Source organism: Scleropages formosus, chromosome 25 (genome assembly GCF_900964775.1).
Source record: "Scleropages formosus chromosome 25, fSclFor1.1, whole genome shotgun sequence".
Taxonomy (NCBI): domain Eukaryota; kingdom Metazoa; phylum Chordata; class Actinopteri; order Osteoglossiformes; family Osteoglossidae; genus Scleropages; species Scleropages formosus.
Window position 1 is genome coordinate 2,958,752 of NC_041830.1, and position 60,948 is coordinate 3,019,699.

A 60,948-nucleotide genomic window follows, 5' to 3' on the forward strand; every position below is an offset into this window, starting at 1 on the left:
TAGGGTCACCGCGACCTACCCCTGAAGCCAGGCCTGGGGTAGTGTTCCTAGGTGAGCGCCTGGTGGCCGGGCAGCCCACATAACCTGGCCGGGCTCACCCCGAATAGACATTGTAGGCGAGCCATGTGGGCCCACCACCTGCAAGGTCCAACATGGAGGTCGGGTGCAATGTGTACCAGGCAGCGGGAGGGGGCAGGGTGGTGCATGGCGTCACGACCCCTCGCGACAGAAACTGGCTCTTGGTACGTGAAATGTTACCTCACTGGGGGGAAGGAGCTGGAACTGGTGCGGGAGGTTGAGAAATACCAACTAGATATAGCTGCGCTCACCTCCACTTAAAGTGTTGGCTCTGGAACAAAACTCCTTGATAAGGGGTGGTCCATCTCCTACTCAGGAGTTGCACGGGGTGAGAGGTGCTGAGCGGATGTGGGGATACTCACAAGCCCCCGGCTGGCTGCCATACAGTTGGAGTTTGTCCCGGTGGACGAGAGGGTCATCTCAATGCGACTTAGGGTCGCAAAGAGGAAAACTTTGACTGTTGTGTGTGCTTATGCACCAAACAGCAGTTCAGAGTATTGGGCCTTCTTGGAGAGGGTGGGTGAGGTTCTGGACAGTGCCCCACCTACAGACTCCATAGTCCTGCTGGGGACTTCAACGCTCACATTGGCAATGACTGGGAAATCTGGCGGTGGGTGATTGGGAAGAACTGCTTACCCAATCTGAACCCGAATGGTGAAATGTCATTGGACTTCTGTGCTAGCCATGGTTTGTCCATAACAAACACCATGTTCAAGTACAAGAATGCACAAAAGTGTACTTGGTACCAGAGCACCTTGGGCCAAAGGTCAATGATCGACTTTGTAGTCATTTCATCTGACTTGAGGTCACATGTTCTGGACACTCGGGTGAAGAGAGGTGCTGAGCTGTCAACCGATCACCATCTAGTGGTGAGCTGGTTCAGACGGCGGGGAAAACTGATGGACAGACCCAGTAGGCCCAGATGTTTAACGAGTGTGTGCTGGGAACGACTGTCGGAGGACCTTGTCCGGAATGATTTTAACTCGCACTTCCAAGAGAGCTTCTCCCATGTCCTGGAGGAGGTAGGGGAAATGGAGTCCGAATGGACCCTGTTCAAAACCTCCATTGTGGAAGCAGCCAGGCACAGCTGTGGCCAAAAGCATGTTGGTGCCAGAGACAGGTACCGACAGGCAAAAAAGGCAGCAGCAGCTGCGGTTGCAGAAGCAAAATCCAGGGCATGGGAGGAGTTTGGAGAGGCCATGGAAAATGACTATTGGTCGGCTTCATAGAGGTTCTGGAGAACCATCCGGCAGCTCAGAAGGGGTCAGAGAAGTTTCGCTCAGGCTGCGTTCAGCAGGAGTGGAGAAATTCTGACCTCTGATGAGGACTTTGTCGGGAGGTGGAAGGAACACTTTGAAGAACTCTTAAACCCAAGTGATATGCCTCCCTTACAGGAGTCAGGACCTGAGTCTTCTCGACTGTCAGAGTCCATTTCGCTGGTGGAAGTCACTGAGATAGTTGGTAAGCTCCAGAGTGGCAAAGCACCGGGGGTGGATGAGATTCGCCCGGAACTGCTTAAGGCCCTGAATGCTGCAGGGCTGTCATGGTTGACACACCTCTGCAATATTGCATGGACCTCAGGGACAGTGCCTTTAGATTGGCAAACTGGGGTGGTGGTCCCTATCTTTAAGAAAGGGGACCGGAGACTGTGTGCCAGCTATCGGGGTATCACACTTCTCAGCCTCCCTGGGAAAGTCTATGCCGGGGTGCTGGAGAGGAGGCTCCGGCCGATAGTTGAACCTCAGATTGAAGAGGAATAATGCGGATTCTGCCCTGGCCATGGAACAGTGGACCAGCTTTTTACCCTCTCACAGATAATTGAAGGGGCAGGGGAGTTCGCTAATCCTGTCTACATGTGTTTTGTGGACTTGGAGAAGGCCTATGACTGTGTTCCCCGGGAAATTCTGTGGGAGGTGCTCAGAGAGTATGGGGTACCAGGGCCACTACTGTGGGCCATTCGGTCTCTGTACATACAGAGCGAAAGCTGTGTCCGCATACTCGGCATTCAAGTCAAGCCTGTTCAGTGTGGGTTTTTGACTCTGCCAAGGTTGTGCCTTGTCTCCACTCCTGTTTGTGGTTTTAATGGACAGGATATCAAGGTGCAGTCGAGGCCAGGAGGGCATTCTGTGTGGGAGTCGGAAGGTGATGTCTCTGCCTTTTGGAGATGATGTTGTCCTTTTGGCACCGTCACATGGTTGCCTCCAACATGCACTGGAATGGTTTGCAGCCGAGTGTGAAGCGGTTGGGATGAGGATCAGCACCTCAAAGTCTGAGTCCATGGTTCTCTCACAGAAAAGGATGGCATGCCCCCTCAAGATAAGGCGAGAGAATTTGCCCCAGGTGGGTATCTTGGTGTCTTGTTCACGAGTGAAGGGAGAAGGGAGCTTGACATCTGCCACAGACTGGAAGCAGCGGCAGCAATAATGTGGTCGCTGTACTGGACTGTAGTGGTGAAGGCGGAGCTGAGCCATAAGGCGAAGCTCTCCATTTACCAGTTGATCTACGTCCCTACCCTTATCAATGTCATAAACTTTGGGTAATGACCGAAAGAATAAGATCGCGGATACAAGCGGCTGAAATTAGTTTTCTCCGCAGAGTGTTGAGATTCACTCTCCGTGACAGGGTGAGGAGTTCGGACATCCGGGAGGAACTCGGAGTACAGCCGTTACTCCTTCACATCGAGAGGAGCCAGTTGAGGTGGTTCAGGCATCTGATAAGGATGCCCCCTGGGTGCCACCCCACAGCCAACTGGGACAAGGCCTCGAGGTCGGCCCAGGACCCGCTGGAGGGATTATATCTCGCAGTTGGCCTGGTAACAGCTGGGGATCCCCTGGGCTGAGCTGGAGGAAGTTGCGAGGGACAGCGGCGGCTGGGCCTCTCTGCTCTCCCTGCTGCCACCGCGACCCTATTAGGACAAGCGGGATGGAAGATGGATGGATGGATATAATTTTACTTGTATGCCTTCCCGTACGTCATCTGTTCTGGATATTTTTTGAATACCAAACTGACGGTGGAGAAACTATAGGTACGGGAATCCAGTTTGATTGGTAACATCTTGTGAGTTCCGACCAATCTTTAATATTTCTAATAAACTTTGGGTTTGTTTGTGAATCAATAATGAAAAGTACAAAGAACCTTGAATAGATCAAAAAGATTAATTCCAACAATACATAACTGACCAAAAACTGATTTAATATGACAGAGCTGCAAAAATAGAGAAAAATGGCTAATACTTTCTCACAATACTGTATATAAAAATAAATAACACTATAAAAAGGTATGTAAAACAGCTGGTTTAATCCCCACAGGTTAAGTGCTAAAAAAACCTCAGATTTACAGATAGTCCTTTAAATATTAAGTAGGAAATTTCATTTATTTCTGCTTTACATGCAATTATAGATTTTACGTAAGAAAATCTTGACACTTCTCTACATTAAAGGCACATCATTTTCAGAATAAAAACGTCAGTTACCAATTAAGCATTGCTGTTTAAGTAATGTACGCTTTAGGAAAAATTTCAGGCCTTCCTTGGATTTCCTAGTTTCAGTACTGTTTTTCCAGTCAGTGGTATAATCTTGAAATCACTTTTACTGTCTTAAGGTCAGGGGAATAATGTGCAGATATATTATGCTCTTTTGATTTTCTTCAGGGTTTTACTATATTGAATTTCTCTGAGTGCCTGAGGCATACGATATTATAAATGATATTATTTACATATTTTTTATTTAACCACCAAATAAACTAGACCAAAATGGATTGCCAACCTGCAAAGCCCTGTTCTTTTACAACCCTTTTAACAATGGCACTCCATGGCTAAAGGAAACACATATTCACCTGCTCTTAAAGACAGTGCATCATCAGTATGCCTTGCTGGCAAAGCAACAAGAGCAGAGCACACAGTTTCACCTCACTTTTGGCTGTATTCATATTTGAATTTGCAAAACATTTATTTTGCTGATTTAATCTGGTCATTAATTTCCAGACATTCTGTATATATCTGTATTTCAATATCTATATATTGAAATATCCATGCTAATAGCATTACTGATGGTACTGTACATGTTCTCCAAGTAACAGCACAAACTCAGCACTGTACCTTTACCTTAAACATGGTTTAAGAACAGAATACAGTGATACAACATCATGTCACAAGGTAACTGGCTCAGGCATATTGCTATTGGAAAAGACTGCTACATTCCAGCATGATAAGCAAAAATCAACTAAATAAATACATGTGAATCTATGAGCAGTGTTACAATAAATGCATTAAACATCACAGCCCCAGGGGGTCAAAGTCCTGAGGTTTACCAGAGGCACCACCTGAGATCCAGGTAATTAAGCCAACATGCCTGCTTTTAATTAACCTGATGATTAGTTTCCAACCCTAGCTGGAACTAGCAACCATTGTTCACTGAACTTTTTCTCACGTTACTGGTCTGGTGTGCTTCTGTTGTAGTCCAGTCTCTTTTTTACGTATCTATTGTATCATCCATGTAGTTTAATTTACTGTACACTCAGCTGTTGAGCTCATTGTACTTTTCATCTTTCTGTCTTCGGACGGTACAGTAACACACATCCGTGTTTTACACCTGAATGTTACGGTAAAAGTGAATGTTTAAAGGCAGCTGAAAAAGCTGTTAAAACCCTGTGTTAAACATTGCTGCATGTTTCTCATATTTAAAAGTGCTTCAACATTAAAGACATTTTTCAGCAGTTTTATATATTTATTGCTATAAGTTTATTTACCTCATAATTTAAATCTGGATTGTTAAATAATTCTGAACAACACATAAATCACAATTACAGATTTTATGGTAAATGTTTGTAGTATTGAGACATAATGAAGACCAGCCCATCCCCTTCACAAGGAAACCACCCTGGCTTCTATCACACTGCTTGTCCAGGGGAATAGGAATGTATTCGTTTATAATATGAATGTAATAATATATTATAAGATGAATGCAACATATATTTTGTAAATTTTTCAGTGATACTGGCTTTAGTGTGTTTATGTAAAGATATTTGTAAATTTATTGGCCTATCACTTAAAACCCAAGTGATACATAACTTTTGGAAAGAAAACAGGTTCTGTTTATAGAGAAGCCAAAGGCAGTAGATGTCATTCTTTGCAGCAAAAAGGGTCTTTTAACATGGAATTCCTCAAACATGAAAGTCTTCCCTGTGCTTCAATTTGCTTTTTTTTCCCCACTTATCTTGAATGACTGACAAGAAAAGCCAGGCGTTTGCTGGAAATAATGAGCGCTTTTGTTTTCAGAGTTGAATGGGCGATTATGTTGCCGAGTAACTGCATCAAGACGGGAATCTCTCACCTGTGTTTCTTTGGAAGTGGGCCCAAAGAGAACTGTGGGATTTGCCACATCTCTTTAAACTGTATCAGTGAAGCAAAACAGCCTCTTCCTTTTGCTGGAAGCTTATCTTGGCTAAAATGTGTGTCTTAAAACTATATTGGACCTGGACTATGATTTTTCTCCAACATAAAATACATGCAGGGGTCAAGGCACTTTTGTGATAATTGTCCATGTGGGACCCTTGGGACTGGGGGCACTAGGGGCAGCAAGGAAGCCATGGTGTGACTGTCGGGACAGGCTGGCTATCAAGAGTCACATAGAACTGTGTGGGAAGTTTCCTTCCGATCCCTCCAGGAATTTCAAGGCACATACTTCACACAGTGGAGGCCTCCATCATGAGGGGTTCATGACCCCTCCCCCCTCAGGACCATGGTGGTTGGCTTAATTAGATTACTGCTGTGTGCTTTATTTATGGGGACAGAGGTATGTAAACCATGGGGAGACAGATGACCTACATGGGTTGCCAAGCGTCTCAAGATCTTAATAAGAAGCAATAAAACAAAAGTGCCAAACATCCATTTCAAGGAAGAGAGTCAGCAACAGCCAGACAGCGAGAGAGAGTGGGAGAAGTAAAAGTATCCTCTTCTTGTTTCATGTGACACTTACATTGTTTGCTCTTCCTTTAGTATTATTATGTGCATGACAATAATGTGTCTGGCTAATTGTTATAGACAGGTGTTTCTTAGTTAAAACAATACATTTCACAATTTGAAAGGTGTGGTGGAAGGAAGAGGCTGAGATACATTGTTTTGAACACCTAAGGAATAGCTCTGCAAATTCAAATTTCAATGTGGCTCCACAAACATGAATATGTCAAACCTGCCCAACTGGAAATATGAGTGCGGCTGAGTACCTGCATGTCTGTTTGTGTGTCTCTATAAAGCACTGAGGAGGTGGTTTTCCCACAAGGAATGGGTAAATCCTTGATGATGTTTCCTGACCTGCTGTGTCTTGTTCTTTTAAAGTCCATTTTCACATTCCTGCGGGATGAATTGGCAGCAATGAGGCGGAGGTCCATTGCACCGGGAGTTGCTTTGTTCTGACAGAGGCTGATCACACACCTTGCATTCTCTTTACGTGGTGATTATTATGTGGCAGGTATCAGCAGCAAGATCGGTGTCAGTAATGGAAGGATAAATATACAGAATTCTTTGAGAGCAAATTTTTGTCTTCTTTCCAGCTGCATCAAGTTACTTGTGTACCAAGGCTTTTCAATGTCAGTCTCCCCACCCCTTGTTTCCATAGAAACTCTTGTGAACATGAGGGGAATTCCATTTTATGTATAATAATATGGAATGTTATTCCGGACCTACATATTTATTCATGCATTTATATTTTTGTGTGGATACAGAAAAACACACTTAAGAACATATTATATATATATATATATTTTTTTTTTTGTTTTCTTCCATGGCTTGGCTTCGCAAACGAACATTTAGGAAGGGGACTGCTCACATCTGCTGCAGACTTACTGGTGGCTGATGAGGCCAATGCGGGACAGGCAAGGTACAGCCACAGCGGCTGCAAGGTAAAGTCTGATCTGGTGTTGGTCATAGATGTGGGCATGCCCTTCAAACATGTGCAGTGGAGTTTTTAGGTAGAGTGCAGCATGTGCAATACTGGCTCCACCCTTTACACCTGGGTTTCGTCTACCATGATCTAGCAAGCTGGGACAGTGACAGTGAAGTCCCTGGGTTGTAGGTGTTATGACAGAGTGTCCTTCTCCTAGATGGATCACCTGAGAAGGCTAACAAGCTTCATCTGCCCGTGTTTGGAGTCAGAATTGTCCTTCTCTTAGGCTGGCTGCCAACCAAGGCTAATGAGTCCAGCCTACCCATCCAGTTATACCATCGGACACTCGGTCACGCTATAATATAACAAGCTCTGTGAAAACGGGGGACACCGAAAAGAAGGTGTTGCTACGGATGCAGTGAATGTAGGAGAGGCTATAAAGGGTGACTTTCTGCCACCCAGCGATCACTACACTGGGATGGAGAGGCGATGTATTGAATGTGCGCTTTTGAAAGGTCACCGGGATGTCCGGCCCAGACCCCCCCAATGTATGTATGTATATATACTCTGTGTGTGTGTGTGTTTGTGTATATATATATATATATATTGATCGGCCACAACATTAAAACCACTGACAGGTGAAGTGAATAACAATGATTTTCTCATTACAATGGCACCTGTCAAAGGGTGGGATATACTGTATTAGGCAGCAAGTAAGAAGTCGGTTTTTGAATTTCATGTGTTGGAAGCAGGAAAAGTAGACAAGCGTAAAGATCTAAACAACTTTGACAAAGGCCAAATTGTGATGGCTGGACTGTCACATTCACACCCACACTGCAATCAACACCATCTGACACCAGTGAAGCAACTGATGATAATCAGAGCACTCGGCTTTAAAAGACTCTCCTCAGCCCCTTTGCACTTGGCGAATCTCTTAGAGACGACCACCCCACTTTGCACCAATGTCCTGTTCTTCTTCTTCTTCATCCCTGGTTCCTGTTCTTTGTTCACTGGCTTCTGACCATTGGCCTCACCCCCTAACTTTGTTTATGGACCTTCGCTCCCACTCTGATTGCCGATCGACTAACTCTTCGCCCATCCCCAACAACGAGATCTTGCCCGATCCCTCAGTTCCAAATGAACAATCCTGCACTTTGGTCCAGCCTTTCTCGTGTCCTCTGTTCCACGTGATATGGACGACTGGGTCAGAGTATCTCCAAAATGGCAGGTCTTGTGGGGAGTTCCCAGTATACAGTGGTTAGTACCTACCAAAAGTGGTCTAAGGAAGGACAACCGGTGAACTGGTGACAGGGTCATGGGTGCCCAAGGCTCATTGATGTGTGTGGAGAGTGAAGGCTAATCTGTCTGGTCTGACCCCACTGAAGAGCTGCTGTAGCACAAATCGCTGAAAACCTTAATGCTGGCCATGATAGAAAGGTATCAGAATAGAATGCATCGCATCTTGCTGCATAGCCGCAGATCGGTTAGAGTGCACATGCTGACCCCTGTCCACTGCTAAAAGTGCCTACAATGGGCACGTGAGAGTCAGAACTGGACCATGGAGCAATGGAAGAAGTTGGCCTGGTCAGATGAATCACGTTTTCTTTTAGATCATGTGGACGGCTGGGTGTATTGTTTACCAGGGGAAGAGATGGCAGCAGGATGCACTATGGGAAGAAGCTAAGCCAGTGGAGGCAGTGTGATGCTCTGGTCAATGTTCCGTTGGGAAACCTTTGGTCCTGGCATTCATATGGATGTTACTTTGACACATGCCACCTACCTAAATATTGTTGCAGACCACGTACACTACTTCATGGTAACAGTATTCCCTGATGGGAGTGGCATCTTTCAGCAGGATAATGCGCTCTGCCACACAGCAAAAATAGTTAAAATGTTCAAGGTGTTTACTTGTTCTCCCAATTCCCCAGATCTCAGTCCAACCGAGCATCTGTGGGATGTGTTGGAAAAACAAGTCCCATCCATGGAGGCCCCACCTCGCAACTTACAGGACTTAAAGGATCTACTGCTAACATCTTGGTGCCAGATACCACAGGACACCTTCAGAGGTCTTGTGGAATCCATGCCTTGACAGGTCAGAGCTGTTTTGATGGCATGCGGGGGACCTACACAATATTAGGCAGGTGGTTTTAATGTTTTGGCTGATCGCTGTGTATAGTTTATAAAGTGATTTAAATGATCATAATTACCATTGCAGCTACATGTGTAATGTTATTTTTATCTGCTTTTAAAAAATGTGCACTCGACTAATTCTATTTGCAGCTACCTGTGTTCTCAGACTTACTTTGAAAATTGTTTGTCTGCATCTATGTCTATCTGTCGATGAAAAGCACTTTTTTCAGTGAGATGCACTTTCAAGAAAAGCATCTGCTAAATGAAGAAATGTAAATATACATAAATAATTTCATAAATTGTTGTATTAGGTTTTCAATGTACAGGCCCCATTATATCAGAGCCTACATTTCTTTTTCCAGCTTCACAGCTAAAAGCTAAACTGACATACTTTCAATTTTTCTGTGAATAAGCACATGGTCCCACATTAATTTTGTTCTACATTAAGAAGTAATTCAATGTGTACCGCCCTCAGCCTTGTGTCCAGTGCTTCCAGAACAGGCTTTGGATCACTGAGGCCACGCTCAGAACAAAACCATTATTGGAATTTGACGGGTGATTAAGAAGCAATGTTTCGCTGAATGGGGGGCGCGGTGGCGCAGTGGGTTGGACCGGGTCCTGCTCTCCAGTGGGTCTGGGGTTTGAGTCCCACTTGGGGTGCCTTGCGAGGGACTGGCGTCCCGTCCTGGGTGTGTCCCCTCCCCCTCCGGCCTTACGCCCTGTGTTACCGGGTAGGCTCTGGTTCCCCGCGACCCCGTATGGGACAAGCGGTTCAGAAAATGTGTGTGTGTGTGTGTGTGTGTGTGTGTTTCGCTGAAATTAAAACTGTAGTGCTTAGTTAGTCTCCATTAGATCAAAATAATTTTCTCTGTGAAGGAATTTTTTTTATTAGTTCTAAAATCTAATAAAATGTATAGTAAGAATGATAAATACACAAGAACAGCATGTGTGCATACAGCTAAAATTAACAAAAGCCGTGGTAAAGGATTTTTTTCAGTTGCTGGAGGTTCCACATAACACCCGAAAACAGCATGGCTGAACTTTAGGAGCTGCCAATGAAATGTGTCAGACGTAAGTTATAGGCCACACACTGCCAGAGCTCTCTTCCAGTCCGATGAGTGAATTTAAAAGCCAGATGTCCTTGGTGTGGAGTAAGTCTTTGGCCAGTGATTATGCCTACATATACTGTATTATGACCACACACCAGCCCCAGTTCTTTCTGTCTCACCAGTGGAAGTCAGAATTAATGGTGTGTAGTGCCCTACAGCTGCCCCAAACCAGTCTTCTTTTTCTCAACAGATTTATCTGTCTTTTGGGCCATACACTGGACCTTTGTCTTACAGATACAACTGAAGCCAGAAGTCTGTTTGCAACTGGACTTGTTTGTAAATAGCCACTACAATAACCAATGAAAGCTTAACATTACAGACATATCTCAATTTATTCACAGGTTAAGTGCTCTAAAAACCTTAGTTAGGACTGTAGAGAGTTAAAAAGACATTGTTGTAAGCTATAAGACATTGTTTTCAATCACTGCTTGCCCTGAGGAGGATTGTTGTATTCCAGAGGGTATCCTAGACATATACAATGCTAGGCAGGGCAAAGTTTGTTGCACTATTTTTATTATGTTATCTTTTATTAAGTTGAAATAACACACACAGCATTAGTCATCGTCTGGCCTCTTTCAGTTCGCTTTATTATCAATGCAATGAATAAATGCATAACAATAGTGATGTATTTCTATTTATTTAATGGTCAGGTTTTTTTAAGTCTCGGATATAGCTGTAATAAATAAAAAATATGCTCTAAGACACTTTAACATTGTTTTTACCTTTAAAAGTAAAAAATAAAATAACTTTGTCTCCACAGTTTCCAAAGATTTTGTCATCGTGTTACTGATCACTGACATTCAAGAACATCAGACACAAGCTGCAAAAATTGCGAAAGGTCCAGGAATTAATCCAGTCCCCATACCAAAAAACACAAAGACCCTTTCTCTATGGCTTGGTTTAGACACTGTCTGTACTAGCAACACTGTGTGACTTGAAAAAGGGCTGTGAATGTTGTTCTTATTTTTTTTTTTTTTAAGAAGCTCAGGCTGGCCAAGGATACAAACTGTAGAACTGAAAACTTTCTCTGTCTAGGCCCATAACAAAGCCTGAGTGATCAGCCCATCACTGGAATGAACACAGACATAAATGTTGCCTGCAAGAAAATGCTTTTCCTGCTTGCCATGGCAGGAATTTGATGGGTGGTGATTCATGAAGCCTACAGGTCTGCACTTAACCCTCCTACCTATATGGCTGTGCATTCAGTGAAGCGTGGGATTATAGCAGGTGTACCACCCTGCAATTTACACCTGCAGCCTGCCAGTTTTGTTTGCTGTAGCCCCGCTCTGGCCTGTTTTCATTGCGATGGATGTGGGCGGCAGCTACCATGTCCTCTTTGTGTTATGCTGTCTTCAAGGTGGGGTCTTCTCCTCTGAGGATGTCAGAAAATTACTTCTAGAAAGAAGGCTTCTTCGAGTGCTCTCCAGAGCAGAGGTGTTTTCCCATGAGGGGACTTTAAATAGCCACAGGAGAACATTGGTTTGCACTGATCCTAGTGGAAGCCCTACTGCCTGGGATCGGTCATGGATCCTTGTCATATGTCCCTCACAGGTCAGCCAGTTACTCGAACCAGAGTTACTCAAGATGATTAGGTGATGCCACAGATGGAATTTGTTGAATTGGATCACTGAGTCTTGCATTATAAATATTGCACTTGTTGGGTTTTCTCACGCAAGCACTTGATTGTTCACTCACTGTTTATTTGTGTTTTTCTTTGTGGAAGAAGAAATCAAAGACCTATATACCGTATTGACTCAAACGTAACTCGCACTTTTTTCACCAAAATACATGTTAAAAAATCGGGGTGTGAGATATATATGGGAATTTTCAGAAACAACAGTTTTTCAGGAAAAAAATTAAATTGACGTTTATAATTAAATCAATAACTTTGAGTTTAAAACCAGCACTGTCACTTGAACGCTTATCCATATTTCAAGCAAAAATTACCGGTAATGTACAAGACTTGAGATACATTAGGAACAATGCTTCCCGCATTACTTATGAGAAGGGATCTAAAAGATCAGTGTGAAACAAACAACAATGGTCGGCCAGTATGCATATGATTGGTGTGCTATTAACAAAAGATCGGGCGACTCAACAACAAAGGCAAGCTGATGATTGTTGAAATGCTGAAATGCTGATAATAACATTGATTGTCTGTTTCTTAGTTTGAACCGTTTTCATGTGCGAGGTATGTGCAAAACTTTTTAATTTCTTTTTTCGTAAAGTAAAATTAAGGGTGTGAAGTATACTTGAGGGTGAGTTATAGTGGAGTAAATACGCTATGCTGGGCCTCCTGTGATGTTGCACACCTCCTCATGAGTTATTCTTCATGGATGAAGAAACCAATGTGGGTAGCACTAGTACCTCATGGCTCCTGGGCTGTGGGTGTTGGATGAGGGCTTGAATTCGTCACAGTTTGTGTGGAGCTTGTGTGTTCTCCTGTGTTCACGTGGCTTTCCTCCTACAATCCAAAGACAAGTGTTTCCTGATAAAGTGGTGACGTTAAAGTGCCCTTTGTGTGTATGAGTGTGTGTGTATGTGTGTGTGTGTGTGTGTGTGTGTGTGTGTGTGTGTGTGTGCCATGTGATGGACTGGTGTACCCTGTCTCACTCCATAAAGTTTTGCAATAGACTCTGGAGCACAGTGACCCCACCCTAGACACACGATTGCTGATACATGTTGAATTTGTTCCTTTTCATTGCACAGCTACATATGGAGCCACCTTAGAGCTTATAGGTTTGAGAGGCTAACAAACAGTTCTGCAGTTTGCTGTACTGGCAGCAGGCGTCAGGCTTTCACCACATACATAAATTCTCAGGAATAAATCTGCTAAATGATGAAACAGATTTTGTCCTTGACAGGACTTCGCGCTGCCTGTAAGACTTACGCAAGCAAATCCCATAATTCTCTTTAAATTGAGCTCATTGAAGTATTCATATTTGTTGAGCTAGAATATGCGGGTGCTTGTCAGACAGCTAAAATTAGGCAATACATCAAACCTGCCCCCACCCAGTCCTCACATCTTTTCTGTGAAAAAATGTGTCATATATTTTTATTTCCCTCCCTCCTTGAGAATGCACAGAACATGGGGTTGCTATGGGAACAGGATACCGCCCGGGGACAGGTATTCTCTTGTTGCTGAGGATGACATCACAGAGCATATATACAGAATATAAATATTACATTTCACCTTTTTCCACTCTGTCACACAAATCTGTGATGCTATAAGTGTGTGGCAGGGTTGGGGACTGTTGTGTTTATGGCTGTTGTCCTGACAACATAAAATTTCCTGGTTCGAGTCCCATTCTTTCTGTTGTACTCTTGTGCAAGGTACATACCACGAGTTGATCAAATCAGAATACCCAGCTAATAAAAATGGCTATAAATAAATGGGTAAATCATAGTAAAGTTGATTGTATAGCACCGTAAATTTTCATGGACAAAGGTGTCAGGTCTGGATTAATACTGTAAAAGTATAAAGAAACAATGATGTTGTAATAAGAAGGGGCTGACACAGTCACCAGGATTGCTGGGGGGGGGTTTATTGGTTGGAGGGACAGCAGACAGAAGGGGGAGGGGGAAACGGGGGCGCAGGAGCTGGTGTCTCGTGGGGGTGCTCGGAGGGGGAGGTTGTGGTTGGGTTTGCTGTGGGGACCGGGGTCGTGCTTTCTCTCTCTCACGTCCCGGGGTCATCTCCAGCGTTAACTCCTCAGATTCTCTTCTCTTCTCACTGGTCAAGCAGGGGAAGAAATAGGGGCATTGATTACGTTCAACTGCTGTTGTTCTTTCCCCGTCTCCGCCCCTACCTTCTGACTGCCCCGACGTGTTACAGACGTCTAGTTAAGGTAAATATACTTTTTTATAGTGTTACCCACAATTTTCTTACTACTTGCCCTTTTGAACCACAAATTTGAATGTACAGAATTATTTTATTACCTGAGCCACTGGTTACTTTACAGCCTGTACATTGCATTCAGTTTGCAATACAATTGCATGATACATTTTTAACACAATTGCACTGCATTTTACATTAAATTCACTGAAAAATGGGTCAAATATCATTTGTGGCATACACCTGTTTCTTTCAGCACTGATGGAACCTTAAAATCTCACAATCCAGTCTGGTTGTTATGCAGACCGTATTTCTTTGTATATATTTTGGATAACTCTTAATTCAACGAAGAACAGTTAGAAAATCCTTGGTGATCCCACATACTTGGTCATTATGTCCTGAGTACGGGTATGAATACTGAAACATTTGTGGCTGAGGTAGCAGCTGTTCATGAATTGAAATGGAAAGCACAAAGGTTCTCGGTTCTGGCTCCGATGTGGTGAAATGATCACCCCCTCTCATTCAGAACTGCTGAATCTGTCCACATTTATAAAGGGTCTAAAAACTCAGCTTTTCAGGACTCACTTTGACCATGACCTCTTAAGTTCATGTAATGTGTAAATGTTCATGCACTATAACTTTAAGATCATGCACGGATAAACCTTTATGCAGCTACTCCTGTAATGTAACGAAAATGTTTTGTATAAAAAAAATATATATGTATATATATACAGGTGGTCCCTGATTCATAATGGTTCAACTTAAAAAATCGACTTTACAATGTGAGCTGGCAACAGACATTCAGTAGAAACTGTACTTTGAATTTTGAATTTTGATTTTTCCCAGGCAAACGATATGCAGTGCGATACTCTCTCGTGATGCTGTACAGCTGCAGCGATCTGCATCTCCCAGTCTGTCATGCAGAGGTGTGTGTTAGGTGAATTAAATAATACATTTCCGACTTACAATATTTTCGACTTACAATGGGTTTTGCGGAACATAACCCCATCGTAAGTTGGGGACCACCTGTATATTATTACTATTATCCATCCATCCATTTTTTTTCCATCCATTCCATCCATCCATTTTCTATCCCGCTTGTCCTAATAGGGTCGCGGTGGCAGCAGGGAGAGCAGAGAGGCCCAGATGCCCCTGTCACCTGCAACTTCCTCCAGCTCAGCCTGGGGGATCCCCAGCCATCCCTAGGCCAACTGTGAGATATAATCCTTCCAGTGGGTCCTGGGCCGACCTCGAGGCCTCGTCCCAGTTGGCCGTGCCTGGTAAACCTCCAAAGGGAGGCACCCAGGGGGCATCCTTATTAGATGCCCGAACCACCTCAACTGGCTCCTCTCAATGTGGAGGAGCAGCGGCTCTACTCTAAGTTCCTCCCAGATGTCCAAACTCCTCACCCTGTCACGGAGAGTGAGTCCCAGCACTCTGCGGAGAAAACTCATTTCAGCCGCTTGTATCCGCGATCTTATTTTTTCAGTCATTACCCAAAGTTCATGACCCTCACTCGTGAAGAAGATACTTAAACTCCTCCACCTGGGGCAAATTCTTTCCCCTACCTAGAGGGGGCATGCCATCCTTTTCTGTGAGAGAACCATGGACTCAGACTTTGAGGTGCTGATCCTCATCCCAATCGCTTCACGCTCGGCTGCAAACCATTCCAGTGCATGTTGGAGGCAACCATGTGATGGTGCCAAAAGGACAACATCATCTCCAAAAGGCAGAGACATCACCTTCCAACTCCCACACAGAATGCCCTCCTGGCCTCAACTGCACCTTGATATCCTGTCCATTAAAACCACAAACAGGAGTGGAGACAAGGCACAACCTTGGCGGAGTCCAACACCCACATTGAACAGGCTTGACTTAATGCCAAGTATGCGGACACAGCTTTCGCTCTGTATGTACAGAGACCGAATGGCCCACAGTAGTGGCCCTGGTACCCCATACTCTCTGAGCACCTCCCACAGAATTTCCCGAGGAACACAGTCATAGGCCTTCTCCAAGTCCACAAAACACATGTAGACTGGATTAGCGAACTCCCCTGCCCCTTCAATTATCTGTGAGAGGGTAAAAAGCTGGTCCACTGTTCCACGGCTAGGGCGGAATCTGCATTATTCCTCTTCAGTCTGAGGTTCAACTATCAGCCAGACCCTGCTCTCCAGCACCCCGGCATAGACTTTCCCAGGGAGGCTGAGAAGTGTGATACCCTGATAGGTGTCACACACTCTCCGGTCCCCTTTCTTAAAGATAGGGACCACCACCCCCGTTTGCCAATCCAAAGGCACTGTCCCTGAGGTCCATGCAACACTGCAGAGGCGTCTCAACCATAACAGCCCTACAACATCCAGGGCCTTAAGCAGTTCCGGGTGGATCTCATCCACCCCTGGAGCTTTGCCACTGTGGAGCTTACCAACTACCTCAGTGACTTCCACCAGCGAAATGGACTCTGACAGTCGAGAAGACTCAGGCCCTGACTCCTATAAAGGAGGCATATCACTTGGGTTTAAGAGTTCTTCAAAGTGTTCCTTCCACCTTCCAATGTCCTCATCAGAGATCAGAATTTCTCCACCATTGCTGAGCATAGCCTGGGCGAAACTCCTCCGAATCCCCTTCTGAGCTGCCGGATCATTCTCCAGAACCTCTTTAAAGCCGTCCGATAGTCGTTTTCCATAGCCTCTCCGAACTCCTCCCATGCCCTGGATTTTGTTTCTGCAACCACAGCCGCTGCTGCCTTTTTTGCCTGCCAGTACCTGTCTGCTGAGTCAGGAGTCCCCAGAGCCAACCAGGCCCTGAAGGCCTCCTTCTTCAGCTTGACGACTTCCCTCACCACCGGTGTCCACCAGCGGGTTTTTGGGTTGTCGCTGTGACTGGCACCAACAAGCTTTTGGCCACAGCTGTGCCCGGCTGCTTCCACAATGGAGGTTTTAAACAGGGTCCATTCAGACTCCATTTCCCCTACCTCCTCCGGGACACGGGAGAAGCTCTCCCAGAAGTGCGAGTTAAAATCAATCATTCCCAGCACACCCTCGTTAACCATCTGGGCCTACTGGGTCTGTCCATCTGATCCAACTCACCACCAGATGGTGATCGGTTGACAGCTTAGCACCTCTTTTCACCCAAGTACCCAGAACATGTGGCCTCAAGTCAGATGAAATGACTACAAAGTCGATCATTGACCTTTGGCCCAAGGTGCTCTGGTACCAAGTACACTTATGAGCATCCTTGTGTTCGAACATGGTGTTTGTTATGGACAAACCATGGCTAGCACAGAAGTCCAATGACATTTCACCATTTGGGTTCAGATCGGGCAACCTCCAACTGTATGGCAGCCAGCTGGGGGCTTGTGAGTATCCCCATACTCGCCCGGTGCCTATCACCTCTTGCGACTCCTGAGTAGGAGAGGAAACACCCCCTATCGAGGAGTTTGGTTCCAGAGCCAACATCTGTGAGTGGAGGTGAGCGCAACTATATCTAGTTGGTATTTCTCAACCTCCCACACCAATTCCGGCTCCTTCCCCCTCAGTGAGGTAACATTTCACGTACCAAGAGCCAGTTTCTGTCACGAGGGGCCGCGACGCCATGCGCCACCTCGCTGCCTGGTACACATTGCACCCAACCTCCATGTTGGACCTTGCAGGTGGTGGGCCCACAATGCCTTTTTGGGCTGAGCCTGGCCGGGTTACATGAGCTGCCTGGCCACCAGGCACTCGCCTAGGAACACTACCCCCAGGCCTGGCTCCAGGGGTAGGTCCCGGTGACGCTATTCTGGGCAGGGTAAATGTTCTTTTGTTCCAATTTTCCATAGGGGTTTTTTGGATCGTGTTAGTCTGGATCTTCACTCCAGACCTGTTCGCCTTGGGAGACCCTACTAGGAGCATACTGCTCCAGACGACATAGCTCTAGAGATCCCTTGATCATGCAAGCTCTCCCTCCCTGCCAAAGCCCAGATCCAGGAAGGGTATTATTATTATTATTATTATTATTATTATTATTATTATTATTATTATTATCATTATTATTATTGGAAGTAGTAGTAGTAGTAGTAGGAAGTTAATCAGGAATCGCCGATATTCTGATAAATTTTTATGCAGCTACTTGTGTGATGAACATTGGTTCATGTGATGGATAGTAACAAACTATCTACTTTAGAATCATACAACTGCACCTAAGTGTCTCTTTCTGCTAATCTAATGCACACATTGTATTTTCTATGAGATGTACGTCGCTTTGGAGAAAAGCGTCTGCTAAATGAATAAATATAAATGTAAATTTAAAGGGACTCTTTCACGGAAGCATGCTGCGATCTACCAGGCATGCACTAGGGGTGCTAGTGAGTCACAGGAAACAGTGTCCACTGAGAGGGCCCCTGCGGCTCAGCCTGCTCTCCACCAGGCTAACACCCAGATGGGTTCGAGACAAATGGACCGTAATTGCTCCTGACAAACAAAATTTGTCACTCAGTGGGTGATATATCGCCGTGGTCTGCCCTTCTCAGCAGCAGGCATTGAAGGTGGGGGTTTTCTGATGCATGGTGTAACGGTGGGGCGGGTGCAGAGAATGGCATCAGTGATGCGAGTCACAGTGGAGTTTCCTTTGCTGTCGAGAGTGGCATATCGGCACCAAAGGCCCCTTTGCTCACCTGTTGCCTGCAGTGACTCTTCAAACCAGCAGAGGGTGATGTTGAGCTCCTCTTCTTCTCTTTGCTCTGCAGTTCAGGAAGTAATTAAGCTGTAATATGAATTTTCTCTGGGGTGGGTGGAGAGCGGTGCGATTATTACTTTATATCCACTCCTTTTGTGTGTTTTGTTATAATGTGTACCCAATAATCCCATGAGACAGAGGCAAAGCGAGATAGACATGGTGACAAAAACAGCTCCACTGGTTAACTCAAGGGGGGTCTGTTGGGCTTCCTGGCGCAGTGACGCTACTGTACGTCAGTGAAGCTGCGTCAGGAAATCCTTCTGTTGTAATGATACTGGTGCATCAATGAGTGATTGACAAAAGTACTGGAAATACATACACTGGCAAACTATGCCAGTGCACAGAGTCCTGTAGGTACCATCGTCGGTACATGAGTTGAGCCACGGGGTCAGGTGTGTGAAAATGCAAAGCTGCCAGAACTGTCAGCCAGGTATAGGTGGCCTTTACCGGTGGAGCAGCATCCCACACCACAGGAGGAGGATGAGCTGCAGACACCGTGACAGAGTGTGTCACTCTCCATGACAACCTGCATCTGCTCAGCCTGCTTTTTCTCTGTGTTCCCCCCCGGGTGCTCCACGAACCACTGGGCTGTGATGCACATGATACACTTTTGTGTGAGTGTGTGTTGATCAAGGAAAGGGAATCCCACTGTCGAGGCACACAAAGGGTGTGTAGCTCAAAGGATGGGAAAGGCAGCGGAAGGGAGTGTGTGCGGGGGGGTGTCAAAGGGGCGGGACTTGGAGACGTCAGCAAATGTGTGTTCTTTATCTCTGCTCTCTCTCGTGCTCCCTTTTCTCTCTCTTTCCATACCCGTCTCTCTGTGCCTCACGCACAAACACACTTGCTAAGTGGCAGGAGCGAAAGGCAGGGTCTCCGCGCAGACTTTGCCCGTCTACGGTCATTCAGGCGCTTTGATGCACCTTTCTCCTTGAACGCACCTTATCGCTACAGTCCATCCCTCCCTTGCTCTCTCTCACTCTGTCTCGATTGTGCGCTCGCTCTGCTCTTGCCAGCCCATTTTAGGACAGCATGGTGAACAGATAACCAACCTTGAAGTTGCCGACTGGTCACCATGGGCGCCTGTCTCTGCAAAGGTCAGAAAGGTCAGTGCCTCCCTCCACTCATGTCAATGCATTAGCATGTCTGTGTGTCTGTTTTGTGTGTGTGTGTGTGTGTGTGTGTGTGTGTTTAACTCATGTTAGCAGAGTTCTGGTCTGTTTTGGTAAAGTTGAGCACATGACTCTTGTGGCTCAGGCGGTCATACCGAGTGAGTGGTAGATAAACACTTGCAGCTGACTGGCCTCCTCAAAGAGTTAGGGGTTAAAAGTTATTGGTTAGGGTTAGTGGTGAGGGTTAGAGGTTAGGGGTTCGTGGTTAGGGGGCATCATGAGCGAACAGCTGGTAGTGTAGCGGTTAGAATCACTTCCTTTTGATCCGAAGGTTACACGTTTGATCTCCAGCTGTAGTACCCTTGAGCAAGGTACTTACCCTAAATTGCTCCACTAAAATTACCAAGCTGTTTAAATGGGAAAATAATTATAAGTAGCTTAACATTGTAAGTTGCTTTGGAAAAAAGTGTCAGCTAAATGAATAAACGTAAATGTTAGCAGATAAGTGAATATCTAAGCACACATTGCTTTCAGGGTACAAGTGCATGTGACAAAGGAAAGGCCATGTGTTCCAGTGAAACAGCTGATTTCCCACAAAATGCACCTTGTGCCTCTTTTGTGTTTCCATCCCTGGGAACAAATAGGCAGCATCTCATTTACATGCCAATGGGCTCTTGAGTGATCCTCGCCCGAAGTGCCGCTTCCGTTTCAACAGCTCCCAGGTAGCACCCTGGCAAAGAACTTGGCTTTCCGCCTCTGCGATGCAAGTGTAATAACAACTCTGTGACTCTCACACACACAGACAGACACACAGTGGGCATCACACACTGAATAGAAACACATAAGGCACCCAGGTGTTTGCTGTTGCTATCTTCAGGGAGCAATCAGAAGGGTTCGTCATTGTCAGAACAGTGTCCTTTTTGTCCTTCTCTTTAATATTAGTTATTTCTCTGGCTAGTAGTTATATATATTTTTTGCCCAAAGCAGCTTGCAAGTATGACAGATCACAGAGAAAGTGATTTATATCTCCCGTTACAGCTGCGTCTATTAAATTCTGTTCAGCGCCAGGCTCACATTATCAGTCAGTCTCAGGGGGACAAAAAAGGCGAGAAGCAGGAGATTGCTGTAGGTCAGCGTACGCTTTGAGGTGAAGGGCTGTCTGCCTGAATGGCACCAAATTATTATGTGTGGATATTATGGTGGGGAGGCTGGGGAAGTGGGACAGTGCATGTCCACCTGGATCTTGTCCTTTCTGTCTCTGTCCTTCTCGTTTAGTACACGTTTATCTGCCAGCCTGTTTCCGTTTGCTTGTTTCTCTACTTGTCAGGATTAATTTCTGTGAATGTCTACCCATCTTCTTCCTTCTTTGTTTACATGTTTTTCTTATTGTTTGTCTGCTTGTGAGTAGACATTCTACTTTGGCTATTATGTTTTTCTGTTTCTGTCTACCATACTCTTGTCTTTTCTGCTGTATAGCTGTGTTCCCCTCTCTCTAACTTTAACCCTAACCCTAACCCTAATAACAACCCAAACCATACCTCTAAATCCAGTGATAACCCAAAACCCAATCCCTGTCCCTCACCCTAATAATAACCCTAACACTAATCCGAATCCTCATCCCTATCTTTAACCCTAACCCTAACCCCAAGTGTAACCCTTACCCCTATCTTTAACCCTGATAAAAACACTAACACTAACATTAACACTAACACTAATCTTAATCCTTATCCCTATCTTTAACCTTAACCCTAACCCTAACTCCAACCCCATCCCGATCCGTACTCCCTAACCCTAACTGTAGCCCCTATCCCTATCCGTACTCCCTAACCCTAATGGTGAGCCTTATCCCTATCTTTAACCGTGATAAAACACTAACACAAACACTAACCCTAACACCAATCCCAATCCTCCTTCATATCTTAAACCTTAACCGTAACCCCTATCCCTATCCGTACCCCTTAACCCTAACTGTAACCCCTATCCCTACTCATAATCCAAAACCCTAACTGTAAGTCTTATCCCTATCTTTACCCTTATTCCTATCATTAAACCTAACCCATAACCCTTGAATTCAACTATAATCCCAACCTTTTACACAACTCCTGTATGTCTGTTTCACTGCGCAAGTTATTCTACGGTGTTCCACCTTCCTCTGATTCTCGTCCTTTCTTTCTGCTTGTCTGTGATGTTCTGCTTTCTCTGTGTTTGTCAGTGAGCGTCCACCTGTCCCTCTGCCTCTCTCTACATCCGAGTGAGTATTTATCAGTCTCTCTTTCCTGCCTGTCTCAGGCTTTCTGTACCTTCTCTGTTTATGTGTGATCACAGCTGTACTTCTCAGTCTGTCTCTGGTGTTCAGCTGCCTGTCTGTCTCTATTCCTCTTTACCTGTCTGAGGGCGACCTCATGTCTATAAATGTTAACTGTCATTGTCTTTACCCCTTGTGTGTTTGTCCACTTACATAGCTATACAAGTCCAGTGTTCTCTGTCTGTAAGTGTATGTCTGTCTGTTTCTGTACCTGCTTTATCATCTCTCTACCTGTCTGTCAGTACGAACAGTGTCTGCCTGTGTTTGAATGACCATCTGTCTGGACCTCTTCTTCAGGGTAATGTTATCTGAATATCTGTTAGATTGGATTGTTCTAACCCTTTCCTAGGAATTCTGTGTCGGTGAATGTTCTCTCTCTGTGTCCCTGAGGGTCTTCCCCTGTCTGTCTACTTGTCTGTTATTGTCTGTCTGGAAATGGGGCAGCAGGTGGTGTAATGGTTAGAGGTGCCCCCTTGGACTTGAAGGACCCAGGATGAAATCCCACTTCCCGTATTACCCTTCATCAAGACACCTACCTTGAACTGATACAGTAAAAATTACCCTGCTGTGTAAATGGCTTAATCATTGTATACACCTTAATGTTATAAGTTGGAGAAAAGTATCAGCTCACACACACACTGGCTATAACTGGTTGTCTCAAGGTAACCCAGAGCCTAACTTGGCAACGCAAGGGGCAAGGCTGGGGGGAGGGAGGGGACACACACAGGACAGGATGCCATTCGGTTACAAGGCACCCCGAATGGGACTCGAACCCCAGACCAGCAAGAAAGAGGGACCCAGCCAAACCCGCTGTGCCACCGCGCTCCCCTTCAGATAACATAATATATATTAAAAATATTATTTTGTCTGGGGGGGGACATGGTGGCATGGTGGGTTTGGCTAGTGCCTGCTGTGTGGCGGGTCTGGGGTTTAAGCCCTGTTTGGGGTGCCTTGTGACAGACTGGCGCCCCGTCCTGGGTGCATCCCCTCCCCCTCCAGCCTTCCACCCTGTGTTGTCAGGTAAGGCTTCAGCTTGCCGCGACCTTGCTCGGGACAAGCAATTGCTGACAGTGGTTGGTTTTTTTAGTCTAGTACTGTATTTAAGCTGTGATATTAGATTTATAATAGACTTGATTTGACAAGACTTGATCATCTACTATACCCCAACCAGACTGCTACCCTCTTCCACGTCTACCCACCTAGTGGTCCCACGTACAAAAGGTAAAGCACGGAGGTTCTTGGTTCTGGCTCTGACGTGGTGGAACGACCTGTCCCTCTCACTCAGAACTGCTGAATTGCTGTCCATCCACATTTAAAAAGGATCTTAATACTCATCTCTTCCAGACTAACTTCACCCATGATCTCTTAAGTTCATGTAAGGTGTAGATATTTATGCATATTGGATGGATATGATGGATATTCTGATAAAGTTTTATGCAGCTACTTGTGTGATGAACATTGGTTCACTGGTGGAAAGTAAACTAACTGCCCTTAAGAATCACACATCTGCAACTATGTCCTAATGTAATGCACAAATTGTATTCTCTGAAATGTGCGTCACTTTGGAGAAAATTTGTCCGCTAAATGAATAAATGTAAATGTAAATGTAAATGTAAATGGGGGTGTCACATCCCACGGGGTCACTGCCCCTCCTGGTCAGAGGCGGCGCCACTCAGTGCCGCTAGCTAACGCTCACCTATCACCTCACAGTCTCGTAGGACATGGAGGTATAAAAGGAGCCAGCGGAGCAGAACTAGTCGCGGATTCTTAATCAGCAGTTCTCTTGTGCTTCGTTGGCGATTGGTAGTCTCTTGTTCCCTCAGTTTGTTTTCTAGGTGTGCATGTTCCAGTCCCGAGTGCCCGTCCCGTCAGTTCCTGCCTCTTGTTCTTCAGTCCTGGTCCATCGTTCCTGTCCGGTATTTCGTCACGTCTCAGGGTTGCGGTCAGACTCACAGATTAGCGTTTCACTGTTCACCGTAGTTCCAACACCGTGTGTGTTTCCTGGTCTCGTGTTTCTTGTTTCACTTCCACCGAGTGTCTTACAATATTCACCGTACACGTCTAACCTCACACTGCACGTGAAGTCATTATATATTTCGTCTGTGTTTGGACGTAATAGCAACGCGCGTCCGTGTCGGACTCCCGTCCGGACGCTACAGAAGAATCCGCCTGCTAATATGACTTCAGCGGAATGGCGTGAGCTGGCGGATCTGACAGAGGCGAACCAAGAACGGCTCCTGGTTTGCGCAAATGCCGCTAGCCGCCTCACAGATCAGTTGGGGCGGTTGACACGACTCCTCGGTCGCGGTGGGCGGGGCGCCGATCCGACCAGTTCGCAAACGCATGATGATTGGCGGACATGTCTTTTTGATCGTCTTTATGCTTCCTCGGGTCCTCGCGCGGAGCCCACGAGCCCTGTGCAGACCAATGGGATCAGCGCTACTGAGCAGCTGTCCGTTCCCTTCCCGGAGGCTTTGCAAGGTAGTAGAGGTGAGAACCAGAATTACACAGAATACTCAATCTCCAGTCCAGCCTCTCTGTTCCCAGGGCCCTACTCTCCAGAGTCACCCCCTAGCCCAGACAGAAAGACAGAGAGACAGTTCTTCCCCAGCACCAAGAGTTTTCAGGTGCGTTCCAGGTCTCCAGTGGAGAAGACATCCAGCCCCCGATTGTCAAGACCACTCTCTCAGGAGTTCTCGCCGGATTACCGGAGCAACTCCAGGTCCAGCCGGACCCCGACGCCGCCAGGGCAGCAGGTGCCCTACAGCCCTGTGGACAGTGAGCCGGCTCAAGCACGCAACCTTGTCAGCTGTGCAGGGCTCGAAGAACAGTGCGTCAGACAGGGAATAATACGACTCAGTAACGGGCGTTTGACAGAGGAGGAAAGGAGGCGCCGTTTTCTGCAACGCTTGTGCTTTTACTGTGGAGCTGCGGATCACGTTCAGGTTTCCTGTCCAGTGCGGCCACCCCGTGGATCCCAACGGACCGACTTACTGGTGAGTGATGTATCTCTCCATACCCCCCTGTTGACATTACCAGTTACAGTATCCTGGGGTTTCCAGCAGCAGCAGACGGAAGCTATGGTAGACAGCGGCGCTGCAGGGAATTTCATGGATCATGATATGGCCGCGTCCTGGGGCTTGCCCTGTGCCCGATGCCCAAAACCCCTGGCTATTAAAGCTATTGATGGCGCTCCAATCGGGTCGGGGCGTGTAGAACAGCGCACAGAGCCCGTTACTATGCAGGTAGGGCCACTCCATAAGGAACAGATATGGTTCTATCTGATTAAGTCCCCTGATAACCCCATTATTTTGGGATATCCATGGTTATGCACCCATGACCCTATTATCTCTTGGAGTGAGGGGAAACTGCTGTCTTGGGGACAGCAGTGTCCCAAACACCTGGAGACGTCTTGTAACTCCACATCCATAGAGAGCCCTAATGCAGATCTTCCCCTGCAGCTTCCAAGGGAGTATGCAGATCTAGTGGCGGTGTTTAGCAAACACAAGGCTGCAGAACTGCCTCCTCATAGACCTTGGGATTGTGCTATAGATCTTTTTTCGGGCACTACACCCCCTAGGGGGCGGGTATACCCTCTTTCTCAACCTGAACATCAGGCAATGGAGGCTTATATAACGGAGGCACTAGAAGCCGGATTCATCCGGCCGTCTACCTCTCCAGCTTCCGCTGGCTTTTTCTTTGTTGAGAAAAAGGACGGGGGTTTGCGCCCCTGTATTGATTATCGGGGGCTAAATGCCATTACTGTGAAGTACCCGCACCCCTTGCCTCTTATCACGTCGGCCCTCGAACAGGTTTCCGGTGCTACCATCTTTACTAAACTGGACCTTAGGAGTGCATATAACCTGATTCGCGTTAGGGAAGGGGATGAGTGGAAGACCGCCTTTAGCACCGCCCTCGGCCATTATGAGTACCTGGTCATGCCTTTTGGCCTGGCGAATGCACCTTCCGTATTCCAGGCTTTTGTTAATGAAGTACTCAGAGAGCTAATTAATCGCTCAGTATTAGTGTATTTGGATGATATCCTGATCTTTTCTCGGTCCCGTGAGGAGCATATTGGACATGTCAGGGAGGTGTTGCAAAAGCTGGCAGCACATAAGCTGTACGTGAAAGGGGAGAAGTGCCAGTTCCATGTGCACTCTGTGGATTTCCTGGGGTACATCCTAACACCCAACGGGGTCACGATGGATCCACAGAAGGTCTCGGCAGTTCTGTCATGGCCTCAGCCAAAGACAGTAAAGGACCTGCAACGGTTCCTAGGTTTTGCGAATTTCTATAGGCGCTTCATAAGGAACTTCAGTTCCGTTGCAGCCCCGTTGACTGCGCTGTTAAAAGGAGCCCCTAGGCGCCTGACCTGGACTCCTGAGGCGAGTCAGGCCTTTGAAGACCTAAAGCAGCGTTTTACTTCTGCCCCAATCCTGAAGCACCCTGATCCCAAACTGCCCTTTATTGTGGAGGTTGATGCTTCTGAGGCCGGGGTAGGGGCAGTGCTCTCACAGCGCCAGGGAAGTCCCCTGAAGCTCTATCCATGTGCGTATTTCTCACACAAGATGTCGCCTACTGAACAGAATTATGATGTAGGAAACAGGGAGCTCTTAGCCATAAAGATGGCCTTAGAAGAGTGGAGACATTGGTTAGAGGGGGCTACGCACCCATTCTTAGTGTTAACTGATCACCGGAACCTGGAGTATCTGCAGAAGGCAAAGAGGCTCAATTCCAGACAGGCGCGGTGGGCCATGTTCTTCACCAGGTTCCGTTTCACGGTGACCTATCGTCCTGGCTCCAAGAACGGCAAGGCCGATGCCCTGTCCCGTTTGTTCGAGGTATCGCCTCAGCTCTCCCCACCAGACACCATCTTGTCCCCGACGCAGTTTGTGGCTCCTATCCGTTGGGCTTTATTGGACGATATCCAAGCAGCCCAACGTCAAGAACCCGGTCCCAACGAGCAGCCCCAAGACAAAGAATACGTCCCGTCCACTGTTCGGTCCGAGCTCCTACACTGGGCCCATGATGGTCCAAGTACAGGACACCCAGGGGTCAACCGAACCTTGAAGCTTCTCGCTGAACGCTTCTGGTGGCCATCCATGAAACAGGACGTACGAGACTTCGTCCTTGCCTGCACCACATGTGCCCAGGCCAAGGTCCCACGGCAGCTGCCAGCAGGGCTTTTAGAGCCACTCCCGATTCCCAACCGTCCATGGTCCCATATAGCGGTGGACTTCCTTACTGATCTTCCGTGTTCTGATGGAAACACCACCATATTGGTCGTCATAGATCGCTTTTCCAAGGCCTGTCGACTGATTCCTCTGAAAGGTCTACCTACAGCCCTGGAGACCGCGGAACTGCTGTTCCAACATGTCTTCCGGCTGTATGGCCTGCCAGAGGATGTCGTCTCGGACAGGGGACCCCAGTTCACCTCAAGAGTCTGGAAGGCCTTCTTTGCCCGCTTAGGAGTCTCAGTCAGCCTCTCCTCTGGGTATCATCCACAGTCTAATGGGCAAGTGGAACGCCTCAACCAGGAGGTTGGACGTTACCTGCGGAGTTATTGTGCTCAGAATCAAGCGGATTGGAGCAGATACCTCCCCTGGGCAGAGTACGCCCAGAACTCCCTGGTCCATTCGTCCACAAACTTAACTCCTTTCCAGTGTGTGCTCGGTTACCAGCCTCCGCTGTTCCCGTGGACGATGGAGACCAGTGGGTTGCCAGCTGTGGACGACTGGTACAAGAGGAGTGAGTCGGTGTGGGAATCCGCACATGTCCGTCTCCAGGAGGTGGTATCCCACCAAAAGGAGAAGGCCGACAAAAGGCGTAGGACTGTATTGTACCAGCCAGGGCAGAGAGTATGGTTGTCCACCCAGGATCTCAAACTGCATTTGCCCTCGAGGAAGCTTGCCCCCCGTTTCATCGGCCCCTTCAAGATCCTGAAGAGGATCAACCCGGTTTCTTACCGTCTTCAGTTGCCCTCGCATTATCGTATCTGTCCCACGTTTCATGTTTCACGCCTCAAGCCCCATTGTGTTTCCGCCCTGCAGAGCCCAGCAGTTGCTCCACCTCCACCGTTGGATGTGGATGGTTCTCCTGCCTACTCCGTCAGGGCCCTCTTGGACTCCAAACGGAGACGGGGTACGCTGTACTATCTGGTCGACTGGGAGGGCTATGGGCCGGAGGAGCAGTCTTGGGTACCAGCACGGGACATCTTGGACCCAGCTCTTATTGAGGACTTCCATGAGTGTCATCCAGATCGGCCTGCTCCGCGACGGCGGGGGCGACCGCCTACCCGCCGGCGTTCTGCGGCTGGAGCCGCCCCTGGAGGGGGGGGTACTGTCACATCCCACGGGGTCACTGCCCCTCCTGGTCAGAGGCGGCGCCACTCAGTGCCGCTAGCTAACGCTCACCTATCACCTCACAGTCTCGTAGGACATGGAGGTATAAAAGGAGCCAGCGGAGCAGAACTAGTCGCGGATTCTTAATCAGCAGTTCTCTTGTGCTTCGTTGGCGATTGGTAGTCTCTTGTTCCCTCAGTTTGTTTTCTAGGTGTGCATGTTCCAGTCCCGAGTGCCCGTCCCGTCAGTTCCTGCCTCTTGTTCTTCAGTCCTGGTCCATCGTTCCTGTCCGGTATTTCGTCACGTCTCAGGGTTGCGGTCAGACTCACAGATTAGCGTTTCACTGTTCACCGTAGTTCCAACACCGTGTGTGTTTCCTGGTCTCGTGTTTCTTGTTTCACTTCCACCGAGTGTCTTACAATATTCACCGTACACGTCTAACCTCACACTGCACGTGAAGTCATTATATATTTCGTCTGTGTTTGGACGTAATAGCAACGCGCGTCCGTGTCGGACTCCCGTCCGGACGCTACAGGGGGGGCACGGTGGCGCAGTGGGTTGAACCGCAGTCCTGCTCTCTGGTGGGTCTGGGGTTTGAGTCCCGCTTGGGATGCCTTGCGATGGACTGGCGTCCCGTCCTGGGTGTGTCCCCTCCCCCTCCGGCCTTACGCCCTGTGTTGCCGGGTAGGCTCCGGTTCCCCACGACCCCGTATGGGACAAGTGGTTCAGAAAATGTGTGTGTGTGTAAATGTAAATGTTATACAATGGAAGGACATTTGTGGTAATTTTTGCTCCTGTTCCTCCCCTGCTGGGCTGTGCTGTACTGCATGTGCCAAAGAAATTATTATTAATGGTTGTGGCTCCTTGATATGGTCAGTGTGGTAGGAAGTAGGACGTACTTCTCCCGTATTTCCTTGTGCTAAGCATTATTAAGTTTTGGTATACAATTAAAGGAATTCACTGAGTTCTGCAATTTTCTTCAGCATTCAAGCAAGTGTTTATTCCGTGTTTACTTTGTTGCCCATGTGTTTTCCGTGTTTCATGTGTTTTCTGTGTATTCCATGTTGCTTTGTTGCCCATGTGCTGAATGACTGCTCTCAGATGATAAATGGAGATGGGAGTTGCGCTGCTCAGTGCAGCTATGTGTGGTACACTGATAAATAAATGCAAATGTAAATGCGGAGAACATTGCTTGAGGGAACATTGTGGTCTTTAAGGTACAGTGCTTACATTAGAGAATTAGAAATGATGGTGGGTGCGGTGGTGCAGCGGGTTTGGCCGGGTCCTGCTCTGTGGTGGGTCTGGGGTTTGAGTCATGTTTGGGGTGCCTTGCATTGGACTGGTGTCCCCTGTGTCTGCTACCCCTCTAGTCTCGGACCCTCTGTTGCTGGGTTAGGCTCTGGTTTGCTGCGACCCCGCTCAGGGCAAGAGGTTGTAGACATTGTGTGTGAGTGTGCATGTGTGTGAGTGTGAGTGAGACCATTAGTTGAAGTGGGTAATGGGTGCTCTGTGGTGTCCAGGGCTGAGGGGTCAGCTTTGTGCTGCTTTGTGGAGAGCAATGGCTGAGTGCAACCCCAAGATCACTTCTCCATGGCACACATGGGAACCCCAAGGTTGCTTCCTGAACATTCACACATTAGCTACTCACAGAGTGGTGGGAGATGGGTCCCCTGTTGAGGCTGAAGAGAAGATGGGAGAGTAGCACATGAGTCCAGGGCATCCCTTGAGAGGCTTTGTTGGTCTGCAGTTGCCACAGAAATGCACAAACTAACAGGATCAGAGCAATTTACTTTGCTTGTCCCACGCTTGCTGTCAACAAATACATGTAATGACCCCTTCCTTAACAGAGCTGGAGAGCACACCCGCAGTCCCTGGGACAGAACTGCAGCCCAACACTGAGGGCCAGCCCATCGTCAAGGTTTGTAATAAGAATGATGAGAAGGTTATGGTGTCTCTACATGACTGGGGTATTTGCGCAGTTCTGGACACTTGTGAAGATGTAGAAGTGTATATGTTTTGTATTACTCTCTTTATGACGATATGAATATGTACAGTTACAAGAAAATGTGAACCATTTGCACTTACCTGGTTTTCTGCATTAATTACTCATAAAATGTGTTCTGATCTTCAACTAAGTTGCAAAAAGTCAAACTCAAACTGCTTAAACTAACACACAAACAGTTGCACTCCTTGTCAATAACAAATATATCATTTAAACTTACACAGTTCAAGCTGGAAAAAGCATGCGAACCTTTGTAATTTAGTAACTGCTAGAACCTCCTTTACCAGCAGTAACCTCCACCAAATGCGGATTTTCTGTAGCTGCTGATTAGACTTGTACAACAGGATGGGTTTTAGACTATTCCTCCTTACAAAAAAGTATTTCAGTTCACTGATATTTTTGAGATTCCTTGTGGGAACAGCTCTCCTCAGGCTATGGCACATCATCTCAACAGGGTTGAGCTCTGGACCCTGAATTGGCCATTCCAGAACATGAATTTTCTTCACTTTAAGCCATTCTGTTGCTGATTTCCTCCTGTGTCATTTTCTTGTTGCATCATTCAACTTGCATTAACTGTCAGAGCCTCACTTTGCGTCATCGACCACGTCTTCAGATTCTCCCCTCGGACCCTGTTTGCACCTTGGATTGAATCACGCTCTTCCATGACTGAGAGTGTTGCCTTGTGCTGAATATCTTTATGATCCCACAATTGATCCCACAATGATCCCACAATTGGGTCCACAATCGGGTCTCCGGTCTTCTCTGTGTGACAGTGACGGACCGCTACCCTGACATTCTGTAAAATTTATTGATACAGTTTTGATTTGTTTCATGATGGAAAGCTGTTCAGCCCTGAGACAGTATAGCACCCTCAAACTATGATGTTCCCTCCACCATGCTTTACAGATGGAATGAGATTTTGGTATTGGTGTCCTAGAAGTGTTGTGGAATCATTCAGGTCATCTTTTGCAATCTTGAGATGTGTAGCAGCAATTTTTTGGAGAAAAGTGGTTTCCTTCCATGAACACCATTCTTTCTTACAGTGGACGCATGAACTTTAACAAGTCCAAGAGATTCCTCTGCTGTTACCCTTGGATTCTCTTTCACCTCCTTCAGCACTGTATACTGTGCTTGTCACACCACTGACCACACCCCAAACACAAGCATCTGGCTGTAATCAGCAGGGCAGGGTATAAGGGGTGTCTGAATGAATCTTGTAAGAGACAACTGTCCCACTTGTGGTCTTGAATTTCAGCCTTACTAGAAAGGCTACATGGTGCACTTTTAAGGGCTTGGGTCTTCATCAATCCATAGAAAGGCAAACTGTCTACAAATGAAGTAAATTCAGTACTGTTGTTTCTCTCCTGAGAAGTTATATCATACAAAAAACATGTCAAGAGCACTGTTACACACAGGGGCTGAATACCACAAGGGATCAGGATCTCTTATGTTGAAGCTCGAGGATCAAAGCAATACTTTTGGCCTGGGACAGGTGTGGATCCAGAATCGAGACATGAATGTTGTTCCAAGGGATGATCCTGTGGTCGTGGTCGATGAGCCGAGGTGAAGGTCAAAACTGTGAAAAGCAGAGCAAGGAGGTGGACAAGGGAGCAAGGGAGGGAGGAAGATGCTAGTTGAAGGCTATTTATATCTACAATTCTTTTTCTTTTTCTAAGGTCCTCTGAACTTTCTTTTGATCGGGGTGTGGTTCACATGAACAGATCTTTTTTGAGAGGAGGAGACCCTGTCAGTAACCAAACTTTTTGTGACTTCTTTATAGGGCAGGGCACCTCCAAGCCACAGCCTCACACTTATTTCATTCATTGGAATGCCTCACTCCAGTTAGCTTCTGGAGAAGTCATTAGTCTAGAGGTTCACATACTTTTTCCAGCCTGGACTTGGAATGTTTAAATGATGTTTTCAATATTCACAAGGCAAAGTACAATTATCTGAGTGCTTTTAGTATAAGGTTCTGTTTGTCTACTTTTGTTGTTCGTTTGAAGATTAGACCACATATTATGAACAATTAATTGAGAAATTCAGGTAATTATGATAGGTTTCACAAACTTTTTCTTGCAACTGTATGTACACTTTGTGTGTATGTTTGTGCATATACCTTTATATTCAAGTTTGTATCTTTAAATATTTCAGTGTGTGTGTCTGTATGTGTGCACTTATTTGGGCATATGTATACTTGTATGTTATGCTTTTTTGACACTTCCTTTGCCTTTTTGACACAATGTACATGTATCTTTATGTCTGTGTGTGCAGGAGTGTCTGTAAGTAAATGTGTACATCTTTTCCTGTATACCTTTGTTAAGTGTGAGCCCTGTATGTACGTCTTTGCACACGTAGGTCTTTGTACCTGTGGTATGTCCAATGAAGATAAAGGTCTGAGCAACTCAGGGTCTCATCCCATATGTTTCAATGTGTGTGTTGGCTCAGGATGGCCACCGACCTGCCAATGGGACCCTTACAGACAGCAAGAGTAGGAGCAGTTATAACATTGGGGAGCTGGCCACATCCTCCTTGCTGGGTACGGGAGACTGCCAAAGATTTTTTCTTTTTGTGGTTGCTATTATTCATGAACTCTAAGAGCAACACATGCTTCATTGCATTACAGTTTTGTATCTTTTTTCCTCTTCTTATGATTACTGTCGGCCACACAGTGCATGTACAGACTGAACCTGTCCTTCGAGCTGTCTCCTTGGAGCTTTTATGCCTTTCACTCGCACCCTTACACCCTTCACCCGCAACCAGTCTTCAGTTTTTACCAGCATCTTCTGTAAACTACAGTCAAAATATCTCATCATGGAAGCTAATAACCGCTATGGGTTTTCTGGGAACCATCAGTCCCTTTAATCCTGATGGTATAATTATGAATTTGACCGGGGGACCTATGAATATGTTTAACAAAAAATGAATTGCAGATTCATTTATTGGTTGACTGGAGGGCTGTATGCCAGGGCTTTTATAAATTATATTTAAAGTAGACAAAAAATATGATTTTGATTCAAATCAGTATGCTATGTAATGACTTACAAACACTGACGGGAACGCGAAGATACATTGGTTTAAATTAGACAATTATCTCTCACTTAGCAGTTCTTAAGCTAAAAATGTCTTTTTAGATAGGTTACATACTATCTTTTGGAGAGGAAGACATTGCTTGATGATGAAAAATAAGACTGACACAATGGATAATGAAATTAACAAAGCTGTGGTGTGTAACCTTGGTCATCCAATAGTACAGAAGTTGCCCGAGGCTGAGATAAAGTGTGCCATTAACAATGTTTCTTTTTAGTTACGGGTATAATTTTTTTTAACTAGTGTTTTTCTCTCTCTGCTTTTCTCTAAAAGCAGAGAGAGAAAAACACAGTTTTCTGTGCCTAGCGTGTATGTAGGTGGGTGCAATTCCTATTTTTATGTCAGGTGTGTAAGTATTGTACAATGTTTCACTCAGTCCCCTAATGAGTAAAATACCAGCTCTTTCGCCGTTAGGCTCTGGAAATTGAGGACATGTTTATAAAGACGAGGAAATATTTGTCTGTCATTTCTTTATGCTTTCTTTAAATATGGTTTCTTTATAGTCCTTGAAGCTAGTTGAAGTATACCTATGTGTTCACCTGTCTGCCTGTGGCAGTGCTTCTCTCTGTGTCCCTGTGTGACAGATACATAGGTGTCCTGCTACTCTGTCCCTCTGGTACCCCACTGACTACTGTCTCCTGCCTGCGCCCACCAGGTCTGGTTGCCACCATAAAGGAGCACATCACCAAGCCGACGGCAATGGCCCAGGGCCGGGTTGCTCACCTCATTGAGTGGAAGGGTTGGGCCAGTGGGGGAGGGGCGACTTACTCATCGGCCATGTGGGGTGGTGCAATGGGCAGCTGGGCAGGGGCAGGCGCAGGGCTGCAGGAGGACCAGCAGCTATACTCCGACTTGACGGATGAAATCAAGGAGGCGCGGTTCGCCGCAGGTAGGAACCCATGATGAACACAGATTAAAGCAAGACAGATCTCACAGATCTGCTTTAACAGCTCACCTGTTCCTCTCACAGGTGTGGCACAGCAGTTTGCGCTGGCTGAGGCAACCCTGGGCGCTTGGTCCTGCCAGGATATTCCAGATGGGTCCAACAGCAGTTATGCTCCCTTGCAGGGTACTGAACTTGACCCCACCTGTCTCTGTATCTACCTGTCTATGTATATATGTATGTACAGTGTTGTTTGAAAGTATGTGAATCCTGTCAGGACAGTCATTGTTCTTGTATAAAATATTGAAATCAATTTATAAAATCTGTCTCTTAAATGAGGGACACAGTGGCGCAGCAGGTTTGGCCTGTGCCTGCTCTCTAGTAGGTCTGGGGTTCAAATCCTGCTTGTGGTGCCCTGTGATGGACTGGTGTCCTGTCCTGGGTGTGTCCCCTCCAGCCTTGTGCCCTGTGTTGCTGGGTTAGACTCTGGCTCACCGTGACCCCACTTAGGATAAGCAGTTTCAGTCAGTGTGTGTGTGTGTGTGTGTGTACTTGGTTTAACCAATGCAAATTAGGCTTCACTTATTTTTGCACCAGCACTATTCTGTATTTCCACCATAGGCATGCTTTTCTATCAAGCAATATATGGAACTGGTCATTACACACCTTTTATGCCAGATAAGAAAGACTGCTTCTCATTAAATTACCATTTTGTGCTAAAACAATCCATATACTGTTCAAAGAAGTTAAGAATAGCATAATCATATTGACTTATGACACTCTCTCATAGCTCCACTCATTTATCTATCTTTACGTATAATCCAAGAGAACACTTTATGGCCAAGTACAAGTCCACACATGAGGAATTTCACATGGTAAGTGGTCATTTGTACACATTTAACATAACAGATCGTTAGGGTGGTTGGGTTACTTACCACTGTTCTGAAGTTAAAACTGCTGGTGTCGGTCACAACACTGTAATCCATACAGCTTCCAATTAATCATAATAAAGTCAGATTACTTCTTATGCTGAGAAGAGTGCTTTGTGAAAATAAACTGAAATTGAAATCGAAAATTATGGCACCTCTTTAGTCTCAGCAGTTGCCTTTTGGTACCAATGTGAGGTGTCCATCAAAAGGCAGTGGAATGCACAAAGAGAAAGGAATGTGCTCAAGGGATGAAGCCAATATATTCTAGCCAATGGGATAGGTAGTAAAGAAAACCAGGTCAAAGTGATATTATTTTGAGAGAAACAGCTATAGAAGCCACAAGGAGACCAGTTGGGGACAGTGAAATCCCTCCACCTGTCAGTACGCACTGCTTCCATTCATTATGGGTCTACCTTGTGTTGAGTGTGTGTGTTCACACTGAATGTGTGTCTTCCATTCTCAACAACACGACAGGTCCACTGCCAGTTCCCAGCTGGGCCAATTAAGAAATTAGTCATAAAAAGGTGTTTGATCGAGCTGCCAGAATTTTGCCTATGCCATGGTATAATGGAAGAATTTGCGAATGACAGATTATTATACAGCGCTAGACGATAAGTGAAGTGATGTATAAAAGAGTTGACAAGAGAATTCCAGCAAATTAGAGGTCTGTGATTTGTCTGTGGCTGTCTTCCTCATTTTTAGGCTTCTGCTCATATTTTTTTCATCTTTTTGTTATTGCCCTCATAAAGCACATGTCAAAGGTTTCACAAGGCAAATATTTGTCTGATGTCCCTGTTGCCCAGATTCTGATGGGATCCTGCTCTCTCGGTACTTCTTCAGTCCTGGGGATGTCGGGGCACCCCAGCACTGCTACAGCAGCGACAGTGGCCCCATGTTTCCCCCAGTACCAGCTCATTCACAGTCCCCCAATGCCTGCTGGCAACCGGATGCAGAGCTCCAACCACAAGATCAGAGGACCTCGCGTCTGGATGGCTCTATCCGCCATGCTGACAGTAGCTCCTTGTCTGAAGATGAGGTCTTCTACGATTAGACTTTGGCCACTGATGCTGTGTCCCTCTCTCGAGCCCAGAAGCTTCATCTGGAAATAATGCTGTACATGGGAGTTTCACCCCCTCTGCAGCAGACATGCTATCTCTATTGGATTCTGCCTGCAGCTCAGAAAATGTGAAGTATCAATAAGTGTTTTGTTGATGGTTGATGAAGTACCAGAGGTACTTGTGAGCAGAGAGAAATCAATACAAACTGCACTTGGTGCGGGTATTGACTCGTTATTTTCCAATGGTGTTTTTGTGGTTGGAGGCTGACTCTCAGCCAATACTTTTTTATTTCACAGTGTGTAAACTAGACTGAATAGACTGCAAAATATTTTTTCTAAACAATATTCTTCCCATTCCATTGTTACATAAAGTGTGAATGTAAAAGAGTTATTTTCACAAAAAACTTAATTTTCCTTATTTTTTATAACGCTAATTGTAACTTTGATTTAGCAGAATGTTGAGCTGCTAGTGGAAGCATGTTTCTCCATTATGACATGAAAACAATAAAGCAAGTCTTCTTGCTCTGAAATAAGCAGCTAACCATAAAAGTGATGTTTGATCTGATGGATGCAAGAATTATATTTATAAGAAAACACTAGGTTTGAGGAAGCCAAGGAGCTTAGGGAATTTAGAGACAAAGGCCTTTAATTTGAACTTCTCAATGGAACCGATATGTCTGCAGGAAAGACCGAAAGACATTTCGAAGTCTATCATAGCACAGCTGGATATGATATGTGACAGAAAATCACCACGACTGCAGCAATGGCTATCAAAGACATGTGATTTCCATTTGGTTTGACCTACTTTGATGTACCAGTTTGGATTTTAGTCCAGGCCAAAGCATCAAAATGATGGACAGTTCCTTTTTTCTCTACACAAAGACATGGGTGAGTTGCTGTGCTCCCTGCAGTACTCATGAAAGCACAGCAGTTATTGACCTGTGCCTGGCTCCAGTTGGAGCAGAAATTAGATTGTCATGTCTGTATGGGGCGTGTGTAGACCACTGTCTTATTTTCAGAGTGGGTACTTTGACCTTTCTTATTTTTTTGAAGAATATTCAATATAAGTTTTTCCATGACCGCTTCCCAACTCACATTTATGACAGTTCTGCCTTTTCTTGAACATTAAAGACAAAAAGTCATACCCTGGTGAAAAGAAAAGATTACATGGGTGATAATGTCAGTTTGAAACATGTGCACTTGTCATGTTTAATTTTTTTGCCATGTGTCTTTCAAGGGGTTGAAAGACAAATGAGAAACACATCGAAAAGCAAATTAATTTCTGAGAGTGGCTGTGTGAAAAACTGGCATCAAACACAGACATCTAAGAAGGCATCTTCAAACACACACACACACACACACACACACACACACACAACTGAACTTACTCCTCTTGAGATTCATTCTGTCAAATATGTAGGACTGTGACAAGAAAAGCTTCTGGGAGATTGTTTTATTTATTCAGTTACTATTGACTTTATACTTATTTTATTAATGTCTGTTTATTACACAGGATATATGTAGATAGATGTGTAGAGACATGAGAAATACATGAGATCTACAATATGTACAGCATATTTGTGCATGTCTGTGACAATTACTGCTGCTTTATTCAATACTTTACATGGACAGTTTTGTATTTAAAATCCATTCCAGTCACAAATACAGGCACAGAATCAACTGGTGTTCAGCTGTTTCATATTATGTCTTAACTCTGTGTAAAAATCTACCAAATAATAAATTCCTGTTCTTTATTGTTTATTTATAATATATGCTATTCATATAGTTTGTCATTAACTTGATAGTAAAGTTTTGTGTATTTTCATCGTAAAATGTGGCTGGTAGTGGAACACCAGTAGGATTTCCATTCTGCTTTGTTTATGTCCACAGGCAGACTCTGGTGATAAGTAGGGCTCCATATTCTCTCATGTTCATGTTTCATGTTCTTAACCTTCATGTTCTTTCTTTAATGTTTCTTTTCACAGTCTTAAAATTTATATAATTTTACATTGTTTAACTTCTTCATCGTCATGGCACACATATCTCAGCACAAAACATATTATTACACACACAGTCTCTTGGAAATTAGAGGGAACGTTGATTTAGGGTTCAGTGGCCTGAGGAGGAGCTTTGCATTCTGTTCAGCCAGAGACAGCGAGGAATAACAAGAGTAACACTTGTGCTCAATTACTGGGCTCTTCCTATTCAGTGACTAGCCTTTATTCACACCCCAGTGACAAGGGGAGATGGAAGAGCTTGGCAGTGTAGAATGACAGAGAGAGCGGGAGAAGAGGATGGCGCATTAATGATATCTGTTGCTGTGTTCCATTAATAGAAGTGTGCGTTAGTGCTTGGGTGATACTGGTCAAGTGCTGGTCGGGATCATCGTACCAAACTGGACCATAACAGCAGAGGAGTCGCAACAGGGGCAGTGTTCAATGAGCAGTACAGTGGGCAGGGTGGGGCATGGGGGGTGGGTAAGACGGAAGCCTTGTGCACTTTTAAGAAAAACTACTCAAGAGATGCAAAGGCACAAGACGAGACAGACTGTCCCTGTGACAGCAATGTCTTGCTCTCTACCATGAAACAGGGGCAGGCAGCTGGGGGAGATCACAGTTGGGTTGCGACCCATCAAGGACGGCAATGTGGGTCACGCTTGAACAAAGACCTCCGGAGATGCCAAACCAGCATAGGGGGCAGGGAATTCACAAGCTCAAAGTGAGGGGGTGGAGCAATTTTTCTATTCTCTTTCTTTTTGTCATTCATTTATCTCAATAATATATTCAGATACTCCCATTCCTTACATAATGTTATATAATGTTAATTCCATCCATAATAATGTTTATTCCATCCATAATAATGTTAATTCCATCCATAAAATCACCTTGTGAGGCAAATTCCCATTGTGGAGGGAATTCTTTCTTATGGAAAAAATTTTGGTTCCTGAAAGAAAATTATGTCACGTAAAATGAATTTAAAAGCCAGCAATTTCTTGGTGTACTGTTTCTGTCTCTTTGCTTTGATCCAGTACTAATCATACAATATTAGCAAAGCAACCAAAATAAAAAGTATTTTTATGCATGATAATGATAACAACACTGGACATTTTACAACACCTAAAATGTAAGAAATTACTTAAGAAACGTATAAACTAAAATAATTATTATTTCTAACTTATCTTTTAATGTTGTTTTTATTCATGCATTCTGTAATGCAGGGTAATTAAAAATAACTGAGCTGTAGAAATGCTATTAGAATGCAAATCACTGTAAGTTGTATAGCATCATATAAGTAGCTTAACATCGTAAGTTGCTTTGGAGGAAAATGTTAAAATTAAATAATAAGACCATTATTTAAAAGTGTATGTTTTCACAAGCACGTGTAGCAGCTTTTTGTTGTACTGGACTGTATTACTTGAGGGTTCAGTGTACCTAGCATGTATGCAGGTGCAACTCATAGGGTGTCATTCCTGCAGACATCAGCGTTCCAAGTTTGCACTGGTTCGTTATGCTGCTCACTGATTTGCATCCTTTCTTCTTTGGCCAAACATGTGATAATTTTCTGCATCTAGAAGAACATCCATGGTAAGGCAGTTAGACTCCTGTGTGTGCATATCTAGACATCTTTATATTTATGGAAATGTGTGTTGATACGGTGACTTGGAAATCACAAATTTTACTGAATAATAAAATGATATCTTGGCGTTTCTATGAAAGTTACATTTTAATTCAATATAAACAAAAATTTCAATATGAGTTTTGAATAACCAGTTTTTAAAGTAAAAAACAGAAATATGCTGTTTTCATAAGTATGCAAACCCTTGAACTCAACACTTGGTGCAAGCACCTTTGGCAGCAATTACAGTCTGGTAAACGTCTACCAGTTTTTTTTTTTTACACTATCATGGTGTAATTTTTGCCCATTCTTGCTGATAAATCTTGTCAAGCTTTTTCCATTTGCTTGGAGATTGCTTGTGGACAATAGTTTTGATTATGGATTGTTATCCTGCTGAATGACTAAAACAGGTTTTCCAGTGGTATTTGCCTTAAATTTGCTCTTTCTTTCTTTCTTTCTTTCTTTCTTTCTTTCTTTCTTTCTTTTTACAAGCTTTCCAATCCCTGCTGATGAATAGTAACTTCATTGCAAAATGCTACCACCACCATGCTCCACCTGGAAGATGCACTGCACTGGTCTTGTGGCAAATAAACCACTTTGTATCAAGTTAGTTAAATTAAAAGTTAAATTTTTGTTTTATCTGACAACAGTATGTTTTGCCATTTTGCAAACTGTACACAAGTTTTGCCTCAATCTTTTTTAAGCAATGACTTCCACCTTGCCCTACAAGCCACTTTTATGCAATTCTTTCAAAGTTAGATAGGTTCTGAAAGCTCCTTGGTCTTCATGATGTCTCTGGTTCAGATTTCTTTATCTGCCTAAGGGATCTCACAGATACAGGTGTTTACATTTGAAATCTGTAATCCTTTATTGTCAACCACTGTTACTGCACACAGGCACTGGCCACTCAACTAAGTGGGTGGCTTGTTAATGTAATTTTGGGTGTCTGACTTAATTAAGGTTTGCCACGATGAAGGAGTCTGAATACTTATCCAAACAGCATATTTCAGTTTTTATTTAAAAAAAGTGATGCAAAACTCATTTTGAGTAATATTATTTTAAATTAAAATATCATATTAAAAGAAATATTAAGCCATTGTTTTGTTATCCAGAAAAATGTGTGACGTTTCCAAGGGTCTGAAAACTTTTGCAAGCCATTGTATGCATGTTTTTATTTCTCTGCATCATAATGGCTAGTGTCATAATGGTTAACACATGATAGTGTCATAGTATCGTAATGGTTAACAAAAGTCACTTTTGAGAAATATGATATATGTTTTCACATTGCTAACAATTGTCACTGTAAGTCTCAAATAAGCTACTCAAAGTGCTATAAGGAAACATTCAGTTTGTAAACAGCTAATTTGTCAGGTTGTTGCTTCTGCCAGGTGTGTTTGAGCACACCTCTGGCTCACCTGAGGCCAGGTAATGATCCCACGCAGTCTCCCATGGTCAGTCACATAGAGCTGTGGCACACCCAGCACACTCATTACTCCATAAGCCTATGGAAGGAAATGGGATCTTTAGCCACAGGCGAGCAAAAAAGAAAGACTGGAGTTTCCACCTATAAACCCTGATAACCTGTTGAACCGTTGACTCAGCAGAGATATGTACAGGAACTGGCTGAACTGAACATCCATCTGCCAACTGCTTCTGATTTCCCTGTAACAGATAACCAACAAAGCTTCATATGACATCATATAAGTTGTACCTTAATTATGCAATATCTGCCCTGTTCTATGAGCTTTTCCATCCAGTTAAAAGCTAAGTAAGGAGGTTTTGTTGAATACCAATTCATTGTGTCCTTCAGTCTGGTGGTGCAGGAAGCTCTCCAACTCCAGTCTGTGCACAGAACCTAGAAGAATTCGAGACTCTGGAAACAAACAAGACACTACTTAGCACACAATGACACAGTCCCGTTTTCTGTTCAGAGTGTTCATTCTTAATCTTCATTAACATTTATTTATTTAGCAGATACTTTTCTCAAGGTAACACCCCACTTTTCAGCAATTTGTGCTACAGTAGCTGTGGGATCAGACTAGACAGGCTAGCCTTTGCTCCCCACTTGTATCAGTAAGCCTTGGGCACCCTTGACCCTGTTGCTGGCTGAACAGTTGTCCTTCCTTGGACCACATTTGGTAGGTACTAACCACTGCATACTGGGAACTTCCCACAAAACCTGCCATTTTGGAGATGCTCTGACCAAGTTATCTAGCCATCACAATTTGGCCCTTGTCAAAGTCGCTCAGATCCTTGCGCTTGCTCATTTTTCCTGCTTCCAACACACAAATTCAAGAACTGACCGTTTGCTTGCTGCCTAATATATCTCACCCCTTGACAGGCGCCATTTTAGTGGAATAATCAATGTTATTCACTTCACCTTTCAGTGGTTTTAATGTTGTGGCTGATTGGTATATATTACATATTATTTTGTTTTCGGCAAGCTACAACAAGTTACATGAAATGCCAACAAGGATAGAGCACCAGTTTCAGAAACAGGACATCCCTTTGGTTATTATTTGCATACCAGAAGGAGATGTTCTGATCTTGAAGAACAGGACAGGTCCTCATATGTATGACTTCATAATCACCTCTCAGTGTAAATATCATTGAGTCTTAGTTACCTAACTATTGTGTTTGATTGTTTAATGTCAGCAGTGGCATTCAGGGATATGCTTAATGTCACCACGAGTTGTGGTTAAATCCCTCTTTTTTGTGGAACTCTTAATTTCAGTACTAGTGAAAATGTCATAAATGCTGCTAGTGACTACATGTTTTGGATATATATTACAATAGTGAGTGTTTGTATACTGATCTCACCATGTGAATCCACCACAGGGAATTGTGTCCCTGGATAGGCAGTCAGAACCAGGTGCACCTCTCTAACCCCAGCTTGTTTTTCCAAGACCGCCTCCACTTGGGGTGGAGCTCTGCTTCCTCTCTCAGGATCCACCTCCTGAGAGCACCAAACCTGTCCAATCTGGACATCTGACATCCTGAAGATAAGTTGAGTATACAATGAAAACAGGGCATGGTTTATATGTACATATTTAGCTGATACCTTCATTGAAAGCAACATACAGTGTTAAACTACCTACAGTGATTTGCCCATTTCTACAGTTGTTTAATTTTTACCAGGTAAATTCAGGGTAAGCATCTTCTTAGAGCTGAAGTATGATTTGAACCTTGGTCTTTTAAGTTCAAGGTAGGAGCTCTAACCATTGTACCATCTACTGCCCCATGCTGCTTTTACCAATTGTCCCATTCTTCTATAGTGTGATCAGAGATCGACTTCAGCTCAGCCTAGACCTTCTACAGGTGTAAGTCACTCGAAATGACTCACTCTGGCCTGCTGCGGAGCAGAGAGGGCAGGTGCGGCAGTTGCTTGACAAGGGACAGGGCGTCATACAGGGAAGGCCGTCGGCAGGAACGCGCCACCGCATTGGCCAGCAGCACTGCCAGCAGGGTAGGTGCAGCATGTGTCGACTGGCCTGTCAGCTCCAGCACCAGGATGGCGGGGGATACTGTGTGGGTGACTGCACCGGAGAAGGCCGCTGCACCTGCACACATAGCCACACAGGGAGAATGCAGTCAGAACTAAACCAGCCTGGCCAACAACACACAGCATGGCAGCATCAATCCAACATGGCAACTCCTGCAGAAAATAGAAGGTTGGAGCCACAGATTCCCTAATACCAATACTACATTAATTCAAATAGCCAGCACTTTTCTCCAAAGCCATTAACAGTGCTGCGCTACCTACTGTCACATGACCTTTTGTACAACAAAGTCATTTTCATGTTAACATTTTAGGGTGAGTACATTGCTTAAATGTACTACAGCAGTTGACAGGATTCAGACTGCAACCATCACCTTCATTCACTATGCTATCAACTGGATTTGAAACTGTTTCTTTCACATATCCTGGTGTAAAATGTCTAGATATATAAATTATTAAGAACATTACAGAATTATTGCTGTTCTGCTGCACCTGTCTGAACAAGCTGTCCTCTCACAGGTAGTATGTGCTGAACATCTTCCCTCTTGGGATAAAAATCATGCAGTTTGTGGAAGACTGTAATTAAGCTGTAATGAATATTGAGTAGTGGTTGATGCATCTCATATTTTAATAATATCTCATATTTTAATAATTTTGAAATATAATGAGATTATTCAATATATTTTTTTAATGTTTTTCTTCTAATATTTTGCATATTTCATTCCATGGAAACCTCTATAAAGACCAAGTTTCAGTTTGTAGCACTTTTGCCTGAGCATTTACATTTGTTCAAAAGTAATAAAGCACAGCCATCCAACACAAACTGAAATCCAATTTCTGCAGATTTATAAGAGAACTGAGTCAAAGTGAATATACTGCGTTGAAAAGTAAATTTGCTAAGCAATTTGCATATAATTTTGTGCCAGTGAAAACTCTGTAACTATAAGGCTTCAACAGAAAAATTACTTTGTATAGAAACTTAAAGCCCATGCAAGACTCTGACTTTATTTTGTTTGCTTTACAAAATGTTAAAAATATTTTCCAAATTGTTCTTGCAACATGACCCACAGCTGTTACAGAGTTTATAGAAAGTATTTACACCCCCTCCCGGAGTGTTTCACGTATTGTTGTGTTAAAGCATCAAACCATAATGTACTTAACTGAGCATTTTTGCCACTGATTAACATAAAGTACTTTATAATTTCCAGATATAAAAAATCCAGACGTTTTATGAACTGAATCGAAAATACAAAAAATAGAAAATAGCTTACATGCAAATGTAATTTACTCCTATAAAGACACTCTGCAGCTACTCACCGAATAAGATTTTCGACACATTCAATACAAAAACACCATCATCACTCAGTATTTCACTCACACATAGCTAAACACATATCATTATTTAACATTGCAAGGGCAAATTTATGATTTTGTCTAACTTTCCTCCAGTGCCAATATCTGCACTGATATCCAAAAAGTATATGTATATCCTTTTATATTTTTGGTAGCACAGTGGGTAGCGCTACATTCTCACAGTATCAGAGCTGTTTTGGCATAGCTTTGATTCCAACTCAGTCTGTGTAGAGTTCTTCTGTATCTGTGTTAGTTTCTTCCCATGGTCTAGTGACATGCAGTTCAAGAGTGAGTGTTAGTCAATGTGTAACTACCCTGTGATGGGCTGATGTCCTATTCTGGGTGTAAACCACCAGCCTTATGCCCAGTGGTTTCAGGACAGGCTAGGGACCACCACCCTGAATTACCCAGTTGTGTAAATGGGTAAATAATCATAAATACCTGAACACTGCTTAATATGTAAACTTGAGCAATTTAGGGTAAATTACTTGCTCAAGGGTAATCATTTGGTGGGATCTGAACCAGAAACCTGGAGGTCCAAAGGCAACAGCTTTATACACCATAAAACCTGCTAATTATACAGAATAATTAGAACTGTTAACTTATAAATATACATCATAATTTTGGAGAAATTCACAACAGATGGTCATTTCCAGCTCTGTTACATTAGCTAGTGCTGTTTACCGGCCAATGCATAGCCTCCTGGGTTTATCAGGCAGCTACTGCTTCCAGAGTGGATTCCATTGGGGAACATGTAGGCGAGCCCCTCCCCCACCAAGCGTCCAATCGCAGCACCTGGAACATGGCACACAGCCAATTGAAAAATAACATTATTGGCCATAATGCTGACACCAGTGCTGGGGCTGATTAAATACAAACATATGTGCTGAAAAAGGAATAAATAAAAGCAAGTCAATGCCCCACCAACCACTTCAATAAGCGTCCCTTCTCACCGTAAATGAAAATGGGCATGAAGTAGCCTGCAGGTAAGGGCAACGTGGAGGCCAAGACCAGTAACCAGAGCTGGAGAGAAGGATAGTAACATAATTACATCAGCCTTACATATCAGGCATATCACCCTCTGCACTCCACTCCGGCTAAACAAAGAGATATCTTCAACAACAAGGTGATCTAGTTCTGTTCTTCCAAGGAGCTAATTAGCTATGTATCTATCTGACTTAATTCACTGTGTGCCGAAACACAGCACCAGAAGCAGTTGCAGACTCTACAAAGCATCCCCTGGAAGCAGAGACTAGGAACTGCGGGAGAACTGAGGCCAGTGTGGAAGGATACGAGAGCAGTGGAATTGTAGTAGTGGGTGTTGGACACCATGTGGACGTTGAACTCCTTTATATCCACTATTAACGCTGGAGTCTCTGATACCTGTCCTTTATATGCTTATATGTAGAAGACCGGTATTGCTGGGATTCATTAAGAAAATGTATTCAGGGATTTGGAGTTACATTCATAAATTCAGGGTTTATCTATGGGTTTCATTTATGTAAAATAAAACTAAATTCAGTAAAACTGGCAAATTGTACGCTTGGGAAAAACAAATTGGCAATTTGGAAAACTAAGAAAAACGGGATTAATGGTGGAATATTGCACCATTAATCCTATTGACCATATTGACCCTGTTGGTGTCTTCAAGATGCAATGTGAAAGGAAAATAAAAATGAATTTGTTTAGGTTAGTTAAAATCCATTTATCTATCTATACAGTGAGGTCAGAGAGTTCAGAGGTTGGAAACAAATAACCTTACTAACTCATCACCCTCTCATAGCTCCACTAATTTATTGTAGTCTGCACTTCTAAATGAGTGCAGTGCCACCTATACAAGAGTCAAAAGGTGTCATCAACCTGGTGTCAGATACTTAAATGATCATTATGGTGCTATGCTAGTCCCCGAAAAGCCGTTTGCCTTCATTATGAGGAAGACTCCGAGTGTGTAGAAGACAGAAGTGCCAGCAGGACTCCACTCCAGCCACAGGGTTTCATGGCCTTTCTGTGGCACCATCACTGAAACATTCTGGGACAGGACTTGCCACTGTTGTCTGTCGAGGAGAGAGGCAAGGAGCTGCTTCATGGACAGCTATAGCATGGGGAGGAGAAGAAGAGTGACAACAGACAATAGGAAGACTGAAAATGAGGAGGTGAAGTCCTGTGTGTGAAGTGAACATATTTAGAAACCTCATGGAATGTTTCTGGTATCAGTTCTGCTCACCTTGGCAGCCATTAGTTGGCCTGCACCATGAGGGAACGTGATCGTGCCCAGGATGAATGCGACCATGCCTGAATAGAATGACTTCCTGGAAAGACAGTCAGACAGACGGGCAGAGAGAAAAACACAGAAGTCAAGATAAAAGGAATTTATGTGGGGTTGAAGACTTGATTTCTTTGCAAAGTTTCTTTCTGGATCGTTGATAAAATTTTTTTTTAAAAAAACTGCTATTATTTTCACTTTTTATAAATGTGTCATGTAAATCGAGCACAGCTAAGTGTCTGCTGTTCTGAAAATTTAGATCCGAAATTTTTTTCTGAGAAAAATAAGAGAAAGACTGAACAAAATTAATTACATTTACACCATGGTTAGCTCTATATTAGATGCCCTGCTGTGTCACATCCCATTCCTTGTCTGCCTGATATTTTTCCCCATAAATTTTGTTTTTATTTCATATGGTTTATTTTTCATTAATTGGTTCCTAAAATAATTTCCATTTATTTATTTAACTGATGCTTTACTCCAAATCAATTATTATTAAACTAAGACTAATGATATTAAATAATGTTAAGCTACTTACAACAATTTGCCCATTTATACGGCTTGATAATATAATTGTTACTGTATCAGTTAAGGGTAAATATCTTGCACAACACCAGGAGATGGGACTCAAACATGAAGACTTCAGATGCAAGACTGTCACTCAAACCACTTTGCCCCTGCTGTCCCCATCAATAGCATGATGTTAAAGAAGGAGTAGTCAGCAACTCACTCAGTGGCTAGCATTCTACTGACGACCCGGTTGGTGCGAATGAAGAGTAGGCTCCAGCGAAACGAGTGCATGAAGAGACGGGCGACAGCTCCACACAGTAACCTATGGCATTGCACAAGACAGAGAAGCACAGCTCTTTCACAAGTCTACTTCTACAGAGAAAGGCTGGGCAGCACTGCATCATTCATCACAGACTGCATCATACACACAGCTGCAGTCAGTCAAACTGAGAGACAGATAGGCAGAAATACCGGGGTTCAAAATTTACACATGGATACATCCATAGATAGACAAGGAAACAGATAAACAAGGAAAGGCTAAAACAAATGGACAAAGAAAGGGAGAAAACGGGCAGTGTCAGAAGGTCAACTATTCCATTGTAGATAATCAGAGGAAAAAGATATAAAAGTGAGATGAAAAAAGTGACAAGAGCTATAATTTCTAATAATTATTATTTGAATTTATGAGTAAGCAGTTTCAGTCAGTGTGTGTGTGTGTGTGTGTGTGTGTGTGTGTGTGTGTGTGTCAAATTTGCATTGAATCCACAGTCCATCCTCGGAACATCATATTTCGCACACACACACACACACACACACAGAGCAGAAAAATATTGGAGAAGAAATAAATAAATAGTGAAAAACAATAGGACACACAGAAATGGGTATTAAAAGAATTTAAAATATATAAATACATTCACCCATACATACAAATTTATATGTGCACATACTGTAAAGTATGCACAAACATTTTACAAAATGCACCCTCAGAAGAACTATGCATGTAGGCCTGTCGCAGCTCATGTTATACACAGAAATTGCTTGTCCCGAGCGGGGGTCCTGGCGAGCCAGAGCCCAACCCAGCAACACAGGGCGTAGGGCTGGAGGGGGAGGGGGCACACCCAGGATGGGATACCAGTGTGTCGCAAGGTACCCCAAGCAGGACTGGAACCCCAGACCCACCAGAGAGCAGGCACGGGCAAAATACCCACTGTGCCACTGCACCCCCGCACCCTTGCACCCCCCCTTTTGTCTTATATATCAGTGTTATATATCTGCCAATCAGAGCAACTGTAGCACATGACCCAGACTCAGTTCCTCACTCAACCAAAGTTTGCAAAGCAGGCTTTTATCTGCACTATTTTGCAGCACCTGTTATCTATTGTTTTTAAATTAAATTTTTTTTTTCATTTTTCATTTTCAGTCTGTAATTAAACATCCTGCTAAGTTTCAGCATGTTTCTCCATTGTGAATGGAGTTATGTCCATGCATTGCTTTTTTCAGAATCATTCACAACTTAAAAATCCCAAATACTGTCAATGATTTTGTCATCCAATATGACAAAAATAATGACAGTAAACATCATACAGGGTCAATCACTCAGCAGGGGCGATTCCAGGATTTTTGAAATGAGGTGGTGCAGGGGGGACCAAGAACCAGTCAGTGGGGGCCTATGGGATTTCAGAAAATTCTATCAGAAATAAATACAGCAATGAAAAACATGGTACTGTGATTCCTCATCGCAAATCAAGCAGCTATTGACAGCGCTCTGATCCAATGGCGTTGAGCATTGTCACATTGACAGTACTCTAGCCCAATGGCGTTGGGAGGGCACCTAGGGGGGCAATCGTATTTCGGGGGGTGGTGCCACCCCTTTAGACATGCCCCTGTTAGCCAGCAGTCCTCATCATCCTCCTTGACTTGTCTTCAGCATTCTACACCGTCAGCCAATGGGTTCTACTCTCTTGGACAGCTTGGCATTACAGGAACTGCACTGAAACGGTTTGAGTCCTACCTTTCAGGTAAATCCTACCAAGTGGTCTGGTGAGGCTCCTGGTCATCCCCTCAGCCTCTCTCAACTGGTATTCCACAGGACTCGGTACTGGGCCCCCTGTTGTTCTTAATCTGCCCTCGAGACTATCATTGCCTCCCATGGATTCTCCTACCACTGCTACGCCAACAATACCCAGCTCTTCCTGTGCTTTCCCACGGAGCTACAGACATTTCCTTGCACAATACATTCATCTAATATATACCACTTCATATGGAGATATGTGACAAATCGGTTGTACTCAAAAATCACGTTTGCTTCCAAATCTCTACTTCTGCACTCTTTATATTGTTCTCTGAGATCCATGTTTCTTTGGAGGAAAGCATCAGCTAAATGAATAAATGTAATATAAATGACACGTCACAACTCCAGGGTTTTAATATGTGGGGAGTTTGCATGTTCCCCCAGTGTTTGTGTGGGTTTTCTTCAGGTTCTCCAGTTTCCTTGCACAGTCCAAAGACACGTGTTTCAGTCTTATGGTTGATTCTAAACTTTCTGTAGTGTGTGTGAGGGAATCTGTGTGTGTGTGTGTGTGTGTGTGTGTGTGTGTGTGTGTGTGTGTGTGTGTGTGTGTGTGTATGTGAATGTGAATATGATGTGGTATGATGTGATGATTCAGGCTGTACCCTGTCTCACACCCTATGCTCCTCGGATACACTCTGTACCATCATGACCCTGTGCTGGACAAATAGTTATTGAAAAAGAAAGAAAGAAAGAAAGAAAGAAAGAAAGAAAGAAAGAAAGAAAGAAAGAAAGAAAGAATCATGCTTGATCATATGTATAACCTAGCAAAAAGAGTTGGCCTTTACCCCAGTATGTATTCTGTCACACACTGAGTAAGGGTTACTTTAAACTGACCACTTTAACAGCAGAAACACAGCAGTAAAAATCCCTAACATCATGGGGGCACCCGTTCACACAAGTCTGTGTCGATACATGAAAAGTTGTTACGTGATGTTAGCGCAGAGTCAATAAGCCTGCTCAGCATGTCCTGTGATTTTTAATGCTAAAATTTCAAAATGTCAAATAAAAGTTGTGTTTGACATATTGTGGGGGTGTGGTGTCACATCTGGGGTTCGAGTCCTGCATGGGGTGCCTTATGATGGATTGGCATCCCATCCACAGTGTATCCCCTCCCCTTCAGCCTTGTGCCCTGTGTTTCTGGAATAGGCTCCAACTTGCCGCAATCCCTCTCAGGACAAGTGGTTGTTGATGTTAGTTTGAAATATAGCTTCATTGCTTTTTATGCCTAGTCTGTTAGTCTACGTAACTAAATACAAATGATTTATTTAGCATAGTAAGCATAGTAAACTTTCAGTATGTGATCCCGAGTCTTTGTTCAAGCAAACCCATCTGAGAAAAACGTAGTATCTGGCCCTTGATCTACTCATCGTGAGACAAATCACCAGAACACTGTTTCCTCGCAGTACATTTTCACCATCAGCAGATGACTCACCAAGTCTGAGCGTTTCTTACCTGCTAGATAGAACGATGGATCAATCGACAAGCCAGGTTACATACATTTGAATTTTATCAGATGTGAAAGAACAGCCTGTTTTTAGTCTCTTAACTGTCCATGAAATGTCACTGTTTGAAGATCAGGAATGAGATGGATGTTTGGTGCTTTGCCTAAAGTCATCCATCCATTTAGTAAAACACTAAATAGAAAAGGAATAAAGTAACAATAGTATAACTATAATTTTGTTGTATTGCACAGCAGTACAATGACAATAAAGTCCATCCATCCATTTTGTTTTCCGCTTATCCTAGTAACGTCACGGTGGCAACAGGGAGAGCAGAGAGGCCCAGCTGCCCCTGTGCTCCCCAACTTCCTCCAGCTCAGCCTGGGGGATCCCAAGCCTTTCCCAGGCCAACTGTGAGATATAATCCCTCCAGCGGGTCCTGGGCTGACCTCGGGGCCTCATCCCAGTTGGCCGTGCCTGGTATACCTCCAAAGGGAGTTCCTCCCGGATGCCCAAACTCCTCACCCTATCACGGAGAGTGAGTCCAAACATCCTTGGGAGAAAACTCATTTCAACCGCTTGTATCCACGATCTTATTCCTTCTGTCATTACCCAAAGTTCATGACCATAGGTGAGGGTAGGGACATAGATCGACCGGTAAATGGAGAGGTTTGCCTTATGGCTCAACTCCCCCTTCACCACTACAGCGTGGTACAGCGACCGCATTACTGCTGCCACTGCTCCCAGTCTGCAGCCGATCTCACGCTCCCTTCTCCCCTCACTCGTGAACAAGACCCCAAGACACTTAAACTCCTCCACCTGGGGCAAATTCTTTCCCCTACCTGGAGGGGGCATGCCCGTAAGAGAACCATGGACTCAGACTTTGAGGTGCTGATCCTCATCCCAACCGCTCCACACTCGGCCACAAACTGTTCCAGTGCATGCTGGAGGCAACCATGTGACGGTGCCAAAAGGACAACATCATCTGCGAAAAGCAGAGACGTCACCTTCCGACTCCCACACAGAATGCCCTCCTGACCTCGACTGCGCCTTGATATCCTGTCCATGAAAACCACAAACGGGAGTGGAAAAAATGCACAACCTTGGTGGAGTCCAACATCCACATTGAAGGGGCTTGACTTAATTCCGAGTATGCAGACACAGCTCTTGCTCCATGTGTACAGGGACTGAATGGCCCGCAATAGTGGCCCCGGCATCCAATACTCCCCAAGCACCTCCCACAAAATTTCCCGGGGAACACGGTCATGGGCCTTCTCTAAATCCACAAAACACATTTAGACTGGATTAGACAACTCCCATGCCTCTCAATTATCTGTGAGAGGGTGAAAAGCTGTTCCACTGTTCTACGGCCAGGGCGGAATCCGCATTGTTCCTCTTCAATCCGAGGTTCGACTATCGGCCGGAGCCTCCTTTTCAGCACCCTGGCATAGACTTTCCCGGGGAGGCTGAGAAGTGTAATACCCCGATAGTTGGCACACATTCTCCGGTCCCCTTTCTTAAAGATAGGGACCAACACCCCAGTTTGCCTTCCTGGATCTGGGCCTTGGCATGGCGGAAGAGCTTGCGTGATCTAGGGATCTCCAGAGCTATGTAGTCAGGAGCAGTATGCTCCTGGTAGGGCCTCCCAAGGCAAACAGGTCTGGAGTGAAGATCCAGACTAATACGATCCAAAAACCTCCATGGAAAAAGTAAACAAGAGAACCCTGCCCGGAATAGGGTCACCGGGACCTACCCCTGGAACCAGGCCTGGGGGTAGTGTTCCTAGGTGAGTGCATGAGTGTCTGGTGGCCGGGCAGCCCACGTAACCCGGCTGGGCTCAGGCAACATGGGGGGGCCATGTGGACCCACCACCTGAAAGGTCCAACATGGGGGTTGGGTGTGATGTGTAAGAAAAAAAAAGAATGACAGTAAAGTCTTCAATTCAATTGACACACATAATCTTAAACTGCTTGTGCCAGACAGGGTCGTGGGGAGCCAGAGCGTAACTTGGCAACACAGGGCGTAAGGAAACACACCCAGGACAGGACACCAGTCCGTTGCAAGGCACCCCAAGTGGGATTCAAACCTCACACCCACCGCAGAGCAGGACCCGGTCAAACCCACTGCACCACCATGCTCCGCAATTCAATTCAATTCAATTCAATTCAATAGTAAGACATAATGCTCATTTGCTTTCATCATGACTTAACTGCTGTTTCAGCATCACAGAGACAAAACAAATATAAAATTATAAAAGTACTGTAACATAAACATGAACTGTAATGCTACTATCATTAAATTTGAAGGACCTGTTCAAATCCTGGGTGACACAGTGGCACTGTCGGCAGCTCTGGTGTCTCAACTCCTGGACTGTGCATTTATACAGTATGTGTGTTTGTATGGATTTCCTGCCACATTCCAAAGAAATGGTTTTGTATGTACCATGCATTGTGCACTATGCCACAATAGGCTCTGGATCACCCCGACCCTGCTTTGGACAAGAGAGTATTAATAACTGATCCATGTCCAAATCCTACAAAAGTGAGGATGTTTTTTCACCCCCTCCTCAAAACTTCTTGGTACAAGAACTTCCTTATTCTGTCTTCCTTTTTTCTTCTTGGTGTTGACAGATAAGAGAGTGACAAATAATTTCTGAGCTTCTTAAGTTACCTTCTAACTTCCATCTTGTTTCCATTTTTTTTTTTCCATTATTTGTCACCTCACCTATGTTGTTCATTTAAATATAAATAATGTGTCATCTAGGAATAATAATGTTCCTATTACTGAGTGTTGAAGTTATCAATTAGATGTCACTTTTTGCTTTGCCAGACAGACAATGTGTAGAATGAATTTTAATAGACCGCAGGTGGCCCTCTGAGAAATGTAACTGAAGATCAGAGGAGGTGAACAAAATCTATTTTTCTCAGCACTGACACTTTCTGGGGAGAAGTTTGAAAAAGAATCATTTTATAATGCAGTGGTTGATTAAATGACTGTTGTCAGGGCCGTAACTCTTTTCCTGTATTAAACCATTGTTACTGATAATACTGTATTATACCATGGTGAAACAGCAGTAATGTTTGTATCTCACAGTACCTGTATTTCGATGAAGGATTAAACACAGCTTGGTGTTTGCAAATTCGTACATCATCCATGTTTTCTCAGTTCAAAAATGTGATTGGATAAAGGTGATGGTAAACCACTTCTGTATCCTTTACTGGAATGTACTTAAATTTGCTTTTTCACAGTTTCCTTACTCCTTACATTTTATTATTTCATTCACTATATGGTATTCAAACTATATAGTCAGAATTTTTACATCTTTGTCTTCCCTTATTGTCCTTTGTCTGTGGGGAAATTTCTAGAAGAAAGCATCTCTGCTACCAGTAAATTCTGATTGCTGGGATTAGCTGTAAAAGACCACTAGATGGTTTGTGTTCCTAATTAAAGCGATTGTATTAAGCAATTGTGGAGCAGATTGGCATTTACAAAGCTGTAACACCTGGAGAGACTCTCCAAGACCATAATAAGCCATCATTTTTCATCTCATTTTGGGTTTGTTGAGACTCCATACAATCTCAGATGGACCAAAAAAGACTAATTCAACACCTCCCTTACCATAAAAAACCACACTAAAAGTCAAAATCTATTTGATGTCACATCCTGCTTACTATGCTCTAAGTACCAAAGTTGCAAGTTGCAAAAAATATTTCCAAATAAAATTGCACTTCAAGCATTTTAAAAAATAAAAAACATTTTCAGAGTATTTGCTGAAAAGAAAAAAACTGTAATATGGCTTGCTGTGTATATCATGGCTCAAGCAAGGCAGCACTTACTGTTGATCATCAATTGTCTTATTGGGTGAAACTTTGGTGTTCAATTTGAATTGGTATGCCAGTGTAAAGTCTGTATCAGTGAAACATGCATTACTCAAAATTCAGGGACCAGCTGTACTGATTTCCCTAAGAAGACCTCATTTAACACATTTTGTTATTCATTAATCTGTCATTCATTGATTTTACATATTAGCTTGTTACACATATGGAACCAGTGGCAAATTTCATTTTAACAACCAGCAACTTCACCCAGCAGACCAGTGCTGTGAAAGGGAAGTATGCACAGTGCATTCAGAAAGTATTCAGACCTCTTCACTTTTTTTCACTTTTTGCAGCCTTATGCTAAAATCATTTAATTTTGCCATGTTCCATGCCGGAAGGATGTTGTCAGACTCAAGTGCAGAGCAAAGGACTTTATTGACAGGAATCCAAGAAGCGTGGTCACAAGACAGGCGAAGGTCATCGAGCTGCATACGTAGTCCAGAGGGCAACCCAAAGACGTAGTCAATAAACAGGCAAGAGGTTGGTGAGTACAAGGAGGAAGGTAAGGAAGGTAAGGAAGGTAAGGAAGGTAAGGAAGGTAAGGAAGGTAAGGAAGGTAAGGAAGGTAAGGAAGGTAAGGATTCACAAGGCTGAAGCAGGTTCTGCATTTGCTCTTGCTCTGCTGCAGCCTTTTATGCATCTACCCCGTGTGGTGCCCAGGTGCTCTTCATTGTGTCGATGGTGTGGGCATGACAAAATTAATTTTTCCCTCATCAGTCTACACTCAATACCCCATAACAACAAAGTGAAAGCAGGCTTTTAAAAATTTTTTGCAAATTTATTTAAAATAAAAAACTGAAATATGACAGATAGAAGTATTGAGACCCTTTACTTAGTACTTAATTAAAACACGTTTGGCAGTGATTGCAGTCTCAAGTCTTCCTGGGTATGATTCCACAAGCTTTGCACACCTGGATTTAGGGATTTTCTGCCATTCTTCTCTGCAGATCCTCTGAAGCTCTCTGAAGTTGGATGGGGACTGTTGCTGGACAGCTATTTTCAGGTCTCTCCAGAAATGTTTGATGGGGTTCAAGTCCAGGCTCTGGCTGGGCCACTCAAGGACAGTCACAGAGTTGCCTATAAGCCACTCTTGTGTTGTCTGTTCTTTGTGCTTTGTGCTCTGGAGCGGTTTTCATTAAGGGTATCTCTTTACTTTGCTCCATTCAGCTTTCCCTCATCCCTAACTAATCTCTCAGTCCTTGCTGCCCACAACATGATGCTTCACCACCATGCTTTCACCATTGGGATGGTATTGTGCAGGTGATGAGCGCTGCCTGGTTTCCTCATGACATGTTGCTTAGAATTGAGGTCAAACAGTTTAATATTGGTTTCATCAGATCAGAGAATTTTGTTTCTCACAGTCTTAGACTCCTTTAGGAGCCATTTTGCAAACTCCAAGTGGGCTTTCATGTGTCTTTTACTGAGGACAGGCTTCTGCCTAGCTGCTCTACTAGAAAACCCAGATCGGTGGAGTGTTGCAGTGATGGTTGTCCTTCTAAAAGTTTCTTCCACCTCCACACAAGGTCTCAGGAGCTCTGCCAGAGGGACCATTAGGTTCTTGGTCACCTATTTACCAAAGCCCTTCTCCCCCCAGTTGCTCAGTTTAGCCAGGAGGCCAGCTCTATGAAGAGTCGTGGTTGTTCCAAACTTCTTCCATTCAAGAATTATGGAGGCTACTGTGCTCTTGCGAACCTTCAATACTGAAGAAATTTTTTGTAGCCTTCCCCAGATCTTGACCTCAACATAGTCCTGTCTCTAAGCTTTGCAGGCAATTCCTTTGACCTCATTGCTTGGCCTTTGCTCTAATACACTTTTTCAACTGTCGTAGGCAGGTGTGTGCCTTTCCAAATCATGTCCAGTCAATTGAATTTGCCACAGATGGACTCCAGAAAAGGTATAGAAACATCTCAAAGATGATCAATAAAAATGGAATGCAGCAAACTAAATATCAAGTGTCATAGCAAAGGGTGTGAATACTTATGTCAATATGATATTTCAGTGTTTTATTTTAAATAAATTTGCAAAAAATTTCTAAAATCCTGTTTTTGCTTTGTCATGGACTATTGAGTGTAGCTTGATGAGGGAAAAAATAATTTAAATGATTTTAGCATACAGCTGCAAAATAAAAAAAAAAAAGTGTAATAAAGTGTACAAAAATACTTTCTTAATGCACTGTACATGTTCATTTGGTTGGCAGTACGGTGGCAGCAGTTATCGGCTGTAAGTCTCTGATGTTAAGAAACGGACCAGTGAGAAGCAAGACGTTGAGCAGTGGGACACGTAACCATGGCGGGTGGTAAACAAGCTTACCCCAGGAGGGCAAAGACCAATATCTCTGGAGCATAGTAGGGCAGGTCAGTCGAGAAGCTTGTTTTAAACAGGGCCTGCACTGTTTCTGAAAACAAAATGAAGAGTGTCCTAATTTGCTTCTGCTTTGACTCATGCTTGCAATAACTCTCCTCTTTCTGAGTGAAATTATACTATAAGTTAGGTAATTATAGAGATACAATCCAGACAAAATTTAATTATGTTTGTGCCACTGTATGCTCTGGGGGAAATTAAAATCAAGGAAGTTATCCATCAATGACCAGAGTGGCGGTTTGCCTGGGCTCCGCTAGGAGGCACAGTGAGCTTGGCCAGCTACCTTGCTCTCTGTTCCATACAGCCAACAGTCGGAAGGTCAAGGCCCCTGTGGCAGCGGCAAAGAAGCAGCAGCAGTAGTTGCGCACGGAAAAGAGGGTGCATGTGGCCTCAATGCTGAAGAGCACTCCTGGAGGAAGAAGTGGGCATGAAAGTGCAGAAGGAAGGGGGTGCTGTGACATCCTTCTGGGTGCTGGATGCTACCCACCACTAATTGGAGCTCCAAAACAGCTGGCCACACCCACTGCAGCAGCTGCCACCAGCATCCCGTTCTGGCCTCTGGGCTGACAAGAGGAATTAGGGGAAAGAGAAGAATGAGGTGCAGCTTATGGTACAACTAACATTTTTTACAGACAGTATAGCAGCCTCTGCCTTTGGTGCAAATGTTATGTCACCTCCTCCCCACGAATAGACACACAGAGCCGGTCCAGGAATGCTCCCACCATGGTGGACAGGTGGATGAATGGGCTCTGGAGTCATCAGAATGACAAGAAGAGGAACAAATGAGCGTGGTGACCAAGAAGATTTACTGCTAGGCCTTTTTGATTGTACTCTTGAGAAAGGTGCACAACCATAAATTTTGCAATTGAATTAACAACTGTGACACACCGAGGCTGCAGGAGAGGGAGATGATGAAGGGAATGATTTGACCACATGTGTGGGTAATAACTGGCCCTATTTCACACTCTCTTCCCAAACATTAGGTGAGACAGACTTGGGAGTTCCAGACGAATCATTTTGGAGTTCTAATATTTGGTCATAACGTATGATGCCAATTGCTCCATCTGCTGTACGATAACATTGACTGGCTGCATTGCCGCAAGGCACTATATTTCACGCTGTTTGGGTCTCGGTCAGTGTTTCTGTTTTTAGCAGACTGTTTTGTTCACAACACTTTTTTTCATTATTCCCATCCAGTTACTTTTAACTAAAATGTCTAGGAAGTATAAAAGTGAGTGTTCTGTTTGTGCTGAAAAGAAAATGCAAAAATAAATAGATTTAGAAAAAATAGCAAAAATAATTATGCGGCTTCAAAATATAATACTGTATAATGTATTACAATTCTGTATTAGCCTTATTTTAACATAAATAATGTGTGAAATTAGTGAAAAAAGCTGTAACAAAGTCCCATTATGTAATGAAGCATTCAAAGATGTTAATTGTTTATGTATGCAGTGTTGAGCTGTTTAACATGATTTACCCTTTTATGCAGCATGATAGTTTTTACTGTATCACTTCACCATAAGAACCTTGATCAAAGATACTACAGCAAAAGTAAGGATTTGAACTTGGTCCTTTGGCTATAACACTGCAGCTCTAATGGTGTGATGCATTGTCATAACAAACAAGTTTGAAATATTAGCAAGCCATTTAGGCTATTAATGTTTTGTAAATTATTTTTTTTAATCAAACCATCTAGGATTACTAAATTGCATAGATGTGTCCGAATCTTTACCACTTTGCCCAAGAAGACTGCACTTCCCGCTGCTAGAGTGCAGGTGAGGCCCACCACCTTGGCGAACAGGTTGGACAGAGACAGGAAATCAGGCATGTCCAGGCCCAAAAGCATGGTTCTCACCTCTGGCAAACCAGATCCTGCAAAGAAAGTGAGCCAAAGGTGATGGCAGTTATCACAACTGAACAGTATGATGAGTTTATTGTGGGTGCTTGGTCGAACATCTCCCAATATTGATGCTTCAGATTATGTGATGTTATATTTAGCAGGTGGAGCTGGCTGGCTGTGCGTAGTGGATGCTTTGCTCATGACTTCCCTCTGACCTGCTGACTGTGGACAGACGCTGTGAGAAAACATGGTGGACAGGGTGCAGAGCGAGGCAGGGTACAGTGTCCAGCACAGGAACTGCAGCAGCCTGTAGCCCTGGAGCTCATTGTACAGCCAACTGTGAGCTACAGAGACAGAAGGACAAGGAGGGTTGTGTGTCATTCCTCTGCTGGGTCTGTGTATATGTGTGTGTATATGTGTCTCCCTCACCTTTCAGCAGTTTGCCTACACAAAGATCCATGAAGAAGCTGATCAAGGCTGTAAGGACCCCCAGAGCACCAAGGCAGTACCACTCTACACTCCCAACTGATCCCAGGATGCCCCACACACAGCGCACATTCTCTGTACAAACACACGGACAAACCAGTGTGTTCAGCTGGTATCTTAGTACACCCTGCAACTTTAGCACACACTCAGTTTAATGGTACATAGATTATTGTATTCATAGACATAGTAATTACATTCCATAGAATTATACTCAGTTATTAAAAAAATAAAGGTTTTGTAAACCATTAAAATGTTTGTTTTGCTATAGGTGTATTTACAGATGAGGCTGCACATACAATTTTGTATCTGTATTTTACTTTATTGATTACATACTGTGTAAGGTTCTTAAAACATATCAGTAATAATGTCTCTGACCTTTAACCCGGGCCCGTGCATGTTGCCATGGTTTCATGGGGTGCTGATTATGTAGCAGAAGCCTCTCCTCTGTGGCTGCTGCTCGCTTGTTGGATTGATGCTTTTTATTTTCTTCACATTTCCCAGCTGCTGTGCAAGCATCAGCTTCTTCAGTGAGATAAAATTCTTCCATCTGTTTAAAAAGTATTTATTGTTCAAGTAACTATGTAATACTCTGCTAGAGATGGTCATTTCTCTTTCGTAAAGTATTAAAATAAACTTACAGACTCAAAATAAAAAAAATGATTACGATTTACACACCTGATTCTATTTACCAACTTGGTTTTACCAATGCAATTTGGGTTCACTTATTTTTTAGACCTGTGTTACTACCATGTTTCTACTACACACGATTTCCTCTAAACCAACATATAGAACTGGTCATTACATACCCATTATGTCACATGAGAAAGACTGCTTCTCATTAAATAACCATTTTGTGGTAAAACTAAGAGACACAAAGGGTTCACACACTTTCAAGCAGCTCTATATATCTGATATATTTCAGTACAAGAAATACACCTACACACACACACACTTTCTGAACCGTTTGTCCCATACGGGGTCGCGGGGAACTGGAGCCTACCCTGGCAACTCAGGGCGTAAGGCTAGAGGGGGAGGGGACACACCCAGGACGGGACGCCAGTCCGTCGCAAGGCACCCCAAGTGGCACTCGAACCCCAGACCCACTGGAGAGCAGGACCTGGTCCAACCCACTGTGCCACCACACCCCCATATGAGAAATATATTTACATAT

At 44.2% G+C, this 60,948-nt stretch overlaps 2 protein-coding genes across 3 annotated transcripts; one reads left to right on the forward strand and one right to left on the reverse strand.

Moving 5' to 3' along the window:
• The first annotated feature begins 19,529 nt into the window (after positions 1 to 19,529).
• On the forward strand, positions 19,530 to 36,776 carry fam131c (family with sequence similarity 131 member C). Of its 2 annotated transcripts, none has more exons than XM_018741936.2 (6): positions 19,530 to 19,849; positions 30,349 to 30,419; positions 32,949 to 33,039; positions 34,246 to 34,479; positions 34,561 to 34,659; positions 36,206 to 36,776. In XM_018741936.2, exons 1-6 carry the CDS (start codon positions 19,819 to 19,821, stop codon positions 36,451 to 36,453), a joined length of 774 nt encoding a protein of 257 aa, XP_018597452.2. In that variant the 5' UTR covers positions 19,530 to 19,818; the 3' UTR covers positions 36,454 to 36,776. The 2 variants fall into 2 exon arrangements, with proteins under 2 accessions (XP_018597452.2, XP_018597453.2); XM_018741937.2 differs by having other exon boundaries at positions 19,530 to 19,840.
• A 3,136-nt stretch (positions 36,777 to 39,912) lies between these two features.
• Positions 39,913 to 60,324, reverse strand: clcnk (chloride channel K). Its single transcript, XM_029248970.1, has 19 exons — positions 60,153 to 60,324; positions 59,721 to 59,852; positions 59,507 to 59,635; positions 59,184 to 59,323; positions 58,123 to 58,197; positions 57,936 to 58,011; positions 57,732 to 57,857; positions 57,398 to 57,482; positions 47,920 to 48,021; positions 47,151 to 47,235; positions 46,848 to 47,018; positions 45,880 to 45,949; positions 45,611 to 45,721; positions 43,418 to 43,634; positions 42,895 to 43,070; positions 41,865 to 41,947; positions 41,656 to 41,724; positions 41,490 to 41,576; positions 39,913 to 40,026 (listed from the first exon to the last, which is right to left on the reverse strand). Exons 1-19 carry the CDS (start codon positions 60,322 to 60,324, stop codon positions 39,913 to 39,915), a joined length of 2,220 nt encoding a protein of 739 aa, XP_029104803.1.
• Positions 60,325 to 60,948: the final 624 nt, after the last annotated feature.

Excerpts from the sequence above, each read along its gene's own strand:
- clcnk (XM_029248970.1), bottom strand. The coding sequence starts at position 60,324 with ATGGAAGAATTTTATCTCACTGAAGAAGCTGATGCTTGCACAGCAGCT. Across the intron at positions 45,722-45,879 it reads CATGCCCATTTTCATTTACG|GTGCTGCGATTGGACGCTTG; the intron begins GTGAGAAGGGAC and ends GCCATGTTCCAG. Across the intron at positions 41,948-42,894 it reads CCCTGTGGTGGATTCACATG|AGTCTCGAATTCTTCTAGGT; the intron begins GTGAGATCAGTA and ends GTTTGTTTCCAG.
- fam131c (XM_018741936.2), top strand. The coding sequence starts at position 19,819 with ATGGGCGCCTGTCTCTGCAAAGGTCAGAAAG. Across the intron at positions 30,420-32,948 it reads AGGGCCAGCCCATCGTCAAG|GATGGCCACCGACCTGCCAA; the intron begins GTTTGTAATAAG and ends GTGTTGGCTCAG. Across the intron at positions 34,660-36,205 it reads CAGTTATGCTCCCTTGCAGG|ATTCTGATGGGATCCTGCTC; the intron begins GTACTGAACTTG and ends CCTGTTGCCCAG.